The following is a 72,089-nucleotide window of genomic DNA, read 5'->3' on the forward strand; positions in this document are numbered from 1 at the left end:
GGATTTTACTGTACAGTGTGTCCGTGGGATAGGAGCCATCTGAACCTTTGAGGGGAGGGATGATGTTCCATGGGCAGCTGCTATAATAGAGAAGGTTTGTCCCCTGGGTTCTGCCAGGGGAGAAGAAAGGACTTGAAGTATGCCCTCCTGCTAGATTCTCTTGGTACAAGCTGAAACAATTGGAGACAGGTGGTCTTACAAATAATCTGGCCAGTATATGAAAAGCCTTAACAGATGAAAACTATGTTTGTTTTATGTCTGTGGAGATTTTAAGTAATCCAATACATAGTTGTCTCTAAGATGCTTTTTTTGTCAAAAAGCAACTAAATTGGTTTTTTTTTTCCTTTGAGGAAGAAGAAAACATTTCACTTCTCATCTAAGAAGCTTCATCAGTTCAGATGGTGGTGGTGGTGGTGGTGAAATAGAAGGATAGGTACGAAATTATTCCATACCTATTTTTCCATTCCCCTCACTCAATCAAAACTGATGAAGCTTCTTGGGTGAGAATTTTCCCTTCTTCAAGGGAAAAACAGTCTAGTTCCCTTTTGAAGAAAAAAACACCTTTGAGAAAACTGTTTGTTCTAATAAAAGAAACCATGACAAACCAGATGTCTTGAGAAAGGAAGTGATAGTAAATCCAGTGAAAAATACAAATAAACTTTGGTTCTCACAAAATTTCACCTATTAGCTCTACTCATTATATACAAATGCACAAAATCTGACCCATAACAGGTAGCGTTTATATAGTCAATCTTCAACCATCAAACACAGTAACTCATCAAGAACACTTTTAGGTTGTTTCTTCTAGTAAGAAAATGCATCTCCACCATAATCCAGCAACTGTGGTTATATTAGACACTGAACAACAAAGCAGCCAAATACATGTAACCAAGTATATGAAGCACAAGCGATCACTTGGTGATTTGATATGTCATGCAAATATAGGAAATTAATCATTGAGCATCCCATATTAATCCTGCTAGTATCATCATGGATAATCATGGTGTGGCAATTAACAAACATGTCATCCAGATACACTTAGCAAAAAATTGCTAGCGCAGACAAATGACAAGGAAATTTCTAAACAAAAGTAAGTTGAGCTTTAAAAGAAAAATAAACCAAGAAAGCAGCTGACTTTAAGGAAATGGAGTGTCATCACACCCCAGGTTATACATGAAAACACAATATATTCCACTGCCAGACAGCTCTACAAAATAGAAGAGGAATAAAAACAGGTGTTCAAAAATTCAGAATCAGAACTGGAAGTTGTTCTCATGCTCATGGAAAACTAAACAGGGCTATGTCTTGGTCTACGCAGAATAGCAAGCCTGGTTCACTTGGTCCCAATTTCTCTTTGAATGAGTGAAATCAACCCAAATAAAGAAAAAGTGCTCAATAGTGAATTTGTGGGATGCAAATGACTGTGAGCCAGTAACAAAGAAGAAACTCCCCTGTTGGTTTAGTCGCCCTGGCCCATAATAGAATAGAATAGGAATTGGATAGAATAGGATAGAGTTCTTTATTGCCCAAGTGTGATTGGACACACAAGGAATGTGTCTTTGGTGCATATACTCTCAGTGTATATAAAAAGACAAGATACATTCATCAAGAATCATAAAGTACAATACTTAATGATAGTCTTAGGGTACAAATAAGAAGTCAAATTATACTAGGAAACAATCAATATAAATCATAAGGATACAAGCAACAAAGATAGTCATGCAGTCATAAGTGCGAGGGGATGGGTGATAGGAACGATGAGAAGACTAATAGTAATAGTAACGCAGCCTTAGTGAATGGTTTGACAGTGCTGAGGGAATTATTTGTTTAGCAGAATGATGGCGTTTGGAAAAAAAAGTTCTTTTGTCTAATTGTTCTGGTGTGCTGTGCTCTATAGCGTCGTTTTGAGGGTAGGAGTTTAAACCATTTATGTCCAGGATGCGAGGAGTATGTAAATATTTTCACGGCCATCAAAGGTTCCGTGAAAGGACTGCGAAGGGCAAAGGCGGGCCTCTTGCGGTCCCGGGTCAGATCTGCCTTCTCCTTGCTTAGGGAAGCGTCCTTAACGGCGAGGGGAAAGAACCCCGGCCCGTCCCCTCCCCACGACCCATCCACAACGCGGGACTGAGGCCTGCCGTCACAGGAGAGCTTCTCCCGCCCTCTTCGCCCAAGGCCGCTCTGAGGAAATACGAAGGCTCCCCCACTTCCCGAAACCACCAGCCCGGGCTCCCCGCTCCCGCGCAAATAACGCCACTCTCTTCCCGGCCCTTTTACCTGAAAAGAGCCGAAGACGGACTCGGAGAAGCCATTTCAAACTCCTCCAGCACCCCCAAGGCGAAGAGCAAACGGCGCAGGCGCAGAAAGAACGCGCGAGGTTTCGAGGGAAGTCAGGTCAGCTCCGCCGTCGCGCACAAGATTGACGTTGCCAAAATCAGGCCCGCTTTCGGCCCTCGTGCACGTGCTCCGGGAGGCTGGGATGACGGTCTCCAAAACAAAGAACGGAATCGCGTGGCGCATGCGCCGAAGAGGGAAGCCGAACGCGAAGGGAAAAGCCGTCAATGAGGTTGCGTGGCGTCTGTTTTTCCACCATCTTGTCACCGAGGCAGGTGATAAGGGTGGTGCTTTGCTTCCGGGCAGAGGAAAAGGTGCTCCTTTTGCGCAACTGCTCATCTTCCAAGAACTTAGTTTTGTTTTAGCTCGTGTAAAGCACTTGTTTTCAGAAATATTTGCCGGTCACTGTCCCTTTGGAGATCAAATGGATTCTATTGGAAAGGTCTTTCAAGAAGAAAAGAGCAGCGGTCACATGAGATGATCTACCAGTGGCCTCCAACAATAGTTAGGACCAAGTCTGTTTTTCAACCACGGCAGCTCTAGAAGGTGTGGACTTCAAATCCCAGAATTCTCCAGCCAGCTGGGAGTTGGAAGTCCACACCTCCACGAACTGTTGGGGGTGAAAAACACTAATCCAAGTGAATCAGAAATTTGGATATGGTTTTAGGAGCGCTTGATATTAACCCCCGCCCCTTGCCTTTCCATTATGTCTTTTTCTCTTTCAATTGATCTCCCCACAACTATGTTAAACCATTTTGGGAGGAAAAAAACAAAAGAAAACTACAAAATCTGAAATAAAAAAATAGGTACAATTGATGATTTATGGGCAGTATACTCTCTGCTGCTGTTACTTGAAATACCTTAAGTGCTGAATAAAGTAGATACCTGGAATAGTACTGTAGGAAGTTAGCACCCACCGCTCTCTTAGAAGAATAAAATATCCTAGGAAATTTTGAAAAGGCAGAATACTGTAACATAGAGAAACATGTTTTTAAGCATTCACTCTTAATAGCCCCCACGTTTGTCACTGGGCCGTTAAAAGGCCTGAGCCAGTCTATTCTACATAACAAAGATCTCCCCTTCAGCTCCAGGATGAGATGGGATTAAGCCATTATAGTATTAGCCCTTTACCACAGGGCACCTGGGAAGAAGCAATGCTCAACCAAACTTGGACTCAAAACACAACCTAGACAGTTGCCCCTGCATGGCCCCATGGGAGTCTGGCAACCAATCAGAATACAAGATCAAAATCAAAGCCAGAGAGAGCATAAAACCAAGGTCTTTCAGCATCTCACTCTCTTTTTCTTCTTCACCCAACATCTGGAAACGTGATCCCCCTTTTTTCTTCAGGAGCTTGAGCCATGTGATCTTGTTCTCCATTAAACCATTTTTCCAAGCAGCCTTCATGTTTCCAGTGTCTTTTTCCCCACTTGAAACTGAACCCAGAAGGACATTTCTTCCAACATTAGGAAGGGCAAAAATCTCTCTCAAAAGGCACCTTATTTTGCCTCTTTGGGGGTAAAACTGAATTGCTGAAGAGTTGGCAAAGCATAACAAAATGGAAATTGTTTAGTATCTCAAGTGCATTATTTGCAAAGGTATCCCATAGATCTTCCAGTAGAAGGACAAGTTGTTGTTCAACCTGGCCAACTTGTGTGCTTCAACTCCTAGAATTGCTGGCTGGGGAATTTTGGTAAATTGAAATCCACAGATTTTTAAAGTTGCTCAGGTTGAAAACAATACTCTAAGGATAATATTTCAGTGAAAATCCATGCTTCTCTGCCTTTTTAATCCCTTACACAGGATTTTTATGCTAATATCTTATGTTGCTGTTTCTGTTTTGTGGTTCCTTTTAAAATATGGCATGGTTTCAACATATATAATTTTAAGCCTTGTTTAAGGCTGAGCTGCAACTGTGATGCAAGATAGACCAAATAAATGAAACCCAAGGAAATGAAACCTTGAATAGATACGATTATTTGGCTAGATGATATAGTGGTTATGCTCATTAAATGATTAATAAGTACTCTTCTAAACATTCACTATTAGAACCAATATTAAAATGTTGCTGTCGGTCTTGTTTGATATTGTGTCTCAGTTGAATAATCAGTTATCAGAGATTCTTAATCTGTCATGTTCATAAAAGTTCTAAAACTGTATTAATTCCAAGTAGAAATTTCATAGGAAACAACCAAGAAACATTAACATTTAATTAAAGTTAATTAAAATAATTAGGAAACATTTAAATTACAAAAAACCCAAAGAATTGGGAAATAAAGAAATCCCGAGAAATAGTGACTGCCACCACCTATTTCAGAAGTGCACGTGGGGAAAATGTTCTTTCAGATACTCTCATCCCAAGCTATTTGACTTGGATAAAGTTGTAGCAGGGGTAGTATTAAATTCTTACGAGATGTGCTATATTGTTCCACAGTGCTTTGGTACTAAAACTTTGCAATGTTTATAATTTTTTCAAGGACATCCTCATGCATATTATTCATTTCAGCTAATCTCAGGATATTAAACTTATTTTTCTAGGTAAATGGAGCAAAGATTGTAAAAGGTGGTCTAAATGAAGCATGTTTATGTATCCATCAGAGGCTAGGTTTGCATATGTCTTAGCCTAGTCTCATATGTGCAATAAGCAATAGTAATAGCACTTAGACTTATATACCACCTCAGTGCTTTACAGCCCTCTCTAAATGTATTACAGAGTTAGCATATTGCCTCAAAAAATCTGGGTCCTCGTTTTACCAACCTTGGAAGGATGGAAGGCCAAGTCAATCTTGAGTTGGTGAGAATCGAACTGTAGGCAGCTGGCAGTCAGCAGAAGTAGCCTGTAGTACTGCATTGTAACCACTGATTCACCAGTATCTCACACCAGTAACCCGAGTTAAAATAAACTGCAAAATTAATATGGACATCACGCAAAAATTGACAGTAAAAGCCCCTTTAACCATAGAAATATAAATGAATTAACTTTCACCTTTTGAAATGAATGGGATTTAAATTTGCTTATATTTACTAAATTATATGTGTAGCATGTTTACATTTGTTGCAGAATATTTGGCAAAATACATAAATCCACGTTCATCATGCTTGTGTTTCAGAAAAACTACAGGGACAGTACCTTAAAAATGCAGTATATAGAGGTGATCTTTGAGCTTCTTTTATTTGCAGCCATACAGTATAGTGGACCTACCAGTACCATATAGTGTATGGTATAGTGAATGTACTACTTTTAAGAAAAGGGCCACATTCATTAATACAGCATATCTTTTAGGTGCAAAAATTTCCAGTTGAAATTTTCCTATTAATTCTGGAATAATAAAAATGTGTTATTTTATGATTGTATCTTTACTGGCCCTTCATACAAAGTACTCTAAAATCTATTATTGTTATTAACAGAATAACACGAGTTTGAAGGGACCTTGAAGGTCTTCTAGTCCAACTCCCTGCACAAGCAGGAGAACCTATACCAGTGATGGCAAACCTTTTCAGCATCAAGTGCCGAAAAGGTTGCACGGAAACATTGCATGTGCGTTCAGGAGGGCCACACTCCGGAAAAGCTGAACTTCTGGATTTTGGTGCCCATGTGCACCAAATCAGCTGGTTGGTGTGCACGTGCACACCAGTTTTTAGCACTGCTGCACACACAAAGGACAGCTGATGGTCGCATGCGCATGTGCACTAGAAACCCAGAAGACAGAGGCAAGGCCATGCGTGCCCAGCAGCATGACTTCATGTGCCACTTTGGCCACGGGTGCCATAGGTTCACCATCACATACCTATACCATTCCAGACAAGTGGCTGTCTAGTCTTTTCTTAAAAACCTCCAGTGATGGGAGAACCCCAACTTCTGAAGGCAAGCTGGTTAATTGTTCTGTCAGGAAATTTCTTAGTTCTAGGTTGCTTTTCTCCTGGATTGCTTTCCACCCATTCATGTTGTTGTGCATTATTCATGTTGTGCATTATATGAAGGGCCATCAATGTAACTTTAACTAGATGGTGTTGCATGGGATCGAGTCTGTGCACATTAATGTTTTTACTTATGTGCAACTATTACCGTTTTGTCTTTTCAGCAGCAATTTTAGGATGCCGACTTTTCATTCTCTGTGCAGCCATTTTGTGATGTTCACTGATGGCAGAGTTCTTAATTTCAAAACACCCATGAACCTCAAAACATTAAGAGACCCTGTCACTGCAGTAGACAAGTCAATGAGTTGAAGCGAGGTTCTTTTCCTTTGGGTTAATCCAAGGTTTACACCTGATTAACAATCAGTTTCTGAGGGTTGCAACAAATGGATTTTTGTTATAAAGTTGGTTGAGGAAGAAGTGTTGACATTTTCACTCACATTCGCTGTTTACTGGTCTTCTTCAGTTTTCTGAAAATGTAGGGATGTTGCATTTTTCAGTGGTTTGCATCTTTTACAGGTTTTAACACTTACTTTGATTCTCATTTTCCATCCTTAGAGGCATAAAAATGATAGCAGACTGTTTTAATTGTCCTTTAAAATAGTATCAGTACAAAACCCCAGTATAGGTAGTTCTCGACTTATAACAGTTTAGTGATTGTTCAAGGTTAGGCCATTGAAAAAAGCAACTTGTGAGTTTTTCACACTTATGATTGTTGCAGCATCTCCATAGTCACATGATTAAACATTCAGACACTCAGCAAGTGTCATATTATAAGGGTTGCAGTGTCCTGGAGTCATGTGATCACTTTTTGCAAACTTCTGACAAGCTAATGGGGAAATCACATTCACCCAACAACCATGTTATGAACTTAACTAGTGATTAACTTAACAACTATGACAAGCAAGGTAATTAAAATGGGGGGGGGAATTCACTTAACTGTCTTACTTAGCAACAGCAACTAGCAATGTTGCTAATTTCTTAGCAATTTGGGCTCAATTGTGATTTTAAGTTGCATATCCAGGAAAATAGGTATGTTTATGCTCACACGTTTGTGTATGTGAAAGTTCCTCTGCATTTGTCCATATATAAACATCTCCTTTAAGAAAGCAGCAACTTCCTTCTTCAAAATTGTGAGTTGCTATTGTTGCCAACAAAACTACCCTTTTCGGATTATAAGACACACCTTTTTTCCTCAAAAGAGGCTGAAAATCTAGATGCGTCACTGAATACAGCATTTTTTTGCCTCCCGAAGCTCCGCCCCTTCACCAAAATGGCCGTGCATAGCCTTATGGAGGCTTTCAGAGAGCTCCTGGGGGCTCGGGAGGGCAGAAATGAGCCTTCCCCCCACCCCCCAGCAGCACTCTTATAAGCCTCCATAAAGCTATTGCATGCAGTTTGTTTGACCAAAAATAGACGTTTTCATGAAAAACGGGCCGTTTTTTGCTCTTTTTTGCCCCCCCAGCACTCTGCAAGCCCCCCCCCCCAAGGTTATTCATGTCTTTTATTTGAAAAAAAAAACAGGCCTGTTTCCCCCAAAAACGGACTGTTTTTCGGAGGCTTGCAGAGTGCAAAAACTTTTTTTTTCCTTTTGGAAAGCTCTTTAACTGATGAGAATTACATTGATCAAGTGCTGTGCCAGCAGAAACAAAGTCTTAAGGTTTGTCAGCGATTTCCTTCTCCAGCACATGGATAAATACACCTGGAAACATCTACCTACCTACTTACTTGTCTCTCTTCCTCCCTCCCTACTGTATTTCTCTATTTCTCCATCTACCTACCTACTCTCCTTACCTACCTACTATATTTCTCTATCTATCCCTCTATCTACCTATCTACACACTCCCTACCTACCTATTCTGTATTTCTCTCTATCCCTTACCTACCTACCTACCGTCTCTCTCTCTCTCTCTCTCTCTACCTACCTACTAACCATATTTCTCTTCTTTCTCTCCTCCTACTTTTTTTTAATTTGCCTCTTGGCAAATTACCTTGTACGTCTTATACTCCACTGCATCTTATACTCCGAAAAATACGGTACATGTCCATATCAATGAAGGACAGATTTCTGCTATATTCTTCTTCTGGCATATTGTATTTCAAAGTGAGGTTCTTATTTTCATGTTAATATGTAGAATTTGTGGGTAGTTTGGCTATACAAATAAGATCCTAGTATTAGTGTTCTCAGCTGATCCAAACCTAACTTCTTAAACAGAGCTGAACCAAAGAAATCATAATTAAGTAAATATAGAGATAACCACTTGCACCATTTAATTCCTCCAGATCACTGCTCTTAGAACAAAATTCAAAGAACAATAATAATGACATTGTATTGCTAAGTTTCATATTGTTCCACTGATATGAACATGTGTTTAGATACGCTGTGTATTCCTTTAGTAGAAAGAAGTGACCTCTAAACGAAGGAAAAATTAAAAACCACATGCAAAATAGAAGTATAAAATTTATTTGAAACCATCCATAATGTTCTGCATTATCAGGAATGATACAGTTTGTAATTTTGTTTTTGGAAAAAGCCATGACAAAAAATTAAAATACATTTTGCAATGACAGCAACTTTATCTTGCCTTTTAGGTAATTTTTAAAGAAACATTTAAGGTTTTAAACAGATAGGACATACACAAGAATAAAAAACAGAACAAACCATCTCCACAATAACAATTCTTACATGTATGTTTCAATACAATTTCAATGCATCTTGCTACAAAAACAAATCATATACAACTGCTGTGCACCAGAGTAGCTTAGTATGATCTTCAAGTAACATGCAGTCAAAACTCACACTTTTCAAGTACTGCTGGTAAATGTTCCCTTGTCTGAAAATGTATTTCTCTCCCAGAGTAATGAAAGTTTCTTTTTCCTGTAAGTTTTGTGAAATAGTGAAGTGCTTTTCTTCCATTTTATTAACTAAGTACAATGGTAAATGTTAAAAATGTGTCTGCCTTTTCATTTTTCCACCATTAGATCTTCTTAATATAGTAGATTGTTTAAAGGAAAAAAAAATCAAAGTCTAAGTTAAATGATAAAAAATAAATATGCACCTCCGTTTTATTAAACACACATACCACACACACACAAATACAAGAATATTACTCAACGGCAGAGCTCAAGTTTTTTTCTTACTTAGCATTTATTTAAACCTTCCAATTTAATTTTTAAAACGTTATTAGAACGGAAGTTACTGCTCGTGCCATTGATACCAGGTTTACATTTAGAGACAGTCTAGCAAGATTAGTCACAGCTAACTTCAGTTGAAATCAAAGGGACACACACACCTTGATCCTATGCACTTTTATTCAGAGAGCATTTCTCCAATACAGTTAGAAAGCGAGTCAAACTAAATCTTCATCAAATACTTCTAAGATTTCCCCTCACAGTTCTTAGTGTGGAATACCTCTTAACGAAATATATGTACGCCCAACTTTATTTACAGAGACAAAGTGGAATCCTATGGAAAATTTACTCCAGTGTGAGTCCCACTGAACCTGTGGGGATTTACCTATGTGTAAACATGTAGCACAACCTTTTTGACATGAGGGATCGATTTCGTGGAAGATCATTTGTCCATGGACTGGGTGGTGGTGGTTTCAGTTTTGCTTGCTCCCTTGCCATTCACTTCCAGTTGTGTGGCCCAGTTCCTAACAGGCTAGGGACTTTATACCAGTCTGTGGTTTGGGGAATCTTGATGTAGCAGCTCCAATCGCATAGCTGCATTCTTAAACATACTCCCTTGAGAATTACTAAGCTCCACTGAATTCAGAAGCACATTTGCTTAAATATGCTTTTATTTGGCTGTTTGTCACTACTCATGTTTCCAGACTGCACAATTAGTTCAGATTATTTGAAATACAATCCAGCGAACCTCCTCTTTTTATGCTCAACAGTTTCTGAAACTTGTACAGCTTTGCTCCCCTTTTGCCTATCTAGTTCAATGTTTCTCAAACCTTAGCAGTTTTACATCTGAAAAGTTGAGAAAACCTGCTCTAGATTATAGCCCTGCTTCTGAAATACACCACCACTTGATTTTTTTAAAAAAAAGCTTTCAATATTTTGAAATATATGATTGAAAACAAATCTAATAACATTTTTTTCTTGTAATGATAACGCATATATACAAAGCATGACCAACATATCCTGTTTTGAGTCTTAGGCAACAAATACATTCAGCATTAAAGGACATAAAATACAAAAGCTTCAATCTGCCATCTTTTGCTAAAACAATTAAATGACATTTCCACTTTATTCTAGTTTTGCATTTTCGCCATGTAAAGCTTTTATGACATATGGGAATTATAGCAGGAACCTAATTATAGGCATTACCTCATTATAAAAAATGTACTTTTTATAACTACATGCCACTCTAATCTTGTACTCCTTTTTCAAATGAACTTTGACCAGTGAAAGATTTCAGTTGTCCCAGAAACCATTCAACTAAATGAGCTTATACTTGCAAATCTAGGCCACTACTGTACAAATTTTAATTCTACTTTCAGCAAGAATATATGTACTAAGATTAAACTCCTGTTAACAAGAGTATGATTCTGCTTTATTTTGTATACTTGGAACATTACATATGATGGTTACATGCAGAAGCAGTTATGTGAAAGGCAAAGTGAGAGTTGGGTCCATTATTAATCGTATAACATAGAAATTCCTCAGAATTGAGCCATGGAGTAATACATAAACAAGCTTCATGCGAGAGGCTTATACCTGAACATACAAAAATTTTGGAGCAATCCTTCATCAGCAATATTTTGCTTTTTAGGACAGATCAGTCATATCATGATTTGCTGTCAAGAGGGACAGAAGAAACATATATACCTATACATGTATGTATAGATATATAGTTATTAATCTCATATGAAATCAGTGCATGAATAGCATAGAAGATAGTTACTTTAATTTTTAAACTTTACCATAATAGGGCATGAATTAAATAATATAAATCAGGGGTGTCAAACTAGCAGCCCAGAGCCAAGATGCGCCATGCACAGGCCAGGCCCACCCCAGGTCCACAAAGGGGGAAAATGTCATGATACATCACATGACAGCAACATGATGCAGTGAGTTTGACACTTCTGATATAAATCCTATTTTTTAAAAAAATAATTGGGAAATATAATCAAGTCATTATTGGCAGAATATCCATTTCATCAAAATTCCACATTCTACTGGTATGGTTTAATTAACAATCTTGTACACAATTCAATTATCACATTCGTTCTGTCGGCAAAGCAGACTATGATATATCTGCAGCAATAAAACCTATGTTTTGAGTTGTTGATTTTAATATCTTTAATTTTCACAAGGAGTGAGAAATCTATCTAATATATGATAAGAGATGGGAACAAAAACCACAAAGGAAAGTAATCCCTTATGGATTGCACATTTGACTTCTTATATTATTTCAGCATTACAATCATGTTAAGACGGAAATGTTATAGGTATCTGTTATAGTGACCTGGAAATTTGGTAAAGATAACTGATGCTTATAAATGAAAATTATATATTCTTAGGCTTATATGAATTGCAGTAAATTACTGTATATGTAAAATGTTTTTCATGTTACAGTAACATGGGATAATGATTAAATGGCCCTAAATTGATTTGCAGCTATGCTGTTCTTGATTGTTGAAGATTTACTAGTATGTCAGTAGCACAATGGAGGTCTATCTATAGGTAATAGCTTAAAATTACAATTATCTTGAGCTGTACAGGTAATTTGGAAGGAACATCTCCTATGAAGTTATGTCCAACAAAAAGATAAAATCTTATTTGTTTGGCATGTAGAACACTTGTTAGTCAATAATCTACTTTCATTCCATTTATGGGATTGGGGGGGGAGTCTCCTTTGTTGTTTAAATGTTCCTCAACTACCAACTTCATGAAGAACATAAATTTAGCTTCTTTGTCATTCTAGATTTTGCTGATAAATATTTCTGGATAAAGGAATATAGCTGCCCCAGTGCTACTGAGAAAAAGCAGATATATTAACTTTTTAACATCCCATCTTTCTTCATGTAATATAGGATGGTCTTTCTGTTAGCTTTTCAATTTCAAAGTTCCACCCTGGTTGGTTCACTCTCATCTTTTCAGTGCATACCCAAATACAATTAGAAGCAATGGAGCTTTGCTATTCTATTATGCTCTTATTTGTGGACCACCATAACAAATGTATAAAATTTTATCTTCCCTTGTACACATTCACCAGTTTTAATCATGAAGATTCTTTTTCAACCTTGGATGTAAAACGTTAGTGAGACAAGTATTTTACTGCTCATACAGTTAAGGCATATAAGAAAAATAAGAGAATCCAGGTGCATAGCCTTTAATTTGAAGAGGGTGAAGCACTCCAAATGCTCTCCTTTCAAAACAAGCAAGGATTCTGTAGTTAGTATTTCATTTGTCCTAACCACTTAATCTCTTCAAACATCAGCAAAGCTTCGGTCCACCGAGTGAAGAAAACAATTTGTTCCTCTTCACTCTGACCTTTCCTAAGCCTCAAATCTGCTCAGGGGGGTTAGAGGACAACCTAAAATAAATTCAGGGGAAACAGTGATAGTGCAAAGTCCCATTCTGTGAGTAAATGTACACATGACAATGGATTTGTCACTACAGTGGTGAATATGAATTCAATTAATCAATGTCACTGTGCTATTTAATCGGGGCCATAAGAAGCACATTGCATAACTGAATGACAAGGCTCAGAGGAAATGATCAGATCTGAATGTAATTAATAATATAATGGTGTGCTCTTAAATAATGTATTGATCTGGTAGAAGCAGCTTTTCTATCCTTCTTGACTACATTTTAGTTTCGCTTAATGATGAAAACTGAAATCTAACATTTGAAGGGCCAAAAAACCGGTACTATTTCCCTAAAGAGAGAAAAGCTGGGGCCTTCAAAACAATGGAAGCTGCTCAAACAAGTAACATAAACCCGATCCAGAGCTGGATGCAAATTATGTTTTCCTCTCAATGCAGTCAATGCCAGGGTTAACTGAAACTCCATTGATCCTTACTTTTTAGCTATGGTATTCACTTTTATTAGACTGAGAATATGAAGGTCAAAATAAATTTGAAAAGTAGATAATACACAGTCATTGTAGAGACTGCTGAAACTCCTAATGCATTGCTGAATTTAGATAATAAATCTGTGAGTTTATAATGCTTTAAGTTTGTTTCTTTAGAAATAATGTACCAAAATGAAGTTAAAGAACAGGTGTTTAATACATACGAGATACAACTATATGCCTATATGATGATTTCTGAAAAACACTATCCCAGAAATCATTCTGCTTGTGGCAAGGATACTTCTAAGCAGAATGGAAAAGATGCAGTAGGATAGGTGGAAATAGCTCAAAAAGCAGTAAGAACACCACATTATTTAAATGGAGAGACTTAACAATATCAGCTGTCACATTCGTCTCAGTGTACCAAACCAAAGTTAAAATACCTTAGTGCCAGTCTGTAAGGATACAATAGACTGTGAGGCTCATTCCAATATTTGAAACAACCAAGTCATCTACACAAAGTTCTAGCTGGCCGCAAAGAATGTTTAGGAATGTTCCTAAGGAAAATTCTACCTTCTATGGTTTCATATTTATGGTAGATCTTGATACATGTAACTGATATTTCTAGGTATAATATTGCATTAAGTCAACATGTTCTACACAGAAGTGTGACTAGTGAGTTTAGGATTACAGCTGGTGGCTCTTAACTTGTGAAGCCTTTCAAATTGCTTCAACCAATAGGAAATTTAAAAAGGGCAAATGCTTTCTTTAAAGCATTCATCATGCATGCTCAAGGATTTCAAGGCTATTTCTCCTTACCCTCTTCATTAAAGCAAGTTGGAGCAAATATCACGACAACTTATTATCAAAAAAATTATTCTCTTCAATGGAGTTTTTTTATGTGGGAGATATTTTTCTGTCATTTTTTAAGGGTTTCAATTTGTATTATTTAACGCAGATTCTGAATACATGGCACTGCAAAGTTTGAAAATGCCTGCTTTAGAGATATTGCTGTAACTCCTGGGTTTTTAAAATCTTTATTTTTTATATATGCATTTTTAATGAGATGTTAGTATGTTTTGACAATTAATTGCTTTGATATTCTCATTTTGAAGGGGTCACACACTGAATGTCTGAAATGGTTGTTGTCCAATTTAAGTAACACTCCTGCGTTTCATCACAGGACCAAAATCATTAGATGCCTCAAGTGTATTTTTACAAGACAATTTCATCAAGAGTCTTATTCCAATAAAATCTTGAAAACTATGCATTTTATTTCCTTTCTTGGTCTGGCAACTCCAGACAGCCACATTGAAACCTTAGATCAACTGCCCAAGAAATTGCTCTTACAAAGTAGATAAAGTTATCATAAATCTTTGCTGCTACAAAGCTAATTCACAAAGTACACCAGTGTCTATGATAAATTTTGAAATGCTACAATAACTTACAGCTGTATATACAGTGTATTCTCACTCTGCATGCATGCTTGATGGATGTTGGCTTGTAAAACAGCAATTTCAGTGCGATAATACCATGAGAAACATTACTTTTCAGATGCAACCACCATTTTGTAAGCTGTATTGTTTTTACAAATTATGATAATTAAAATAGATGGCTGAACCCAGACAACACAATATTTCGTAATTTCAGCAGTACGTTTTCAATGTTTGGGTAACCTGATTTATCTAATGAAACATTTATTAGCTGCTAAAAACAATCATGTGTTTCCACCTTTAATTCACTCTATGCAAATATGCCCTATGGTTGTGATGGCGAACCTATGGCATGTATGCCGGAAGTGGCATGCAGAGCCATCTCTCCTGGCATGCCAGCCATGCCAGCTGCTTTTCTGGGTTCTGGCATGCACATGTACACCAGCCAGCTGGTTTTGCGTGCGCAGGAGCGCCAAAAACTGCAACATGTGCATGCACACGCCAGGAACTGAAGCCCAACTGCTCTTCCAATTTCTGGTGCTGCCAGGGAGCTGCTCTTCCGGTTTCTGGTGTTCACCTGTGCGCACGCTCCTGTTTCAGCACTCAGTGTTGAAAAGGTCGCCAACACTGCCCTATGGAACCTTATCAGTGGACTTCCAAGTAATAGATTTTATTCCTTGCTGTCTGATTAGGTGGACATGTGGTTTCCCTATTGAGCATTGTTGTTTAAGAGCTGATATCTGCTAGCAAATATAGCAGTATATATATTTCTATAGGTTTATAGGGGTAACAACACTAAACTACTCAAGCACAGTAATTTGAGATCTATTTAGAATGCCAATCTTCATAATTTGAGTCAGTTATTTTTCCACTATTGCCACAATCTGAATTTTCTGCTGTAATATTTATATAAAAGGAATCAAAAGGAATTTAATCCTAAACAGTTTATTAGTAGTGTATCCCCATAAATGTCAATGGTAACAATACCGTCCTACATACATTCATTTAGAAATCAACACATTATGTTCAATGGGACGTATTATAAGCATAAACAGATTGGCAAACTAAAAGCATACTAGAATTATAACTGCAGACGGGTTGAGCAAAACTAGGATGAAGTGTAGATGTTTTCCACATACACTGTGAAATATTATCCCCAGGATCCCCCCCTCAGAATTACTAGAAAGCATGAATTAAATTAGAAAAAAAACCATACAGATGAGTTGCTGGATGATTTCACCCTACATATGGTAATGACAGCTATTATGTTTATAAATTTCAGGTTCACAAAAAATATGCAATTCCTTAAAATGTAAAGCTAAGGCACACAAAATACCATACCAATTAATGTATATATCCAAGAAGCAGTAAACTGCTGGAGAAAATGATATAATATTGACTTTTATTATTTACAATTGTTACATAGTCCTCTATTTGAACTAATCATAATCTTTGAACTAAGAAAATGCAGCATATGGTTTTTGTTTTTTTTTACAAAGTTTGTTTTTAAAAATATAAAGATGGGGTTGTTTTTCTCTTATATACTTTTCTAAAATGTATGACTCCGGTTGTTCAATAAGCTGTTGCATAATAAAGATTGCGAGTGATATTGTGACTAAGTATGAAGATCTGATCTAAAATTAAGTTTGAAATCCATGTTTGATGATATCGGAGGGTACCTCTTGTACAATTATAAATCATAACAGGTTGAACTTTCTCAGCCCTCACCAAAGTCAGTGAAATTGGCTGGATTGCACACTCCTGATTTTAGTAGAACATCTCTACATCTTAATACTCAGTAACTTAGGAAAATTTCTCTAATATCTACAGTGTCTGCAAGATGAAATTTGTCTGTGTATGTATCAGCTGTCAAAAGTGGAAATGCACCAGGAAACATGAAGATATCTAGCACCAGTCTTGCCTGACATACATACATATCATTTTACACATGATCAGCATCACCAATAATTGCATTAATCACCTATTAAATGAGAAATGGAGAAAAAGGGGACAGACATCAAGCAGCATTCAAACATGCTGTTTTGTCCTCACTTTGCCTAAATGTATTGGTTCTGCTAGATAAAAATGTTATATGTATATGCTTGTTTGCATGGATGAAGTTGAGAAGATCTACTACCATGTGAGTGTGGTGTGATGATGGATGTCCTTGAAGCCTTTGACCAGTGTGGATATCTAGTATTACACAATGGACTATGTGAGTAACTGGAATAATTCCACATCTGAACTTCAGAATCAGAGTTGACAAAGAATAAACCAATTTTCTTCCCCAAACCTAATGCCTTTAATATATTTTTTACTTCCACTCCATAGATCGCCATTCAGCAAATTCTTTGGCGCAAGCTGGACAAACTATATAAATCAACTATTTTTCATTTTCCTGAATTATATTTTCAGATTAAACACAGAAGGGTAGACATCTATATAAAAGCAGCATGTCTAGATTTTATTAAAAAGCAGATCTAGAAATTTGTTACAGCACCACTAAAGAGTATTATCAAGTATGTTATCACAAATATTTTATTTCTGGTTATTCTGGTGGCACTTATGTACATCATGGAGCAGGAATAGGAGAGAGGGATGTAAAATCAAGAATTAACCTCATATGACTGCCCTGATTAAATTGGATTATTAGTAAATAGCTTCCTTCTTGTGTATAAACTAAAGGGTGTGTTTACTCACAGTGATAGCAACTGGCCAATTCAAATCACCACAAAAAAAGAAAAGCTGAGATAGTCTCATAATGTTTAAAATTAAGATGCTGTCATTAGGACAAATGGATGCTAGGTGATTTAATTAATTTATTATTTGGAATCAAGGTCTGGTTCACATCCACTCAAGCCTACTCAAATTGGGATTGGTCAAACTCACTGTTTAGCTTCAATAATGTTATGTAATTCAGACCATGGCATGGAATTAATTAAGACTGATAAAAGCCCTGGCATCCAGTTGTCTAAAATTATGATCTTGTTACTTATGGTAATTTCTTCTTCCCTTTTTTTCATTCCAAATGTACCAAATTCTCCTGATTCTAGTTGCCAGAAGTCCTGAGCTGTATTTTAATAGTTCTGCTTCTCATCGAAACTGAGAAAAAGTAATTTACACCACACATATGCTATTGTATCACATTTGAGATTTTTGGGATTTAATATTAAAAGCTACTATGATATGGATCATTTAAATGCTGCTTCCATTAACAAAGGATGTGGCCATTCCAAATGAAAGGTGCTAAGAAATGAGAAGCGGTAGCAAGATGTTGGGGAAAACCCAGCCATGGTTATATCTGTTCAGCTAGTTGGCAGTTTTCAGGTCTGCTGGAAGACATCATTCTGTCTCTAGTATTGAACTGGGAATTTCAATCTAGTTACGTTCTGTCTACAAAATGGAACTCTGCCTTGCACAACTCAATCCCTTTAGTCAAATCCCCATTTAGACTTACTATACCTTGGCAGTTGCCTTCCCTGGTTCTTGACTGAAACACAAAGTTGATTTGATCAATCCAGCCTTTGCACTTAGTAGTTCAACTAACAAACTCTGGTACATGAAGTGCAAGCTGGAACATTGAATAGTGTTCCCAGGTTGGAAAAAAATGGCAAACTCTCTGAGCCTGTAATGCTGCATGGGTTACCATTCAGAAAAGAGTATAATGCAAAGAGGAAATGACGTGTTGTTACATGGTTATTTTGCCACCAAGAAGTCGGACACTATATTCTGGATGGGTCTCCAACACAGACCGCTACCCATTACAGACCTTATTTCCTGGCTGGAGATATCAAGTGGGATGGGGAACTATGCATGTTTTGTGGAATTGATCACTTGGATATCTCAGTATGTCTTATTCAGCGGTGAAGGAGAGGAGAAAACTGATTATAATAATCAGATGTTTATTTACCTGGCAGAAAGCCCACTGAACACAATGGGATTGAGCTTCAAGTAAACCTGCCTAAACCAGGTTGATGGGCAGCTCCCCACTCAAGAACATTTTGGATGCATAATAAATTCAGATGTATCCTACACTGCTGATAGGGCAGAGCTCTTAAAATCCAACATGTTAACAAGGCATTGCAATTTATGCATTGAGGCCCTAGAAAAAATCTTTCCAAGTTGGGTGACTTCAAGATCTATGGAACGATATCCCTAGATGAGGCCCAATTGTATTGTCCCATAAAACTTGGAATGCCCCCTATGAGATAACATTTGCCCTTATTGCTCAAATTATAACTCTTTTTTAAAAAAAGACCCTAGAAATACAAGTATAGATAAACAACTTAATTTATTTGCAAATAATGAATTTTCTGGACTTTATTACCCTTTTTATTTAGAAACAAAAGCAATGGAAAAAAGAGAAGGGAAGATTCTAAAACCCAAGTATTTTCAATATCTATGAATTGATGTAGCAATATGGAACTTTATATAGTAAGAAAAATAAATTCCTTGGTAGAGAATGCACAAACCTTAGACAAATGTGATCCTTATACTATTTCAAGTTAACTTTAAAAAGAAAGTGCTTTTAAATATATATTTATATGTATTTACATTTATAACCTCCAATCATTACTAGTGATATTTGTTTGCATGTGAATGCATGTGGATCATACACACATGCACAAACTATACATACATGAAAAAATCTATATACAAATAAATCATCATTGGTTCTTTCTCCTTAAGCTGGGATTCACAGCAAGTGATTGGAAGCTGTAAGAGCAATGGCACCATGAAGAAATAAAATCAGCTTATTTTTAACTGTTCAATATGATTAAGCACCAAGAGCTGTGTATAGCTAATACTGTCTAACTTGATTTTACATAATAAAAGATGAAATCAGTTAAAATCTTTATGAAAAGTCTATTTATTAAACAGACGATTCAAAGCACCAAAGTATAAATTCCAAAAGGTAATAAACCAAGTAATTCAATCAGTTAATAATCTAGCCAAATTTTCTTAAAAGATGTGTGCATGCGTGCACGTGCATGCATGTGAATACACATGCACACACACACATACATATATATACACACACACTTGAGAATCACCAGATGTTAAAATTATAAAGTCACAGTTTAAAAACAAAATAATTTTTACCTCAGCCTTCAAAATGGTTGAGATGAACAAAGAGTAAACCATATGAGACTTTGTTCTTTAACAGCACCTTTAGGATTGTGTAACACTGCTCCAAGGCAAAAGTTGTGTTGTTGCTATAAGAGCTTATGCCCAATGGTTGTAGGGCCCTGCAACTTGTGTGAGGGCATAAGTAGACACCGTTAGAATATTCATGAGTTACTGTTAATGCTCTGCGAGATGGAATTTGGTTGAATTCATTTTCTTTGTAGAAAATCTCTTGGGTTGCATTGGTCTGATTTGCATTCTTGTCAGTGGCTGGCAGACCGGTGGCTTCAGTTCCTGATTTTCTAGCTTCCTTCTCTTTTGCTCTCTCTGCCATTTTGGCCTCCCACAGGGCTATCCCATGTTTTGGCTCATTTAAGTTTTTGTTGGTAGAAGACTAGAGAGATCCGTGTGGGATGGTTCCTGTTGGGCTTTTTAAGAGGCGTGGTGGCATGAAGTTCGCGCCGTGCACATTCAATTAAGATGGAACCATGGGATGGTGCTACAGCTACCCCACCAATGTCATTGTCCAAAAAGTTATGCTCGCTGTCAGACCACATTTCTTCTGCTTTTTCTTCAGAATCTGTGTGCTTTAAGAGCTGGCCGCTGGATCCGTTTTCTACACAACTTGGGCTTTGCCGTAATCCACTCTTTTGCATGGGGTGCTCTTGGGAAGAACCATTGCTAGAGACATCTTCTGGGGTGCCCAGTTGCAACATTGACTCACAAGAGCTAGCTACCTGGGACACAGAAGAGGACTTTAAGTTAACTTCACAATTTTGCTTGTTAACTAGTTTGTGTTCAGCGGTCAGGGGCAGATTCTCTCTGTTGTCTGATGACCTGGACATAGTCAGGTCTTGAAGAAGCAGAGGCACACCATTTCTCTTCTCATCCATCACAATTCCAGTATAATCACGAGTGGACATGTCAAAGTTATTATTACCTTTGGATGTCACGTGAGGTTTATTACTACTGCATTGTAAATACCCGTAGGGAGTAGAAACATCTTCTTGGCTATTAGTTACTGGCATTAGACTACCACTTAATGGAGAGCAAGAGATAAACTATCCAGTTTTAAAGGAGAAGATGGAGAACTTTGCTTCAATGGGGAGCAATCGGTAGCAATCCCTAAATTAGGTTTTATGCTTGGAAAGTATTCAGCTGTCTCCATTTTTGTCTCAGGTTGTACTATATTTATTTTGGTCCCTAAGGAGAAAAAAATAAATAAACTGGTTTCAAATATAAAATTCTGTTCCCCCCCCAGATGTTTGATAAATACATTCATGTTAATCCATTTTAATTAAACCCATTTTAAACTCATTTTAATTCCTCCTCAATGCAGACATGTTGCAGTTTGGCAACACATTTTCCCTCACATTTTCAAGTTATATTTTTTTCCAAGTTAGAAATTATTTTCATGAAAATGAAGATGCTTAAAACTTAAATAACAACAGCTTGCACACTGTAGAGGTATCAGCTGTAGGTAGAGGTGAGATCCTACTGGTTTAACAACTGGTTTGGTGATTGCGGGCTTCATGCACCTGCTCGCTTACTTCGCTCATGCATTTTTCCTTCTGCATTACTGCTGTGGAGGAAAACAACTGAGGCGTGGCAATCCTCTCTGCTGTGCGACTCAGCTGAGAAGATATAGGTAAGTAAAGCACAGGGGCAGGTGGGCGGGCCCACTTGCTCGTCGGAGCAAACCGGTAGAATCTCACCCCTGGCTGTAGGGCTTTGCCATCACGTATTTAAATCAAACATACTTTCATACTAGGTATAATACCGATAGTCCTCAACTAAGTACAGGTAATCATCAACTTAATAACAGTTCAGTTGGTGACTGTTCAAAGTTATAACAGCACTCTTGCACTCTTTAATGACACGATTCACTTAGCAAATGTAGTGATTTGCTTCACATCTGTGGCAAAAAAGATCATAAAATGGGGCAAAACTGACTTACTATTGCCTTTTTGGGGTCAATTGTGGTCATATTTCCAGGACTACCTGTGTATATATAGTACTGAAATGCTTTTGCTTTCAGTATTTTCCTTTGTTCAATTTTTATACTTTGCATTTTAGACACACAAATGTGAATGTCTATAACGGTGCCAAACTCAAGGCCCGGGGACCAGATCCACACCCCCCCCGGGGTGCTTAGATCTGACCCACAGGGCTGCCCTGCAAACAGCGAAGGACTGGCCCATGATGCCTCTGCCAGTGAAAGCGGAGCTCGTGGCCCTCCGAGCTCCGTTTTCACTGGCAGAGGATTGCAGGAAACAGTCGTAGCCGAAAACGGAGCCTAGGAGCCCATTTTCACTGGCAGAACACTCAGGCAACCACATGCACCCCAACATGAGTGACGTTCGCTGGCCATGTCCACCCTGCCCCCCCAAGGTCAAACACAACCCTGATGCAGTCCTCAACGAAATTAAGTTTGACACCCCTGTTCTATAACATACTCCTATCTATCACTATCAGCTATTATTTGAAGCTCTGTTGTACCTACCTGAACTTTGTGATGCTCTCTTAGTATTTTCTGGCAATCCATTTTTTCCCCTTACAGCAGCAGAATGCTTTTTTTCAGCTAAACTTTGCTTTTTTGCATCTGGTTTTTTCTTGGTTGCCCTACGTGGCTCAGCTAACATCCTCACTTCGCGGGGGAAAGCAGTTAGCACCTGGATTGCCCCAGTTTTAATCTTGGCTTCCAGCCCTTCTTCTGTGCCAAATTCATCTGTTTGTGATATTTTGTAAAGAGGCAATACATGAAGTTGCTCATCATTTGGTATCACACCTACTATACGGTTGTCTTCTTTTGTTAAAGTACAAACCTTGCCAGAAAGGGAAATAAGCAACTATTAATACATACATATACACAGAAATACACAACACACTTAATCAACTTCAGTGAAAACTATAAGTGTTTAAGCTAAAAGGTTGCAAAGACAATCTATTTCATCTTCCTTGTAATGATTTTATGTATGTTACATATAAAACATAACTACCTACCCAGAGAAGGTCCTCGTCTTACAGTCATTTGTTTAGTGACCAGCACTGAAAAAAGTGACTTGTGACCATTTTTAAACTTATGATTGCTGCAGCATCCCATTGGTCAAGTGATCAAAATTTGGATGCTTGGCAACTGTCATGAATTTATAATGATTGCAGCAGAGGTGGGCTGCACTTATGTTCACAACGGGCTCGCTGGTTGTGAGCATGCACGCGCCCTCACTTCACTCGCATGCAGCCCTTTGGGACTGAAATGGAGCTTCAAACATGCTGCTAATTAACTCAGGCAACTCTGGTGTGTACAAGCAGGGGCAGCACAGAACTCAGCTGCACAGCGAGGGCAGAGGGAATATGAAAAGGATAGCGCAGCCAACCAGCGATCACAGCTAAGGGCTCGCCCGAAGCCGTGTGACCCTGCAGCAGCCCACCACTGGATTGGAGTCTCTTGGGGTCATGTAATCATCTTTTGCAATATTCTGAGAAGCAAAAGCAATGGGGAAGCCAGATTCACTTAACAACCATGTTACTAACTTAACAATTGCAGTGATTCACCTAACAAGCGTGGCAAGGAAAGTTGTAAAACGTGGCAAAACAAAAACTGTCTTGATTAGCAACAGAAATTTTGGGGCTCAATTGTACTTGCAAGTTGAGAACTATTTATATAGTTTGTTTCTTGTACATGAACAGTAGGTTATTATTTATGCAGCCTGACATTAAGAGTACAATCCAATAAAGATCTCATGAAAAATATATTTGATAATTCTTGCAGAACATTTCTTCAACCTAAATTGAAGAAATGAGAAACAGAGTTCTGTTCTATTAGAAAACAATACAAAGAGGGATTGGTTTGATCATAAAGAAGGAATGTGCCTCAACAGGACCACCAAAAGCCAGTCATCCTTTACCTGGCACTCTTCAGATGCTGGACTAAAATCCCCCAAATCCTGTGCTGGGTGGCAGTCTGGGTACACTATCTAACACAACTGAAGAGCTGGGGAAGGTTGCATTGTCTTGAACCAGCCTGTACTGTGAAAGAAAAATTCCTCACCTACAGAAGCCCAGATAACGAAGGCCATTTAATGTAAGATTTCCTGCTGAATGGTGTGACTAAAAACACACATTTGTCAGGGGAAATGGTCAGAGTTAACCTGTCCAATAAGCCTTGTCTTGCCTGGGCTCCCTTATGCCGCTGAATTCAAAAGCAAATAACTGTGATGGCAAATCTGAAAAGCCAAAGGATTAGAGTTCCCCTTCTTAAAAATGAAAGAATAATGCATCAAACTGGTTTGGTGGCCCAATGGAAACCAAATGGACCAAATCTGGAGTCCCTGTATCGAATACAAGAATTTGGTGCATCCCAAGCTCCTCCTGGGCTGCAAGTCCTGAGTTCTGCCCCATGAACGGCAATTAAGAAGGCATTGGTGCTGCCTGGAGTAGCGTAATTCTTAAAGAGGAAGTGAGTCTAAGAGGAAAATGCAAAGGGGGCTTAGGGGAAGTAGGCAAGACATCTGGGACTTCCCAGGCCAAATCTGTCATTGACTAGAATGGTAGACAAAAGGCTGTGTCATTTCTTCCTCAACATTCCTCCATTCTTCAAATCACAAGCCTGCAAGGACAACCGCATCAGCACTGCTAAGTAGCTTATTTCACGAAGAGCAGCTCAGTCGAGGCTGCACAAAAGCTCAGGGAAGGACAAGAGATTCAAACATTCAAAGAGATTTCTTTTAATGCCCTCATTTATAACAGAGGGCTGGAGGTTCCTACCACAGTCCTCAAGACTCTGTATCCTGCCCCTAATTCCTGCATTAACATTTTCCACTGGAGTTTGTTTCACTCTTGTTCTATGACTGCGGCCTGCATTTTAGGTCTTGGCCACAATGATGGGAGAGACCCCCTAAGGAACAGATTGATCAGCAAATGCTAACCATCCAGTCGGAGAAGCCGGCAACATTCCTGCAGCTCAAGGCTGGGAGCTGAACGTCAAGGCTCACTGCTAAGACCTTGAGGAATTTCCTGGATACTTGACTTGGCACAGCTTGACTAAGCTGTATCCAACCTAAGGACCTAAAGAACCCATACAATAAGTTAGGTAAGAAGGTTTACTGCCTGCTAGGAAGAAGCCGTAAAATAGTTGATTGTCTTCTGTCAACATGAAAGTGAAATTCCTTTTTTATTCCCACCGAATTCTGATCCAGATGCTGCTTCTTTCTCCCACCCACCCATTCCTTTTGTTTCAGCGATATTTGTGCCCTGCACTTTTTGGCCTTGAAGCTCAGGGGACTGACATCTCTGCCCTGATAAATTATTTCCAACAACTTATGGCATTGTAACTAAAGATTTAGAAGTGAATTTTGTACGAGACTGCAAAAACTAACTCTCAAGCAATATTTAACCTCAGTAACCAAGAAAGTTTATTTAAAATAATTTATTGTACAATCATTGCACAATCATGTCATTTTCCAAATTTCACTTACCACAGTACTTCCATTGTGCATGTTGTGAGTATCCTTGTGTGCGTGGGCACAGAAATCAATGCAAGCTGTCACACCAGAGAAAGGCCGGCCTTTCTTGCTCCCAAGACGACAGTCAGGACCCAGATGCTCATTCTCCACCTTAGAAAACAAGGCAACAGGGTCTTATTTCAGAAACAGAGTAAAGCATGTTGTCAACATCATTACAATCAATGCATTTATACATAACTACTGATAACCTGGCACTGCCCGGTATTTATTATCACAACCCTCCTTCTATGAATGTCACCGCAATTTCTAATGTTGGATTTTTCCCCTTACCAGGGGGAATCCCCTTGTGGAGCACTGTAAAACTGTTACCTATGGCAACTCCACAGTGCTGTACAGTAGAAGCCATTTAAGTCAGTACGGTAGAAGCCATTTTAAGGCACAACAGGCTGTATCTTAATAGAACACACCCCTGCTTTGTTCGCAAACCAAGGTAACACCAGACGCCAAGTTGCAGTTGGACCGTTTATTAGCAAACTAACATAGAACTACAACAGACAAAAAGAGAGGCCGTCTGATGGCTATTTTTAAGACCGCTATCGGCGGCCAGCCAATCTGCGGCTACGTTTAGCGTGCCTGTTCCCCGGCGCGCTGGAACCAATCACCGAAACTCGGCTCAGCCCAGGTCGAAGTCAGAGGACGTAACACACCCCGAGGGATGTGAGGGGTTTCTTACCCCCACAGTTTTTGTTTCCGGAGTGTAAGTAATCTGTGTACCAAGTTTGATTGAAATTGCTCGAGGTGTTCCAGAGTTATGCTGGAAACACACACACAGACACACACACAGACACACAAACAAACACAGCCATTTTTATATATATATATGAAATATTCATCAAACTACCTGGTTGTGGAAAGCATCAGGGGCAAGTTTTTGATATAATGGAGCCACATCAGTAGCTAAAGTCTGCAAATTGTTTTCCAGATTTTCTTCCTGGAAATAAAAAGCAATTACCCCATAATTGCATTGTTTATGAATAAAGCAATTAGTAAAAGCAACCTTAATTGTAGCTTATATTTGATACTTAAGTTTCCTACTGTAATAGTAATACTATCCATATATTTAAAAGTAGGTCAGACAAAGAGAAAATATTTCTTTCTTCTTTGCAAGGAAACCATTTCTTAGCCCAACAGCTATTAACAATGTTAGAAAGCCTATCAGGTTGGCCATGAAATAGTGACTTTTCTTCCTTCAATATACTGAATACAGGTAGTTCTTGGCTTATGACAACAATTGGAACTGGATTTTCCATTGCTAAGTGATGTGGTCATAGAGCATGACCACATCGCTTAGCAACAATTATCCCTGAAGTTCCAATTACCATTGTAAACTGAATCCCATATCCCTTTCTACTGGGGTCCTACAACCACAATTGATGAAGAAGCTGGCAGGAAGTTGCAAATCCCAGGCCAGCAGGCATTTGAGTGACTTCTGCTGTGTGAGTTTGGGGGGGAGGGATTAAACAGTGGGCGTGGGATGCAGGGCAGGCTTGGTGACATTTGGGAAGAGAGTGTGATGATATGAGAGAGTGTGTGAATGGCATGCAGATCAGGAAAGGTGCATGGAGGTATAGCATGGATCTGGGAATGTGCTTGAGGCTGTGGCATGGATCAGGAGAATGTGTAAGGGTGCAAGTGTATGTGTGTGGCATGTGAAGGTGCAGAATGGGTTGGGGAGAATGTATGAGGTTGTAAGGGGGTGTGCTAGATATGCAATGTGGCTTGGGGAGGTCGTGCAAGTGTGAAGGACAGGTGGGGGAGAACTGAGAGCCACAGTATTGTTCTGACCTAGGCTTCCCAAGAGCATGAAGCAAACTCCTTGTCCCAACAAAAAACCCTTTTATTAATTTACCGTGAATTCTGCTAATTCACATGAGCAAAGTCTTTTAAGGGAGGACTTATAGTCACACTTTATCTGGCTTGGAGAGCTGCCAGGCCAATATCTGCAAAATGTGGCAAGGAGCCTCGGAGAGTCAGGAGCCAATTAAGTGAACTAATTGTCTCCTGCAAACTCCATTCCCCTTTCACTCTTCTTTTATTTCCTCTGGGAGGGGCTATTCATCGTCCACCTGTGGCCTTACTCCCAAGTCGATTCCTGTTCTTTAACTGTTCCCTTCGTCTGGCAACTCTGCGCATGAGCACACTGGGAACAGGCTCCAGCTGTTCGTCTGCCTCACTGATGTCTGACTCTGAAGGTAGCAGATGACTGGCATAGAGCTCTGGCACCTCTCTCTGCCTCCAACACAGAGCCCACGTCAGAGCTTTCCCCAGACTCCAGGACTCTCCCATGTTCTTCCCCAACCTCCTCACAGTCCAAATCTGCTGCCAGCTCTGCTGGCCGCTGGTGGGCCACAACAAGCATGGCTCAGGGCAAGTACATGAAGGCCAGGGACAGTGCACAAGGGTTAGGAATGTGTTAGGGAATGTGTTAGCAATCAACCAATGGAATGCCTTGCCTTCAGAAGTGGTGGAAGCTTCATCACTGGAAGCTTTCAAGAAGAGACTGGACTGCCATCTGTCAGAAATGGTGTAGAGTCTCCTGCTTGGGTAGTGGGGTTGGGACTAGATGACCTACAAGGTCCTTTTTAATCTGTTAAATTCATGGAGGATGTGAGGGTGTGTGTGAGAGGCACAGTAACTCTTGGAAAGTGTGTGGAGGTATAATGTGAATTGTGTGTATAGGCAGGGAGAGTATATGTGGGGCTAGTGCACAGGGTATGAGGCATGGTGAAGGTTGAGGTGAGTGTGTGATGACTTGAGTGTTGTGTGAGAGGAACAGGTGAGGGAAGGTGCTTCGGAATATAGGATGGGTCAGGGAAGGTATTCAGGGTGATGGAGTGACTCAAGGGCCACTGTGAGGCTGTGCAAGGGGTGTCTGTAAAGCTTGGATAGTGTGCAGAACGATTGACAGCACAACAAAGGCTGCAGGAGGCTGTGCAGATGAGGGAGGTTTACCTCTGTAATGGGTGTGTGATCATGGGGTGCTGCAGCAGGTCAGAAATGCTCTGAGGATCAATCACAACCTCATTTGTTCAGCACCATCATACTTTGAATGGTCCACTGAATGAATGGACACAGATGAAGGACTACCTGTATAGAATTTTAAAATTTGCTACATAACTGACAATACAGCTATTCAACTTGCTCTTTTTTGTTCGTTTTCATATTGTGTTAAAAATAATTAGAACTGCTCTAAGAGGATTATTTATTATCCTCAGAGGAGAAGAGACATAAGATGGAAGATAAAGCAAGAGGTTCTTCAAGGGACCCTTGGAGTCTAAAAATGGGGACTGAGTAGATCCAACTCAACCTCTTTCAAGAAAGAGGCAAAAAGGAAAAAAGCACAAAACAAATAATAATTCAGGGGGTCTACAACCACGGCAACTTTAAGACTTGTGAAGTTCAACTCCCAGCATAGCCAGCTGGGAAATTCTGGGAGTTGACATTCACAGGTCTTAAAGTTGCCAGGGATGGACACCTCTGCAATAAATGCTTTAAATATATATTACTAAGTTAGGCTTCTGGCTAACAATAGAACAACAAATAGGTGGCCCATTTTGTACTTGCTAAAGCCAATATATCAGTTTAGTAGACCAATATAGAAGCCTTAGAAAGTATGAGATTCAGTGCCCAGGTAACTAACAAGGCTAATCTCACTAAGTAGACATGGACCTGTCTGGTATTTGGGAGGGGAGAATTTCAGGAAGTATTTTCAGGCTGTAAGATTGATTGGAAAATTGAAAACACATATTACAAGAGGGATAAATTGACCCTCTATTATTCCCAAAAGAATTCTTGAAATGCACCCATCAATTCAACCACGGAAGTGAATGACTCAACAAGACTTTTACATTATAAATATTTAGGTTTGGAAAATATCCCATTATTTAAAACAGAGTAATATCCATTAATAATGTAATGAGGTAATAAAAAAGCAGAAGAATATCACAGGTAAATTTACACCTTAACCTATGCACAATGTTCAAAGGAGTCCTATTTCTCAAGCTGAACTTACTATCAATTTTGGCTGTAACCCTTGAACAATATGTTTCATTAGATGGTTACACTTTTACTATAAAAACAAATGAACAAAAAACCCCAAGAGCTTAAGTTTCTCCCATCCAGATCCTGTGCTGTGAATAATTGTAAATGTGGTTTGCTGAATCTTACCACCCATAATCTGCAGTTTATAGACTGATTGGATTCATTCATTCCATAAAATTATCTCACCATAATTCTACATGATGCTTTGAACCTGGCAAGCTATAAGCAAGTCATGGTTCAAAGTTAACTCACTTGTTATGCTAGAAAGCAGAACAAGTCATAATTAAGCAGAACAGAAATGAAAGAGCAGCTTTAAATTCTTCTTTGTACAGCAGGAAGAGGGCAAAGGCAGGGGGCAACTGCTTCTTGTATCTCATTCTTTTTTTCTTTTAAAATATATTTTATTGTTTACATATAAATACATTGAATGCAGTGTAATTGTCCTGGCATTTCCTTGCCATAAAAAGTGAAGACAAACAACCTATATACTACTTTGTTTCCCCGAAAATAAGATAAGGGACTTATTTTCTTTTGACTCCCAAAATAAGCGCTTGGCCTTATTTTCGGGGAGGTCTTATTATTTTTGAGGTGCAGGAGGCAGTGAGCGTGGTCACCTCATGGCTGCTTTGTGTTGCAAGATTTTTGGGGAGGGCTTTTTTCAGGGGAGGGCTTATTTTAGCGCATGCGCTCAAAAGCCCGATTGGGCTTATTATCTGAGGAGGTCTTATTTTTAGGGAAACAGGGTATTTTAAACAGTGCTAGTGTTGTACAGTTATTTTTGACCGTCATATTCTAGAATATCAACTTATCTATCATTTTAATACCTCCTTGAGCACTATTGAGCAGAATAAGTAAATCACAATAGCACAAATCCACATAAGTGTGTTACCTGTCCAAAAATTATTCTGGACTACTTTCTAGACAACAGATGTTTCTAGTTTTATCTCTATACTACAAGCTATTCTTACCTAAAGAGCATAATTTTATACTTCTTTACATTTAACCTCATCTCACTCCGTCCAGGGGTTCAAATGATCCATATCTGTCTTTACTTTCAATCTATCTTCTTCTGCATTTGCATTCTATACCTCCTAGCTTTATGCCATCTGTAAAATGATCAATATTAATATTAGCTAAAATAGAAGGTTCTAATAAAAACAATGACAAGGAGAACTTTCATTTGTTTGCTCTATGACTTTTTGATCACCCGAAATAATTGTACAACCAAGTGCCTGCTCCAGGAGTATGTACTATGCTGGAAGTTAGCAAACGTGTACATAACAAGAATTGGCATTTGTGAAATGTTCCATATTTAAAAATAAGGAACTTTTTTATAAAATGGATTGCTCATATACATTAGTCACTGTGAATGTGCGCATTCAATCTTAAAAGGAAAATAAAAACATACTCTTAATTAATTTTAAGAGGCGAGATGGCGCAGTGGTTAAGAGTGCCGTACTGCAGGATACTTCAGCTGACTGCTAGCTGCAGTTCGGCAGTTCAAATCTCACCAGGCTCAAGGTTGACTCAGCCTTCCATCCTTCCTGCGTAAAATGAGGACCCAGATTGTTGGGGGCAAGAGGCTGACTCTGTACACTGCTTAGAGAGGGCTGTAAAAGCACTATGAAGTGGTATATAGGTCTAAGTGCTATTGCTATTGTCCAGCTTAGTGTACCTGCTCATACTTGTCAGTTTTTTGACAGATAGGAAGCAACAGGTGAGGCTAGGGAAAATTACATGTGGTACCTAGGCAATGAGCCCCAAGGGCTGAGAGCTGTTTTCTCTCTATACCAATGAATGCACCTCAAGGAAACCCTCTGTTAAATTCTGAAGTTTGCAGATGACATAAGGGTCATTGGCCTCATTCGAGTTAGTCATGAGTCTGCAGCCTGTATATATAGACGAGAGGTTGAAAACCTGGCCCTGCGGTGCAGCTATAACAATCTGGAGCTAAATATGCTTAAGGCTGTAGAGATGTGGATTTTAGGAGCAGCCCTTCTATTCTACCACCTCTTACCATATTCAATAGCACATTATCAGGGCTTGAAATGGCCCCTTAACATTAGAACCATCATTATAAGGCACAACAAATATTCTTCCTGTGTCAATGCAGGACATTCTGGAGCTGTTGATATGGTTTTACAGAGGAATTTTTGAGTCGGTCATATCTACTTCTATAACTGTCTGGTTTGGTGCAGCAAGTAAACAGACAGGTACAGATTCCAATGAATAGTTAAGACCGCAGAAAGAACAATTGCAACCAGCCTGCCTTCCATAACAGCCCTTTATATTGCGTGGGTCAGGAGGGCTGAGAAGATATCTGCAGACCTTTCACATCCTGGGCATAAACTATTTCAACTTCTTTTCTCGGGCACAGAGGGCCAAAACAAGTAGACGCAGGGAGAGTTTTTCCACTTGGGCCTTCACTCTGCTGAACAACTAATGCTCACACTGCTGCCTAAAGCCAGTATGTATTTACCCAAGTAGTATGGCTGCAACATTATTATTATTTATACTTCTTATTATGAAGGATAATACTTCATACTTCCCCCTCCTATTGGCATTCTTACTGGTGTATTATTACCAATAAGAGCCGTGGTGGCACAGTGGTTAGACTGCAGCACTGCAGGGCTAACTGACTGCTCACTCCAGGAGTTCAATTCTGAGCAGCTCAACGTTGACTCAGCCTTCCATCCTTCTGAGGTGGGTAAAATGAGGACCCAGATTATTGGGGGTAATATGCTGACTCTGTAAACTGCTTAGAAAGGGCTGTAAAGCACTATGAAGTGGTATATAAGCGCTATTGCTATTGTTATGATTATCATTAAATCTGTTGCTTTGCATGTAGACTGAGAGCTTCTGCACTGGAGACACATTCATTGTGTGTCTAATCACACTTGACCAAATAAAGTGTTCAATTCAATGTGTACAAATTGGTAAATTATGGTGGATGGATCAGAGTAATGAAAGCATAGCATTTTGGAGGTGACAGGAACTGAGATTTTATGTGCTTACTTACATGTAAGACAAGTCAGTACAAGTGATTTACTGTGTATGAATAGAACTTGCTCGTTGTAATGCTTAGCTTGCTCATCTAAGCCACATAGAGAGGATGTAATCTAACGTGATTCCACTCATTCTGAAAAGCTTAAAACATTTATAATGCCTGTGCACTTAAACCGTAGCATTAAAATTTGCATTATGGAAGAAGGAAAGAAGAATACTTACTTGGGAGTGATCATCTGTGAGAAGTCTAAATTTTCTGGGGATTTTGCTTCTGGCAAACTTACAGCCATTGTAATACATGCTCCAAGAACAGCCAAATGAAAAGGATGCCCCACATGTCTCTGGGTCGAGACCTTGACAGGCACAAGTACGACTAGAAAAATTAACCAAAAGTAGGTAATCAGCTAGTTGGGCAAGATCCTCATCTTCAACAAATTGATGCCCCAAATCTCTGTCAATCTAACATATACATTGAAAGCTAACATCTGGGGAATTCTTAATTTTAGATTAATCTGTGTTATTTTGAATGGAATAGACTAGACTAGAGCAAGACAAGCATGTAGACCACTGGCTGCTTCTGATTATGACCAGTGTAAGAATCAATCAGATCTGATGAATCTCATGCTGCAGGCTCAAAAGTGGCTTTTTTCTCCTTTCCATCACAGGGTAGACAATCACTAAACATTTAAGGCTCTAGGGCAGTGTTTCTCAACCTTGGCAACTTGAAGATGTCTGGACTTCAACTCCCAGAATTGAAGTCCAGTCATCTTCAAGTTGCCAAGGTTGAGAAACACTGCTCTAGGGCTTTGCCAAATACCTTGTTGCTATCACATCAGATTCCTCAGCCATTGCTCCCCAATCAATTATGGGTGGAAGCAATAACACTTCTCTATAATCAACTTTAATACATTTTTCTGTAGCTTGAATTTAATATTACACAATATTACTCCAATAGAGGTGGTCCTTAATTTACAACTACAATTGAGCAGTGAGACAGTTGTTAAGGAAGTTTTGCCTATTTTACAACATTTCTTCCCACAGCTGTTAAGTGAATCACTGCAATTGTTAAGTTTGTAACACAGTTGTTAAATGACTGGCTTCCCCACTGATTTTAATTGTCAGGTCACACAAAGGATCACGACCCTGGCAATTGTCATCAATGAGTCAGCTGCCAAGTGTTTGAATTTTGATCACGTGACCACAGGGATGATGCAACAGTTGTAATTGTGAAAAATGGTCATAAGTCACTTTTTTCAGTGCCTATGTGACTTTGAAAGGTCATTAAACAAATTGTTGTAAGTGAAGGACTATCTTCAGGCAAAGAGGCCTGAAGGTAGAGCTACCAAAGTGAATAGATACTGTTAATTGGGTTTATGAGAAATAAATAGTGTACTTCTTTGTGGCTGTGTATTTTTTTCATTTTTAGATCATATAAAAAAATAATAATGACTGTGCCATCACTGAGGCAGCTTCAAATTGCGTTCCATACTTAGTTGCTAGTATTATGGAAGACTCAAACATGTGTAGTACAAAGCAAGTTTGTTTCGGTTGTAGAAGGTTCACTTCCAGAAAATGACTGACCATTCCTGGAATTATCAAATTGGGGCCTTCTAAGAGAATGTCAAAAAATGTCCTGATTGGAATGCAAAAATTTGCACCAACCTTTCCAGGATTAAAGTCGGCACACGACTACATACTTTAATTTGGCTGCTCCGGTCAGTAGGAGATTAAGTAAATAACATACATTTATGTGAATTATTTAGAATAATGGCCACATCAGATAATTAGGTTTCTTCAAGCTTGGTTTCCAACTCAAATCAGATTTCAGTGCCGAGAACAAAGTACTGAAGTTTTGTTAGGATAGGAATAAGATACAAGCCTGATTTCAGGCACTGTATTAAACAAGCCTGAAAGGGAATTTGTAAGATTTAATTGCAGCAGCTGTCATTAAAAGCAATTTGGAATGATGAAGCAGTGGTACACTAGCACACTGTTTCTTCACATTAAGAAAGAGTTTCAACTATATTGAGTTTATATTTTGCCATCTACAAAAAATGTAGAAAAAATGTGCTTCATTCTATTTACCTCTAGAAGACATCAAAAGCAAGATAGAAAGCTGTGAGTAACAACAGAGGACATTCTTTAAAAAATGAAAGAAAAATTATATTTTCATATAATCTGTTTTTGCCTGGATAAAAATAATGAAAAATGAGAAAGTTCATTTTGGTCCTCTTAACACATCATACCCAGAATGCTATCTGCACTCTACTAAAAAATTAGAAATTATTGTGTGCTTCTTTTTCAATTGTAATGACCATAGTGAAGACTGTCAATCAAGTAAAATTATTAGTCTCTCATACATCCCTTATATTTTAAAATATGCTCATACTATGAAATATTTTAAAGCGTACTTACTCTTCATTTAATGCACATCTACGGCTAGTTGGACAGCCATATTTTCTGAGACTCTGGGTCAGTTCCTTATACAATGTGTCAGCAAGAAGGTGAGGAATTCCTTCCCAAGCCAAAATAAGTATCACAATCACAGCCGTTTGGCAGTGATGTCCTGCACGCTGACGAACTAAGCACAGCAATTTTTCTTCATCACCACTTCTCCGTATCACCTGGAAGACAAAGGAAGGGTTTGCAGATTAATCATGGAACATCCTAGAATGGAAATCTAGCTATTATCTCTCTAGAGCTATTGGCTCTCTAGAAAGAGCTATAAGGATCAGCAAATTTAAAATAGATGAGAACACGAAATGAGCACCAAGCCCTATAGTACACATTGAAAGGCAAGGACTTTAATCACCTTGTCACAGTTGCTACTCTCATGTTTTTGACACCCACCTCCTCTACCTCAAGGACAGTCCAGATTAACAGAGTTGGAAGGGACCTTGCAGGTCATCTAGTCCACCACCCCTGCCCAAGCAGGAGACTTTACCTAGGATCAAACTCACAACCTCTTGATTGTGAGGCCAGAGCTGTAATTGTCTGTCACAAGTTTTTTCCCCTCTTATGGATTTCATCAATCTTTCACTGGTTAATTAATCAGAAGATATCATAGTTTGAAATCCCTTTCAGACAGTTCTTATTTCTGAAATTCCAATTATATAGTTTTTCCTAAAATAAGATCAAAACACACCAAAAAACAGAAAACTGCAATGTAACCTACACACTTAGCAAACCTCTTTTCTTTGTAGACAAAATTTTGGTCTACAAAATAGTGTATCCACTAATTTTTTTATCCTCAAGTATTCATTCAGCCCTATTTGCATATTGCTGTTGTCAGGCCTGCAGCCATCTTTTCTTTTGGATCTTTGGCCTGCCAGGCTTTCTATTATTCTACTATGGGTTTTTTATTGTGGGAAAATGGGAGGGGGGATTGTAGGGAGTTGGATGCTATGTTAGATGCTATGTAGCCATAACAAAATTCTTTCTAGAAAGCCAAGGTCATCCTTTGCCTTTGCACCTCTAAACCTGACAGGAACTGGATGGGTGGAACTGCCAGCATGGCAGTGAAAGATTGGACCATGTGAAGGACTTGTGAGTGTAGGGGCAAGATCTTGAACTTTCAACTGGATGGGGAAAACTGGGAAGCTTTCAGATTCGGGTTTTCCCAAATGTGCCAATATGGCTCTCTTAATAAAGTGGAACTTTGAGGAATGCTTTGCCTTGGACTCTGATTTAATTTTGGATGCTATCTGGAACCCTGACAGCTGTATCTACTTGCTTATTAGAAAATAAACGTTAAACTTAGAAACAGACATATTTTCAAAAAGATGTGAACCTGGAGAAAGGCTGCTTCAACTACATCACATTTCATTTAACTTTCAGAAAATCTTATCATTCAACCGTTTGCAAAATGCTATCCATTAAACCAAGTCAGTAACAAAAGATTTGCAATTGAACCAGACAGGCCTGGAAGGATAAATCACATTTAAGACAAAGGTCACAGAGTATTCAGTGCTGCTGGATCACAATGAAAAAGGTTGGCATCATCAGGAGTGCAACGAATCAAAGTAAGACTTGCCTAAAGTGACGGCAATTTCTTCAGACAATTTTTTCCCCACATTGACAGTGTTTAGCAAGCATGTGCAGGATTGGGCAGCTTTTCTCAGTTAGTATCTCTTTGGCAGGCTGGGACTTCTCAATAACAGGGGAGAGAGGTATCCTGGGATTCAATAGCTCTCCTGATGCAATTTCCCCCCTCTTAAAATATCATACATTTCCCTTAACCTTTAAAAGGAAGCACAGTTTCCCACTTTTTTTGCCATCCCTTTTGGAGAAAGACAGGTTATAATTCTTACTATTTCATCTATGCTTCATTTAAAAAACAACAACCCCAAATCTATCATTGAAAAGAAACAAAATTTAAAATTACATGATGTATACAGATAGTCCTGGACTTACAACAGTTCATTCAAAGTTAGAACAGCAGGAAAAAAGTCACTGTTTTTTCCACACTTACGACCATTGTAGCATCTCCATGGTCATGTGATCAAAATTCACACGCTTGGCAACTGGCTCCTATTTATGAAGGTTACAGTATCCTGGGGTCATGTGATCACCTTTTGCCACTTTCTGACAAACAAAGTTAATGGGAAGCCAGATTCACTTAACAACTATGTGACTAACTTAACAACTGCAGTGATTTACTTAACAATTGTGGTAGGAAAGGACATAAATGGGGCAAAACTCACTTAACTGTCTTAGCAACAGAAATTTTAGACTCAACTGCGGTCTTTTAAGTAGAGGATTTCCTGTATTATTATTTCAGAAGTGTCTAACTACATTTTCCATGCCTGCGCATTACTATTATTTTAAAATAGATATGTAAAATGAATATTATTACAGGTATCCTCAACTTATGACTACAACTGAGCCCAAAATTTCTGTTGTTGTGAGACATTTGTTAAGTTTACCCCATTTTATGACCTTTCTCAACATAGTTGTTAAGAACTACTATACCTTAGTCACTAAGTTAGTAACTAGGCTGTTAAGTGAATCTGGCTACCCCATTGAGTTTGCTGGTCAGAGGTTGCAAAAGGTGATCACATGATCCTTGTACACTGCAAGATCATAAATATGAGCCAAATGGCTAGCATCTAAATTTTGATCACATAATCATGGAGATTCTGCAAAGGTTGTAACTGTTAAAAATGGTCATATGTCACTTTTTCAGTGTCGTCATAACTTTGAACAGTCACTAAATGAATTGTTGTAAGTCGAGGACTACTTGTATTAATAAATTATAGAAAATTTTAAACGATCATTTTTCTCAACATTACAAATGAACTTTTATGAACCATCCGTTTTCCTAATACCCTAATAAAGAAAGAAACTATGCAAATTGGGGAATCCATTCTGGCCTGCTCTCCTTATCTCTACACTTCTAACAATACTGTACAGTTTTCCCAGTAATGTAGTATTTTCCAATATGTGCGATTCAAAAGACTTATATCTACTTCAGATAACAATTATGCAGAGCAAATAACTTTACAAGGAAGACATATGAAATAAATATATATCTCAGTGTATCTATATAGCACCACTAATCACGCCTTTGAACTAAGAGTGCAGTGCTCAACAGCACAATTCTATCCCAAAGTTGAATACAAAATATTCCTTTTGCAACAAAAAGCAATTGCTGCCTTATCATCATTATATTATGCAAACTTCTTGTATAAAGAAATTGTGTACGCAGGGCAGCAGTAGGATGTTTATTCCTAATTCACTCTTTGGGGAGGAAGGCTAATTACTTAATATTATCTTTGGAAAGTAGAAATACAGATTAGGTTACGGTAGACTGTTGTACTGTGGGATTTTTTTCTAAACCTTAATTCTCACAAACTCTTGCCACTGTAGCTGATGGAAATTAAAGTCCAAAATGACTAGAGGGTATCAGATAGTCAAACTCTGGGTCAGGTTACTTAAGGAAAAAACCATTCTCAGTTCAGCTTTTCTTTCATAGTAGTCAAAAGGCCCCATGAAATTCACAGAAAGTCTCCCTTGTAATCAACAACCAATTTTAATTGCTTTTCTTCACTTTCCGACCTAGACATTTCACTCCCATATCGCACAAGGAGCTAAAAGGCATGAATGGAATACATTTCATGCCCAACCATTAGCTTAGATAACCATGATGTTGTCAAGCCTGCAGCCATCTTTTCTTTTGGGTCTTTGGCAATGTTCCCTCTAATTTTTTTTCAGTGTGTGAGGAAAAGTATAGTGTTTGAATGGCACATTTTCATGCCTGAGCACCTGAAATTTTTTTTAGCCATAATTGCCATCAGAGCAGAGGTTGGGGAGGGGGCCAAGGAGGAAAGGGGTCCCCTCCCTCTCCCTCAGACCCCCAGGAAGGAAGGAAGGAAGGAAGGAAGGAAGGAAAGAAGGAAGGAAGGAAGGAAGGGGGAGGGAAAGGAAAGGAAATGGGAAAGAAGAAAAAGGAAAGGAAAGGAAAAAAGGAAATGGAAAAGAAGGAAAGAAAAAAGGAAAGAAAAAAGGAAAGGAAATGGAAAAGAAGGAAAGGAAAAAGGAAAGGAAATGGAAAGAAGAAAGGAAAGGAAAAGAGAAAGGAAAGAAAAAGAGAAAGGAAAGGAAAAAGGAAGGGAAATAGAAAAGAGAAAGGAAAAAGGAAAGGAGAAAGGAGAAAGGAAAAGAGAAAGGAAAGGAAAAACAAAAGGAAGATAGAAGAAGGACAGAAAGGGAAAGGAAAGAGTGGAATGGATTGGTACTGCTCAAAAATCAAGTCTCAAGATCCCGTGGGCCCCTTTGCTCAGGCAATCCAACTTCGCAGAAAGACTGCCGAGTCCAGAACGGGGATTCAGACGACGCAATGCCTGGGAAACCCCAGATGTGCAGAGAAACGCAGGCTACAACCAGCGAACTGCGTTTTCCCAGGAACCGACAAAGCCCTAGAGGACCAATGGGAATTCTCCCTTCTGCAATGTCATCAGTCTCCGGGCAGAGTCTTCCTTGATTTCACCAATCACCAGATGGAGGAGAGCGTTTGGTGCAGGGAGAGAAGGGAGGGAGGGGGGATATTTTCAGTCATATTTTAAGATATTAAGAAACACTGCAAGGCAGTTGGAAGATTGGACCATGTGATGGACTTGTAGTGTGGGGACAGGATCTTGAACTTTCAACTAAGTGGGGAAAACCGGGAATCTTTCAGATTCAGGCTTTCCCAGATATGCCAACACGGCTCTCTTAATAAATTGGAACTTTGAGCAATACTTTGCCTTGGACTCTGATTTACTTTTGGATCTATTTGGAACCCTGACAGATGTTTGAATACATCCTATCCTTGTTATAAAAATGTTTTTAATATACAAACGGAAATAAAAGACTAGGCTAACCTCTACCACATATTTATATCTTCCAGTATTACGGTGTATTTGTACCTCTCTTTTCTGTTCAGCTAGATTAATATTGCATAATCCTACTCATTCAACATATTGTATAGTTAACACACAACCCCTTTTACCACTGTGAATAGCATCAGAGATAAGTCACGGGCTGATTCAGATAGGTGTGCAGCATAGACTTTAATATACCCTGCCTGAGGGTGAGTAGAGACAAGGAGGAAAAAGAAATTGCATATTTGTTTGTATGCATCAGAAATTCATGAGAAAAGGCCTATTGAAGTATTTATTGGCCTATAAAATGTTTCACGGACAATAGACCTACTTTGTTTCTAAGGGATTATGGCAGGGATAGGATTCTACCGGTTTGGACCGGTTCAGACAAACTGGTAGCTACGACTATCAGCTGGGAGCGAACTTGTTCGCTCCGACTTTGAAGTGGGGCTGCCCCTGCGCTATACTCATGTATATTTCCTTTTCCAAAGCCCAGCTGATTGGTGTGGCAGAGTGGATTGCTGTGTCTCAGCTGTTTTCCTCGCCAGCAGTAATGCGGAAGGTGAGTTTTCGGTAAACTGTGCATGTCATGCATGTTAGGCGCGCACTGAGCAGACCGGTTGTTAAACCGGTAGGATCCCACCCCTGGATCATGGGATCCCACAGGAACATCTGAAGCGTGAACTGACAGAGTCCATGAATGAAGGGACAATGTGCTATTTATGTGTGCCTCACTGGACCTTCTTTGGGTTACCACATTCCTGCTCCTGTGCTCTAATACAGTATAGGACAGTGATGGCGAACCTTTTAGACACTGAGTGCCCAAAATTTGTCAGCATGCATGCTCAAACTGCCTGCGCAGCAGAGACTCCTGTCAGCTGCCCGACAGGAGGTGGGACATCCCAACACTGGCAGCGCAACAGGTAAGATATTTTTCTTTTATGAGCTTCTGTTTCGTTGTTTGGGAAACAAAAGCTCACGAAAGAAACGCCATGGAGATCTGACGGCGCGCATGCCAGCAGAAAAGGTTCTGCATGCCACCTCTGGCACGCATGCCATTGGTTCGCCATCACAGGTATAGGATCAACCTTTGGCCCTTCAGGATAATGGCATTTGCATCATTCCTCTACCTTAAATTTCTTCCATTTGAAATGAGCAGGGAGAAGATTGTATTTTTTTAAAAAACTTCCCAAGTTCAAATACCTTTGTGCGATTCAATGATGGCATTTGAATAAGAGAGATTATTCCAGAATATTTTTATAATGTTGTATAATGATGTAAGATGTATATATCCAATTCCTTTGTTAATATGTAGATAAAATTATATGGAAGTAATCTTTTCCAATTATGCAAAAAGAATGTAATCTAATCTCTAAAATGTTTTTTGAAAGTTACTGTCATGGGCAACCATATTTCCTAGAGCAACTTAATTGCTTGGATTCTACTTACTTGAAATATTTCTCTTAGATTGATGAAGCAATTGTCACAACCCTTGGCAGGATCTCTGGAATAAGGAACAAGTTCTCCGTGAATAAAGATTACTTGAGGTAGATTGTCCCTTCAAAATTAGCCAAACTAACTAGGATGCATGTTTTTGGGATTAATATACTTAAAAATGCAGAAATGACCTTGTGCTATAGTAGTAATTACACTCAGGAATTAAATGAAAAATGAATTTCTCTTTAAATTTGTTTAAATTAGAGCAAAACAGCAAAATGAAGACTTTAGAGGACCACAATTGTCAGCCCATATACAAAGCCAACTTGACCTAATATTGCAGAAATTTACAACACAATGCAATGTGGAAGGAACCAGAAATGAAACTGGAAAAGAAAGCCTGCTCTGCTTAGCATCAAAAATAAATCAATGATGCAAACCAAACACCATATGCTATAAGCTTGTTCCAATTGAAGTATATAATTGGAATGATATATTTAGATGCTGAAACGCTGCTGGAAATTACATCTAACCTGCTTTTTTTCAATTAACAAAGAAAAATACAATAACAAATATAATTTTACTGTATTTTTGGCTCAGCCACCACTGCATTCCACAACAGATGCTGATACAAATAATGTGAAGAGAATTCTCGTCTGCACTGTGCAAATCTGTATTGTTCTGTGCGTAAGTGTCATGGTCTATTAGCCTAACCTTCCTCCAGAAAACAATGGTAGACACCATTGGATTATCCCATTCAAATCAAATGACCAGAAATTGATAGCTCAGGGTTGAAATGAGGAGTCCTTGAGGTTGGTGGTCTGGGCTTGGTAGTTTTCTTGACAACCTTTCATTATCACACTACCCTGTTTCTCCGAAAATAAGACCCAATTGGAAAATAAGCCCTAGCATGATTTTTCAGGATGCTTGTAAAGTAAGCCCCCCCCAAATAAGCCCCAGTTAAGATCATCAGCCAGACAGAGACAATTAGTACCGTAATTCCTCAAAATAAGACCTAACCAGAAAATAAGCCCTAATGCATCTTTTTGGAGCAAAAAATAATATGACATCTTATTTTCAGGGAAACATGGTAGGTAATTACAACAGCTCAGATAATGATCAGAAATTGCCAAGCAATAAGCCTTAAATATGTAAGATCCATTTCTTTCTCATTTTCTTTGCTTGTTATATTGAGATGTATGTGTATGTAGAGGTGCCTCCTGCTGGTCACTGTAACTCATAGCACCACAGAGGATATATACGCTGTGTAAAAATAAATCCCCCCTCTTTTAAGGAGGGGATCATGTCAAACCCCAAACGTGAGAGCATGGCACAATCTAAATCTATATTGTGATCTCCCTGCTCTGGGAGCTTAAAGGAGGATCTAATTGTTTTTATAGAAGTGCACCCGAAAACCCATGATTTCCCCTGGTGAATGCACTTAATCATAAGGTTGAAAGAAAAGGGATTTGCAGAGAAGCCAAGAGAGATAGTGGTTAGCATCATCCAGTCAAAGTCTTACAGTCAGACATTGAAGGATACAACTCTGATAGGATAACTTTATTCTAGAAAAACTCCTGATAATGAAAAATCAAGCTATGATAAAGTCAAAACAGTTTCTAAACACTTTATACAGCAATACCAATATCCAAATCCTCTCACTTTTCCTTCAGCCCTTATATTATCACAGACTGAGAAGCACTTGTTTCTCAGAAAGAAAATTGGTTAGCACTTAGGCATTAAAAGGAATCTGGTCTCAAATTACTTGCTTCCACAGTTGCCTTCAAAGTGTTGGGTAACTAACTTCAAATGAGTGACTTCCTTGCTTTACAAGCTAAAACATGTGGCCTCAGGCTGGTTTCCTGGAGATCTCAAATATCTACCTTTTGGAGGAATAATCTGGTATCTATAATCATTCGTAATATATTAAGCCTCATCCTTCAATTTCAGATGAAGGTTTTTTGGAATGATGTCTTTTTTCCCCCTTCAGGTTTCAAATGAATCATATAATCCAAATGAAGCAGCCCCAAATAATGCCTCTCAGTAGAGTTAAAAATTGCAGCTTTGTCATTGCTCAACAACCCTATGGATTTCAACACCTAGCACTTTATTTCCATGCCCAAGAACACATGCATAGTGGACATCCTTGTCTTGAAATCCCCAAAACATGGAACTCTCAATCTTCTATTCTAAATTTTCATGAAATTGCTGACTAGGGAATTCTAAGATGAAATCTTGAATTTGCAAAGATTAAGAAACACTGCCTTAACTGTAAAGGTAAAGGTTCCCCTCCCATATATGTGCTCCAGACTCTAGGGGGCGGTGCTCATCTCCATTTCAAAGCTGAAGAGCCGTGCTCCAGACTCTAGGGGGCGGTGCTCATCTCCATTTCAAAGCTGAAGAGCCAGTACTGTCTGAAGATGTCTCAATGGTCATGTGGCGGGCATGACTAAATGCCAAAGGTGTATGGAACGCTGTTACTTTCCCCACCAAAGGTGGTTCCTATTTTTTTCTAATTCCATTTTTACATGCTTTCAAACTGCTAGGTTAGCAGAAGCTGGGACAAGTAACAGGAGCTCACTCCATTACGCGGCGCTAGGGATTCGAATCGCTGACCTTTCTGATCGACAAGCTCAGCATCTTAGCCACTGAGCCACTGCATCCTGAAATGTATCTTGTTGCAATTCAGCTCATTTTAATTCTTACAACCAAATTACATCTTTAAGGTCAGCTCTAGATTGCAGAAAAGAAAATACTTAAGGTTGAAATTACATAAGCAAGAGACCCTTGCATTTTTAATGTAATTTATTAACCTTTATTAAAGGTTAATAAATTACATTAAATTATACTATGTAACTCTACTGTGATATATAGCAGCATTGTGCGATATATCTCAAGTTCACTTTCGCAAGACAAGGAAAATGGGATTTTACAATGTCAAATACAGAATTCTGCAGTTTAACTTTCTACTTTACCGGCATAATTAATATCTTTATTTTCAGAGTAACAGCGTTAACTACTGACACTCCAAGTATCTGCTTTCAATCAATATTTTTCCAGACTCCAACACAAACTATATGTTACAAATTACTCATCACCATTTATTCTTGGAATTATCTCTTGGGCCCTGTTTTAACAGGGTTCCTCAGGATCTAGCATTTTCTCCACTCTTCATGTAACATTTACTTGAAGCTGCCAATGAGATAATCCATTGCATGGATGAGGTAATAGCAGTCTTCTAGCTTTCCATCTAGTGAACTAAGCCATGCTGTCAATATCCTGTCTCAGTCTGGAGACTGTGGAGCTTTGAAGATGGAATCACAAGTTTCAGCTCAACCCTCGCAAGACTGAATGGCTTCTTGGCATCTGGTTCCAAGGAGTTACCATTATTCTGGATGGGGTGGCATAAAATGAGGTCTTCCTGGACTCACAACTGTTGCTCAAAGAACAGCTGCTGGTTGTGGGCAGGAAAGCCATTACACAGCTTCTTCTTGTGCATCAATTGCATCCTTTCCTGGATTGGGACACTATGTTCTCAATTACTCATGCCCAGGTTATCTGTTAAATGAATTACTATAATGGCTGACCTTGAAGAGCATCCAGAAGCTGCAGTTGATGCAAAAGATAATGGTGTAACATGTAATATGATTACAATGCAGTATTGCAAGGTAACCATGCCCACAATCAAGAGCTCGATCCTGACTGGCTCAAGGTTGACTCAGCCTTTCATCTTTCCAAGGTGGGTAAAATGAGGACCCAGATTGTTGGGGGGAATATGCTGACTCTGTAAACTGCTCAGACAGGGCTGCAAAACAGTATGGAGTGTTATACAAGTCTAAGTGCTATTGCTATACAGTGGGAGTGCAGGTGTAGTTATTTGCACTTGTTGAATAGCACACAATACACCTCTAATCTTTGAGCTGTATTGGCTTCCAGGTGCAATTCAAGGTGGTGGTGATAACCTATGAAGTACTGAGATGTGACTGGATATTGAAGGAACACTTTCTCCAAGGTTATTCTACCCATCCTATCAGATATGGCTAAGGGTTCCATCTACTAAGTAATGTCATCTTAACAGGACCCTAGAAAGACTGACTTTTCTGCTGTGGCCATTTGGAACATTAGTACACCACCTCCACAACTTAGACTGGCCCCTAACCTTTTGGCCTTCAAGAAGTGCCTGAAGATATGGTTGTGTCATCATGATGGGAGGGGGGGGTGGAGTCCAGTGATGGTGGAGAGTTTTTTCAGTGATTATACTGACTAGGATGTATGGCTGCTGTTCAAGTTGGGTTTTTTATATTTTAATGGTGGTTTTAATACCATTGTAATTGGTTTCATTCATATTTTTATTGTTTTATTGCTATTGTTTTAATTAATTAAAATTGTTGTGAGGTGCTCAGTCACAAACGCAAGTTGGACCACTATACAAATTGAATGAATGAATGAATGAATGAATGAATGTTTAATTAATTAATCACTTTGGGGCATAAAAGTCATAGCCAGGCTCATGCAGGAAACTCAGGATGACCTAATGTCCCCTCCCTTCATTTCCTTAATAGCTATACTAATCAGAATTTCTCCATCAACCATTACCCCAGCCTGGGATAGAAACCAATGTTGTATAAAATTCCCCATACATGTTGATGAACTTATTGGGAACACTAAACAGAACGAAGTTTCTCAGGATATGTTCTGTTCCACAAATAGACATAATAAAATCCTTATGCTACTCTATCACAGATGACTATGATTTCAGAAGCAATGAAACCCACATGTTGGTATTCGTTCAAGACTAAGCATGGAGCACTTTGTCTAAGAGAGGAGGAGGAGGAAGAGTACCTGATAGGCCACCCTCTCAGTATAATAAAAACTGGCTGCCTTCCTGTCTGAGAATTAAGTTCTTTCCTACCACATCTCTGTTTCATTCAAGATTCAGTTGGATAAGGGCTAAAGCTAAGTCCAATGATCCCAAACCCAACCAAGAAAAGTCTCTACATATCTGTGGCAGACCTCTTAATTTTAAGAGTAAACAGTTCTATGCTGGCATAGCAAGCACCAGTTATCTAGGCAGACCCAATGGAAATTGTACAACTCATGGAACAAACCAACATTAACACACACTAAATCACACTCTGCAGAGCTGGCAATAAGAAAGTCATAAAAAAGGTAAAGTTTCCCTCGGACATACGTGCTAGTCGTTCCCAACTCTAGGGGGCGGTGCTCATCTCCGTTTCTAAGCCAAAGAGCCAGAGCTGTCCGAAGACGTCTCCGTGGTCATGTGGGCGGCATGAGTAAACACAGAAGGTGCACGGAACACTGTTACCTTCCCACCAAAGGTGGTTCCTATTTTTCTACTTGGATTTTTACATACTTTCAAACCGCTAGGTTGGCAGAAGCTGGGACAAGTAACGAGAGCTCACTTCATTACACACACTAGGGATTTGAACTGCTGAACTGTCGACCTTTCTAATTGACAAGCTCAGCGTCTTAGTCACTGAACCACCACGTCCCTTCTAAGAAACTCATAGATAACTCTAAAAACAATACAGAAGCTGTACCTGTGTTTTATTGAATATATACTTTTTAAAAACAAGTCAAAGATATTTAAAACTAAACTTTTCTTAAAGAATTGCTTTTACTGAGAACAATGACCATTGTTTATTTCAAGGATAAATAGGACACCGCTACTTTTTCCAGTATTAAATTAAATCTCTAGCACAATGACAGGACAGCCATCCTTTTCACTCCAGCTTTGCTTCACTAGATGCCAGTCTGTCATGAACTACGGGGGGGGGGGGGGGGGGAGGCAGCTGGGGGAAAGTGAAATTAAACACCATGCTGTCCCAAGACACTGGCTCATCACTTCAAGACCACAGGCTGGGAAATGGAATATAACAGCTCACAATCCAGCCTGCCTTTGCAGAGATAGTTACCAAAACACCTTCTTCAAATTTAAATGGACAATTGGGAGATAACAGGGGGAGGAATGAAGAGGGAAAAATTAACTGGAAGACTTTCACATGCAAAACCTTAATTTTGGCTTTGCTTTCTTGGCTTTTTACTAAAAGAATTATTTTTGCTACACATGGAGTTAAGAGTATTTCTTTCCTAGAGGACCAAACTGGAGCAAGCCTGGCACACAATTTTAAATTCCAGCATAAATCAGGAAATTGTAACATTGGCATTAACTGCAGGAAATACTTCCTAAGAAATGAAACAGTATTGAGAATCCACTGGCCTATAGACATCGAGTTCTAATCCATAATTTTGTTGTCCTCCCCAAAAGAGGGAACAGCTAGCAAGAGATTATACTTCTATTATTAGTTACCGGACAGTTCATATCAATATATTTATGAAACAAGCTTAATTGCATCATAATTTTCCCCAAAAAAAGAAACAGGGAAGGAACAACTAAGAAATGTATGAATATTTAGTGTCACCCAATTTGATATTAATCCATAATCAATTCAATACAGGTAGTCTTCATTTAGCAAGTGTCTTACAGTGACCATTCTCAGTTACAACAGTGGCAAAAAGTAACTTTTTGCCCTTCACAGAGCTATGGAGCAAAGGAAAGAGTGCAGGACACTCTAACGTAAGAGTATAAGCACAGCATGGTTCCACTTAGTGATCACTTCATTTAATGGCCACGTTGCCAGTCCCAACTTGGTTGTTAAATGAGGACTAACTATATATGAATAAAATAAATATTCTACTGCACTCAATAGTCAGTTAAATGCTTTTAAAGATCAAAATGAAAAGCATGAAAACCACAACGTAATAGCAGATTCATAATACACGTGTTTGCCATCATTGCCCAATTACATTATTGTTACAAATAAACTGTCTGAACCAGATTTTAAACTACATAAAGACACAAAGCATATTTTGCAGGTTCAGCAGTCAAGATTTGAAGATACAATCTACAAGTCAAGCAGGTCAGCTCCAAAATATTTCAGAAATAATTGTATAGTAAGACTTATCATACCATCCAAAGTACTTTTAATTTGTCAGTGTTGATTTCACCAAATCCTCTGTGTAGATGTTTAGAGCTAAGCATTGGGGAGAAGCAGTTGCCATGGAAATTTAAGAAATGTGGTTTACTGCCAAAATTCAGCCACAATCTGCATCAATATTTTGCAATCAATAATACTGGCAGTTCCAATATAGGTAATTGGGCTATAATGAAAATTGGGACTGGAAATTTCTATTGTCAAGGGAGGCAGTCATGAAGTCAAAACATTGCATGACTGTGTAGGTTCATGACACCAGTTCTGGCAGTCTTGGTTGCCACTGTTATGTGAGGCCCATGCAGGTCATTAAACGAAGACCTCACCTGACATGACTTCCTGCCAGTTTCTGCAATGTCTTTGTGAGGATGCTGCGATAGCTGAAACTCCAAGGACCCCTTTGTAAGTTCCCCCTCATTCATCACCATTACAAGTTTGAACAGTTACTGAATGAGTGATTGTAATGTAAGGACTAGCTGCATCAAACCCACAGAAAGAGCTTCATGTGGTCTGTACCAGAGGTAGTATTCAGCAGGTTCTGACCAGTTCTGGAGAACCAGTAGCGGAAATTTTGAGTAGTTCGGAGAACCAGTAAATACCACCTCTGACTGGCCCCGCTCCTATCTATTCTCTGCCTCCCAAGTCCCAGCTGATTGGGAGGAAATGGGGATTTTGCAATGACCTTCCCCTGGAGTGGGGAAGGAATGGAGATTTTACAGTTTCCTTCCCCTGCCACACCCACCAAGCCACGCCCACAGATCCGGTAGTAAAAAAAATTGAATCCCACCACTGGCCTGCCCCCACTTCTTTCTCTAAGAGTCTATATTTAAAAGAGCATCCTTGGAGTCCATGCTGTTAAGCTCCCTTGACATGAAAACCTCCTTGTATAGGAAGGTTTTCAAAATAATGTGCCAGACTCCTTGCAGTCTAGATGAAGATTGTTAAAGATTTATCTAACTGCTTAGATCAATGGCATTGATTGGAAAGAAAGTTAAGGTTACGATCAAGAATTCAAGCAATAAGCTTCTTTCAAATGAGATCCCTATGCAGCCAATTTAGAACAGCAAAAGCTGTGTCCATTTCCTTGCACTTTTTCATCCGGGGCTGGAAGCAGGCAGTCCTCATCTGCTCTTATCATTGACAGCCCTACTACTGGTTTGACAAATAACTCTTGCTCATTGAGAGAAAGGTTGCGGAGTTCATTCTGATCCCTCTCCTCACACCGATGCCATGTTGTTCTCTTTCTGAGAGCTTTGGGGATTTTGTTACGTTGCAATGGATTTCTGTCTCTTGGTGTTTCATCAACACATCCTTGAATTCTCTTCCTGGTTTCCATTTTGTTGCCTATTCAATTCCTTTCATTACTGACTATGTAAATTAGTCTTCATTTACAGTAGCAATCACAACTGGAATTGGCAATTCCATCACTAAATGAAGGGATCACAAAGTGGAAAATCATGTGATCCAGGCTGTGATTTCTACTTCAAAATTGACAAACTAATCAGTTTCACACCTTCAGTTTGGGGGTTTTTTTTGCCTCCTAACCTATTCCCACACCCTTCGGAATGCTCACTTGGGACAACTAAGAAAAAAAAGTTTGTATTTAGATTTGTTGGAGAGGAAGGGATTATAAGAAAGTTTAAGTAGGAACACAGTGAGGAATACACATCAAAATAATGTAGTGGCATTGGTGGCCACAAATGTACTATGCAAACAGCCCCACTGTGTGCCTGCTTACTATTTTGTAATCCCTTCATCTCCAAACTCTCCAGTCTCAAAAGTGTGGGTGGGAGGAGCAAAAAATAAGCAATGTCTATGGCAATCTCTTCTGTGCTTAACTTATTCTCTCTCTCACACAGAGTAAGATTGGAGAGAAAGGGATTAAAAGAAAGTAAGAAGGCACACAATGAGAAATACATTGGGCTGTGTGCATGATGCACTTGCAGCTACTGGCACATTGCTTTTAATGTATAGTGTATACCCTATTGTATGTCTGTTTACTCTCTTGTAACCCTTCCTCTAATTTCTCTGGTCTGCAAGGGGGGAAACAAGGACAAAGAGCAGGTCAACATAAGACAACCCATACTGACCGTATGGCAATCACAAGACTGAAAGACACTGCTAAGGTCATAAATGCAGGTATTGCTTACAAAGTTATTTTTTTCAGCACGGTTGTAAGTTTGAAAGGCCACTGAATGATGCAGTTGACAAGTGAGGACTATCTGAACAGTAATTGTATTCTTTTTAATACGTATCTTCCTGTTTATATACAACAGTGCTTTGTAGTTTAGAGTGGGATATATTAGTAAGATAAATGTCTTTGAATAACATGAAAAATATTTTTATGGACATGAAGCATCATCAATATTATAGGAAAATATAGTTGAAGTAAACACAAATGTGTCTTACATTACTAAAAAATAAAAACTCACCCACTTGGCAATTGGACACCCCTGGGAACTTTTTCCTTCTCTGCCTGTATACACCACTACCTCTATTCTTACAGCACTTCCTTTTGCTCCATACCTGCACAAAGGGAAACAGAAAAAATAATTAACAGATGATCAAAAGACAGCAACAGTTACTGTGAGATCCATTTTGAATTGACTCTAAGATATTTCTGAAAGCAATACTCTCTGAAAGGAGGCTCATCTAATCCCTACCAAAGGAGCATAACATAACAAAATAAATACTGATTAGATTTTTTAAATAACAAAGCATTAAACCTGAGGCACCACACTTTAGCACAAAGAGAAAGGCCTGATGTTGCTTCTAAAAATGACAGATTCTCTGTTTTTGAAGATCCTCAAAAACGTTAAGAATTAAAGACAGTCACCAAGGACACACAGTGCACTGAGAGCATACTAGTGCACTTACAAATGAAAGGCTAAAATGAAAGGATAGAAATCTCAAGGAACTAAATTTCATCTATACATTTGAAGAAATCTCTCTAACAGGAGACTAGAATACCTCTTACCTAATGATATCAGCTCCACTAGGTAAACTACTGTATATCATGAAAGCAACTCCACAGGAAGTCTTTTTATAGAGATTGGCTAGAATAACAAAATCTTGCAAGTCTGTTTAGATTCCTCCTTTTTGTATTGCAATGAATTAGGGAAGCGTCTGCCTGAGCCACTTCCAAATTCTATCTCATTGTGACTTAGTAATGCTTCAACTCAGTGGTGGAATTCAAAATTTTAACTAGCGGTTCTGTCGGCATGGCTTGGTGGGCGTGGCAGGGGAAGGTTCCGCAAAATTCCCATTTCCTCCCAATCAGTTGGGACGGGAAAGAGAATCGATGGGGTGGGGCCAGTCAGAGGTGATATTTACCAGTCTCTGAACTACTCAAAATTTCCAGTACCGGTTCTCCAGAACTGGTCAGAACCTGCTGAATACCACCTCTGCTTCAACCCCTTTTTCTTAGGCAACAGATCGTGCATATCTCTGTCAAGAACACCTTTCTTACTCCTTAGGTGTAGCTCTCCAGCCTTGAAAATACTACCTAAGATGTTGTAATTACTCTTTTTTATAGTATGAGCAGGGTTATGGTTCAGCTTTTCTCCAATTTGGCTGGGAAATTATGAAGAAGTCCACGTCATCTGGAAGGATGCCTAAATTGGATGAGCTCAAACTACAGGACTTCCAAGATCCATTCCAACATAAAGAAATGTCCTACATTTTCCCTGTTGCGTTAGAAATCCTTCTTTTACTACAAGTAAGAGACAGTTTTGTCTAGTGGTTAAGGCACCAGGCTAGAAAGCAGGAGACCAAGAGTTCAAGTTCCACTGCCTTAGAGATGGGATGTCAAACTGTATTTCTTCAAGGGCCGAATCAGCATTGTACTTTTCAGTGAGCCCGGGGGGAGGGGGAGACACACCCTGTTTTGGCCAGCAGAGTGCTACAGGAGACTATTCAGGCAAAAAAAAAGAGATGTAGGGGGCCTCACATGGGTACCCTGAACTCCATTTTGGCTGCCAGAGGCACCGCAGGTCAGATTTAAGCACCCCCAAGGGCTGGATCCGGCCTGTGGGCCTAGAGTTATTTGTAAAAATAATAAGAATGGGATACAAATAAATCAAATAAATAAGTATCCTTCAGTACTCAGATTGCTGCTGTGGCATCTGAGGTTTGTTGTTGGTTTAAGAGGTGTGGGGGGGGAACTAAACTGTTTCCACTGTGGACATCACTCTCTTTCATCCTTAAGCAGCAGACAATGGCAAACCACTTTTGCAATCTTGACAAGAAAACTGCAGGGACTTCTCCAGGCAGACACCAGGAGTCAGCACTGACTCAAAAGCATTTCGCTCTCAAAAGTACACTGCTCTGTGCCATGCAAATGCAATAATTTTCAAGTAAAAGTTGTCACCACGAGGAGGCATTCCTGTTTTAAGAAAAGGACAACTTTTTTAAGAGTTTGTCATTTTCAATTTGTGCAAATACCTGTACAATGTGTGTAAGAACTGCTGTCCAACAACAATGTCCATTTTTAAGTCAATTAATAAAACTATTAATTGGTTAAAGCAATTAATTTATCAAAACAGTGGAGTTCCAATCAAAATGTTTCACGAACCAAGGCAGTCTTCAGTTTTCAGATTTATTCGCTGTAATTAGGACTAGGAGCACAGTCCAACATGGAGGGAAACTAAACTTTAGCTGAAAATTAAGAGAAACTGCCTTCCTTAATCACCTCCTTTAAAAAATATATATTTATACAATATCTAATGGGCAGTATAGACAGATTTCATTAATTCAGATCCTTAATTACTTTCTAGGGGGCTGAGAATAAAAAGAAATGGAAAAACAAATCCAAGAAAAGTACAAAACACAAAGAAATCACAAGCAGACCTAAAGATAGACATGGAAACAAACCGGAAAAGTGCCGGAGTGCACAGAAGGTAGACAAGATTACATCCAGGAACATTTTAAGTCTTTGATTATAATCAATTTAGTAAAGAAAAAACTTCTTAACTGAATGGTTCCAGAAACAGCCTTGGTGTTAGCTACTGCTATTTGATAATCTTGTCCATAAATAAATGCTTACAGTTAGGACTTGTGGGATACCCCGATCTCAATTTCAAATATAGGTAGACCTCAACTTTCAACCATTTGTTTAGCAAGCATTCAACGTTATGATGGCACTGGGAAAAGTGACTTGTGAGCAGTCCTTAACAACAATTGTAACATTCCTGGGGTCATGTGATCTCCACTTGTGACCTTCCGAGCTGACTTCCAATAAGCGATGGGAAAACCTGGGTCCACTAACCACCCTGTGAGTCACTTAATAATGGGGTGATTCGCCAACAATCATGGCAAAAAGAAGAGGGTAAATCAAACACAACTCACTTAACAATGGAAGTTCTGGTCCCAGTTGTGGTCATACATGTAGGACTACCCGCAGTGTTTGTAGTTACCTACTATGTTTCCTTGAAAATAAGACAGGGTCTTATTTTCTTTTGTCCCCCCCCCAAAATAAGTGCTTGGTCTTATTTTTGGGGAGGTCTTATTATTTTTGAGGTGCGGGAGGCGGTGAGCGTGGTCACCTCATGGCTGCTGCTGTGTTGCAATATTTTTGGGGAGAGCTTATTTTCAGGGGAGGGCTTATTTTAGTGCATGCGCTCAAAAGTCCAATTGGGCTTATTATCCGGAGAGGTCTTATTTTTGGGAAAACAGGGTATGTTCTATGGCTTCTTTACATATTCATTCTTTATTGGTCTGTTTTGGGGCAGAAGCTGTTCTTTCAGATCTGCATACCATAAATTATGCTGAATCCTCTTTCTTCTTTCTCTGTATCTTTAGTTTGATGCTACTATTAGAATTCCTGATGGTATCACTTGAAAATACAGGCAGCTGCTTTCAAACCAGGTTTCTGACCTAATGTTGCTGTTAGACCGGGGAGTCAAACTCACATTGTCACAGCAGAGTCACGTGACGTATTGGAACTTTTTTCCCTTTTGCTAATAGCAATAGCAATAGCAGTTAGACTTATATACTGCTTCATAGGGCTTTCAGCCCTCTCTAAGCGATTTACAGAGTCAGCATATCGCCCCCACAGCCTGGGTCCTCATTTCACCCACCTCGGAAGGATGGAAGGCTGAGTCAACCTTGAGCCGGTGAGATTAGAACCGCTGAACTGCAGATAACAGTCAGCTGAAGTGGCCTGCAGTACTGCACCCTAACCACTGTGCCACCTCGCCTAAACCAGGCGTGGCCAATGCATGAAGCATCCGGCCCATGGGCCGGGAATTTGACAGCCCTATGTTAGACAAATCTTGTTTACAAGAAACAACACAAAGATGGAATATCTACCTCCATTTTAACCTTGGTACCCAAAGAAAAAGTCTCTACCATCTTTGCAAGTAGTTATAAAAGCTGAAGAAATGAGAAAAAACAGTAAAAATCCTGCTAGATAGGAACAGGGCAATGCCAAGTAAGAGCAAATATGCAATATTTGCAGGCATATATTTGAAAATGCAGGCATATATTTGCAAGGGTTGCAATTCTTTTTTTTCTTTCAAGTTTACACAGGTTATCATCTAGTCACTTGGCGCATTTAAATGTCCTGCTTCCCTTTTCTTGCTCTCCTTTTGCACCCTGCTGTGCCCAATTTCTTCATCATTTCCCAGTTCCAGGTAAGCAACATGGTAGTAAAGCAATCCTAAATGATGAGGAACATGCCATAACATGTGGGCTGGACCCAGGCAGGGTGGCAGGAAAGAATGGCATTGGTTCTATTATGCTGAAATAAATAAACACTGGAATCTTTTAACTCAAATTGAAGCAAACAGAAGGGCTTTTTTGTGAATAATGTTTCATCACAATCAAACTCTCCAAAATTACAGATGCTAAGCAATTTGAGGGAAGATAAGCAAACTGCAGGAAAAACAAATCAGCAAGAAAATGAATGGGGAAATTGCAATGCAGATTGCCTTATATGAAACAGGTCTTTATGCAAGTCAAATGTATCTGATGTTAAGTATTGCTAAAAATAGTTTATGATGTTGACAGCTTAAGTTACAGTTTTCATATCACTTGCTCTGTTCATATTAAGTGTATTAATTTGAGCACGTCTCACAAGAAAGTGTCTTGTAGTAGTGCAATGTCAGTCAAATTATCTAAAATTTCCTCCTGATTTGAGATTTCACCAGTTTCCAGAGGCCTCAAATTGAATAATACGGTAACAAAATACTGAACAAATCCAGGATGACTTTATCTATAGCCTACTTATAAACTTTGAGTTACAAACTTTGACCAATACAAACAACTTATCCACAACTCCCAATGTAGAAGGTCCCAGAATCCAGGAAAAGGTTACTTTATGTTCACAAAACACGAACTTTGGACAAAATAGACTTACAAACCAGATGTTCAGCACAGAAGCTATTTGTAAGGAGAGCACTGTCTGTACACTACTAAATCTCTTGTGTCTGATTGTTTGTAACCTTCAATTGTACGAAATGGTGCATCCTAGGGCAACAATATTTGAATGAACCTATCTCAAAAGCCTCATTTAGAGAAGGGGTCCCAATCCCTGGGCCGTGGCCCACCACCAGGCCTTAAGCCTTTTGGAACCAGGCTGTGAAAGAAATGGGCAAGTGCACATGATCCCCATTCACACGAACAGCAGGCAAGTCTGCATGTTTGCCAACCGCTCATGTGGAACCATCCCCTCCATCTCCACCTGTCTGCAAAGTTGAAAAGGTTGGGGAACTCTGACTTATAGAATGTGTCCAAAATTTAGAATCATGATCCTGAGGCACTGAAATCTAGCAAAGTTGTGGCCACTTCAGTGTTGCCATAGTCAGCCATAGTCAGGGGTACCGGTTCTCTACCCAGTTGCTGGGTAGGTATGGTCTACTCAGCCTTCTGCACCAGGGGTGCATTTTCGCCCTCCCCAGACTCTGGAAGCTTTTCTTGAGCCTCCAGGAGGACAAAAATGGCCTCCCACAGGCTCTGGAGGCTGGAAACAGGCCCATTTTTAGAAGACCCATTTTTTGCCCTCCCAGAGCCTCCATGTGGGCCCTGCACTTTCCTGGCACGATGAACAGGCCACGTGGAGACTCCTGAGAGGGGAGGAGTGAGCAGGGCCATTTAGTCCTTGCAACTACCAGTTTGGCAAACCAGATGCAAAATTAACATCTAGTTTGTCCAAACCAGTCCAAACCGGCTGAATCCCACCCCTGGCCATAGTCAAATAATTATTTCCAATGCTTCCTGCCAGCTTTCTACAAGGAAAGTTAAGTCTCTGGGAAAGTTGGTAGGAAGTTAGCGATTGTTCCCACTCTCCATGCTTTTTTGCCTGTTCCTGATCATTTGTTTTTCTGCTTAGATATTAGGTATTCAAATATCTCTGAAATGGTGACCCAATTATTTTCCAGGTTGTCTAATCAATTTTAAATCAATCTTTAAAGCAACTTTAAAGGTTAAATCAATCTCCCTCAATTGCTATTCTCGGATATATTGGAATTATAGCAATTAACTCCTCTGGAAGGAACAAAATTGTAGAAGACAAGTTGAAGATTTTGGAATTTAGATAAAGGTCTATCTTTACAAAATATATCTAATGCACAAAGGAAATATGGGATTGGTGAATGTCTCCCAGCCAGCACACATCCCCAAAATTCAAGAATTCATGCTTGTTCATCGTGCTTGTTGATTTAAGTGATGTTAACTTAACAATTCCGGGTGGTATACACCTGCATGGATACAATTTCAACAATTTGTCATACAGAGCATTGATGTTACTGAATAATAATGGGTACATGCATTAAAAACTGGTTTTGATTATGTGATATTTATTCTAGTAAAACCAAGAAGGAATAAGTATAAGAACAAACAACCTCCAAATCCACCCTATGACACTTGAAGCAATCTAGTTGAATGAGAGATAGCAATAGTTATAACATTTAGACTTATATACTGCTTCACAGCCCTCTCTGTAAGTGTTTACAGAGTCAGCGTATTGCCCCCAACAATCAGGGTCCTCATTTTACTGACCTCAGAAGAATGGAAGGCTGAGTCAACCTTGAGCAGGTCAGGATTGAATTCCTGGTTAAGGGCAGAGTCAGCCTGCAATACTGCATTCTAACCATTGCGTCACCACAGCTTAACATATTTCAATATTAAAGGATGGCAATGTGAATTTGGGGAAGGGGGCCAAGTAAGAGCTCTAGGAATTCCATAACTTCTCTCATTAGTGCAAAAGCAGAGTACTGAGTAGACAAAATAATAAATACAAGGCTTGTGATAGGAAAACGGGGGAGGGGGGAAAGATTTTGGTAGCCAACATCTTGTAGGAATGTAAGACCTATAGGCACTCTGTTTCCCTGAAAATAAGACCTCCCCATATAATAAGCCCAATTGGGCTTCTGATCACATGGTCTTAAATAAGCCTCTCCTGAAAATAAGCCCTTCCCAAAAATATTGCAACACAGCAGTAGCCATGAGGTGACCACGCTCGCTGCCTCCTGCACCTCAAAAATAATAAGACCTCCCCGAAAATAAGGCCAAGCGCTTATTTCAGGGGTCAAAAGAAAATAATTATTTTTGGGGAAACACGGTACATACCAGGCCTAGGTGCTGTGCTACAATTATAGCACTATGTGCAAAACAAAGGCTGAGTACCTAGATTATAATTTGAACAGCTTGTTGCATGAATCATATCTGAATTTCCCCCATGAAATTCTCCCATAGTTCAGTCTTCAATTACCCTTAGCAACTTGATTACACCGCTTAGAATTAACATGAAAGAGATGAATTTCTCCACATCTCCATAAAGTGTATCGTGACTTTCTACCCAATACCCAATGCTAACAAGCACTTAAAGGCAAATGAGAATATTCAAGCTCATTTTCTAAAACAGACTCGTACTTGCTATGAGTAAGTGTTCTAATATATAGTATAGTTCATATGCAAGGGTTATTGTTCAGAACCAGCATAACAAAGCCCACCAAAGCATAACAAGAACACACCAGATATACTACAACTACTATCACCACCCATGTGTAAAATTGATTTTGATTTATTAGTATTAACATTTATTTCCTCACCTGTCCTCCATATTTCTCTGACTGCAGCAATATTTGGGCCCGTTCCAAGGTGTGTATAATATGGACCCTCATCCTTCTCTATAATTTGTTCTGCAAAAAAAAAAGTTTTAAATAGCTGTTAAAAATATTGCATGGACATTCAGAAACACTACTTAAATTCCTTAAATTAAACTGAGCCTCATTTGACTCAGGTTAACTATTCTGTTAGCAATAAACAAGCAGTCTTCGACTTATAACCATTCGTTTGGAATTATAATGATGCTGGAAAAAAGTTACTTATGACTGGTCCTCAGATTTATCACTGCTGCCACATCCCTGCGGTCATGTAGTCAAAATTCAGGCACTTGCCAATATGCATGTGTTTATGGCAGTTGCAGCGTCCTGTCTTGTGACCTTCTGAGGGGGCTCCTGACAAGCCCAGTCAATGGGAAGAACCAAATTCACTTGATGACTGTGCAATTCACTCAACAACTGTGGCAATTTGCTTAATAAAGGCAGCGAAAAAGTCATAAAATTGGATGTGACTCACTTAATGGACGCATCACTTAGCAACGATTGTGGTCATGAGTCAAGGACTACCTGTAAAACACTTCTATTAGATAAACTCATTAATTATATAATTTTGGCACTGAAATGCCGGAATGGGATTAGCAACTGAGTCACACTTCAATATGAACAAAGAGAGATGGTACTAACACTATCAACAAAGGTTATTAATCTAAAATTGGTAATACTGCATATAAGTAAATTCTGCAGGTGGTTGAATTTGTTAAATAGTTTGGATTCTTCCTTTCACATTAAAAAAAAATAGACATTACAGAGTATTATGTTGCCACTGGAATTCAATATGTTGGCCAATAACATGGATTAAGCTTAATTTCATCATTCATAAATGCTATTAGTCACAATTCCTGCATAATTCTGAACAAAATAAAACAATTCCTTCCTTGTAAGCTGTGGAAAAGAAAGATAGATAGTTGGGAATTTATTAGCTCTGATTTCACAAATTGATAAAAGCTCAGCATTAATAGGTTTTACATTTGAAGAAAATTCAAGAAATCCAGCTAGTCAAGGAGGTATCTGCAAAGAATCTGGATAAATGTAGAGGATCTTCTTGTTATGGAATAAAATGACCGTTGGCTTACCTGAATGGTCGTTCTCTAGGCGCTGCGGGAGTGTCCAAGCATGGGTTAACTTCAGCTTGCTGCCCAAGGACTGAGTTCAAATCTTTGTGTAGCCATGCCTCCTGTTTCCCACAGAGGCTGAATTTTAAAAACAAAGGTATCCGATCCAATGGTTGCTGTATGGAAAAGTCCATATCTTATGGTGCAAGGTCCTGCATCCATCCAAGAAAAAACCCCAGGGCGGGGGTTGGACACTCTCGCAACGCCTAGAGAACGACCATTCAGGTAAGCCAACGGTCATTCTCCTAGGCGCTGCTTGGAGTGTCCAAGCATGGGACATACCCAAGCTATGTAGTCCCAGGGTGGGAAGAAGGAACATCCCAGTTAACAGGGGCCACAAGGCCCCCTTGTAAGACCCGCCTTCCAAACGAAGCCTCAGCCGAGGGAAAGGTGTCCTGTCTGTAGTTTCGAATGAACGGAGACAGCAAGGACCAAGTGGCCGCCCGACAGATCTCCTCAATGGGTGCTCGAGTGGCCCAGGAGGCCTCGTGGAGTGTGCTGTTATACGAGGAGGAACAGGCCTGGCTTGTTGTTCGTAGGTCAACTTTATGCATGCACGCAGCCAGATCCGCTAGACCCGCTCCCTGGGATGGCTAGGGTGCGGGCAAAAGTTGGGGAGGATCACCTCCTGTGTTTCTGTGGAATAAGCTGTTAATCCAATCTCAGAAAGACCCAGTCCGAATGTATGATACAAAATCCTCCCTAACGGAGAGCACAGCCAGCTCTGAGATTCTGCGTGCCAAGGTAATGGCTATGAGGAAGGCAGTTTTGAGTGAGAAATGTCGTAGACTAGCTGAGCGAATAGGTTCGAATGGCGGTGATGTTAGGGTCTGCAAGACAATTGACAAGTCCCAAGTCGAGTAACGGTGCACTGTCAGGGGGGTATAAGTTGGTAGCCCCCTTCAGGAAGCAGCGAACCCTTGGGTGTCTGCTGAGCGGTTGAGAATCGTCTCTAGACAAGATGGTGGCTAAGGCTGCAGTCTGCCTCCGAAGTGTGTTGGGGGCAAGACCCTTGTCCAAACTGTCCCGTAAAAAATCCAGAATTTGCGGAATTGTCACAGCTGTGGCGATGATTGATGGAAGTGACATCAGGAAGAGAAACTGGTCCATGTCGCGTCATATATCTGCACATTGGAAGGTCTCCTGGATGCCTGGATAGTGCAGATGACTCTGTCAGAGAAGCTGCCTGCCTTAGGAACTCCCCCTCAAGTGCCACACGGCCAATTGAAGCCATCAAGGATCCGGGTGAGGAATGGCCCCTTGGTAGAGGGAGATTTGCTCCTGAGGAATGCGCCAATGCTCAGTCACCAACAGACTGACAAGGTCGGCGAACCAGGACCTCCGTGGCCAGTGCGGAGCCACGAGCAATACCTTGGCCCCCTCCAGTAGGATCTTCCTGATCACCTGAGGTATCAGTGGGAGGGGCGGAAACGCATACAGCAGTCCCGGGGGCAGCGGCATCGAAGAGCATATGTCCCTTCCGCGTCAGGGCATTGGAACCTTGAAATAAACTGGGGGAGCTGAGCATTCTCGGGACTGGCAAATAGGTCTAGAACCGGGGATCCGAACCTGTGCGTCAGCTGGTGGAACAGAGATGGATGAAGCTGCCCACTCCGAGTGCTGATGGTCGTTCTGCTCAGCCAGTCCGCCGTCACATGTTCTCCCCGCAGATGTGATCCACCCTCAATGACTCGAGTTGGGTTCTGCCCAAGCCCCAACGCTTCTGCCTCGACATCAGGGCCGTCAATTGAGTGCCGCCTTGATGATTAACATAAGCCTGGTGGCGATGGTGTCCATCAGAATGAGGACATGACGGCCCTCGATGAATCGAGAAGTGGCGCAGGGCAAATCTGGCGGCTCTGAGCTCCAGCCAGTTTATGTTGTGGGCGAGCTCCGTCTGCGACTACCTGCCCTGTGTCACGTGAGTCTGTAGGTGAGTGTTCCAGCCATATAAACTGGCGTCTGTTGTTATGACCAAGCACTCTGAGTTTCTGAGATCCAGAATGGGCTCTCACCCCTCCCAAAGCTTTGGAAACCAGAAAGAGAATCGAGTAGAATCCCCCACCTTCCTGACCCCGGGGGGCACCTGCTCTATGGCCGCTATGTCCAGTAGATGCTGGATTTCCACCTGCATCATTTGTCACTTGTGGGCCGACTTTGGGATGGGGCAACAAATGAAGGACCAAGGAGGAGGGATAGGAAGTCTAAGGTGAGACCATGACGAATGGTGTTCAGTACTCAAGTGTCCGTTGTTGTCTCCTCCCACTGGTCAGCGGTAAAGCTGTAGCCGACCCCCCGATGGAAGGGACCAATGACGGTCACTTGGATCTGCGAAAGGAGCGGTTGGAGAACCCCCCTTGAAAGGACCTGCTGCCTGGGTCTGTCCCTGAAGGACGCCCTATCCTGGGTGCAGTCCTGTGATGGGAATAGGACCTGGCCAAGCTCCCCGAGGTGGAAGCGGAGGCATTGTTCCGCAAGACTGCCTACAAAATAGGGCTGACCTTTGCAGTCCGGTTCTTGGTGACCGCCAGTAAAATCTTCAGTTTGTCCTTGGACTCAATCAGGACAGAAGTCCAAGACCTCCCCAAATAGCTTGCCATCTTGAAGGGTGCCGAGGCCAACTTCACTTAGCCTTCATGTCTGCCTGCCAGTGGCATAGCCACGCAAGTGGCCGGGTGGTCACATTTGAAGCATAGCCCTTGATGAAAATTTGGTGCCATGAAGTGAAGCGTCGGCCGAGTACTCGACCGTGCAATGATCTTATTCATCTCTTGGCGTGACCTAGTATCCCCAGCAGGGAGGTAGGCTAACAGTTTGCAAAGCCAAAATAGTGCTGTCCTGTTGAAGTAGGAAGAGGAGGAGGAGGCTTTAATGGGCCCACTCAGGTGGCCATGTGAGTTTTATGATGGGCCTCTCCATCTTTTTGTCTTCCGCTTTCAGACCCTCTAGCAGGTCGCTGGGAGGGCCGAGTTGAGGTCAGCGCCACTATGGGATCATCCACTGTGAAAGCTTTAAGAGCTCCTCCATGCGGTCTCTACAGAGTAGAGCTTCTCATCCACCCCACTAGGATTTGGCTAATGACCTGGGTTGAACCCATTGTCACTGGATGATATCCAGGAACAGCTGTGGTGCTGGAACCAACTCCTGAGGAGTGATTTCCTTAAAGAGGCCTGCGCCTGGATCCCCCGGTCCTATAGTCTCCTTGTTACCCTGATCAGTGGTATTCTTATCAGATTGTTGTGGGAAGTCCCATTTGAATGGACGAAGCCTAGCCTTGGTCAGAATGGCCTTGAACATTGTAGGCTTAAATAAGCCGAGAATGCGGGGGCGTTGGGGGGTGGATTCGCATCCTCCAACAGATCAGGGGCATCCTGTCAACCCTCCTCCTCATCAGACACCTCGCTGACCGCTGAGGAAGCAGGAGGGGAGGCCCCAGAGGGTTGCGGGAGAATTCCAGTGTTCGCCTTCTGGCTTTGGCTTTGGCTCAGGAGGGGCAGGATAAACCCGTTGTTGGATGCCATTAGCAATCCCCTGTGATATTGCCCATTGCACCACCTCCTGCATTGCTTGGGATAGCTCAGGAGCCTCCCCAGAATTAGGGCTAGTGGAGGAGCCTCCTTCCCCCATTAGAGAACAAGCCTCTTCCATGTCTACCTCCTCCAGAGAGGAAATAGGAGACCTGGGGAAGCCCTGGAAGGGTTGGGAGAAAATCCAAAATCCCCTTCGTCTGCCAGAGATGGAGAGCCCTCCTGTGGAGTCTCCACTAAGGGAATGTCTGTAGAAACTGGTGGTGGAGGTGGTTTCCTGGCTTGTAGTGTGTAGTGCCTGGGTACTAACTGCCTTTGGAAACTCTCTCTCCAGGGCCTTCTGTCCTCTTTCAGCCAACCTTTCTGTAGCTTTTGAGATTTTCTTGGCTTGGGGCTGTTTCCCTTTTGAAGGGCAGCCTGCACTGTCCCCCTTAGTAGCAGGGTTGGGCCTGCTGTGTTTTGTTAGCAATCCCTGGCTTCAGACACGTTCCTGTTGGCTATGGCACACTTCTTTCTCAGTCAGAGCTTTAGATGTGATAATCCCAATAATGTAATAGTTCTGGAAGTATGCCTCTTTAATTCAGTCCAAGTTCTGAGAAAAACGGGGCCTTGCCGGGATCAGTAACAGTCAGCAATATTTTGGCGCCAAAATGGAAGTCCCAAGGTGCTTCAGATCTGCGCAGTGATAAAGCAAGGAATGGCCCGAGAAAGCCAAACTCCTTGCAGCCGTTCTCCATAGTCTTCCTGGGGAGGGGGAGACCTGCCTGGAGATCCAGAGCGAGATCCCAAATTAAGAAGCCCTCCCAGCGGCGATCTGCAGTGGAAACCAGGTGGCAGCAAAGCAAACTGCTTGAGAATAAAGTGCCGCTTTTTTTTTTCTGGCCAAAATGGCCACCGCAAGCTACGGAGTGCACCAGGGAGCTGCCAGCAGTTCTGAGAGCTCAGTAAATTTAGAGCACCGGCAGCAAACTCAGAGAGGTCTCTACCTGCCTACCTGCCCTCAGAGCTCGCCAGCAGCCACTGACGAGCCTCCCAGTGGTGCCTCAACTGAGGTGGTCGCAGAAGGCAGCCGCGCTCCGAGTACCTGTTCCGCGCTTCAATTAGGTGTGAATCTTTATCCAGTGAATTTTTAAAGAATCCTAACACTATGTGCTAAACACAAAATAAGAAAAAAAGGCTACACTAACTATTTGGAGAGTCCAATTGCTGTTCAAGGACTGGAACTCCCCAACTGCATCCTTTTAGGGTGACTGAGTTTTTAAAACTGAGCCTCTGTGGGGAACAGGAGGCGTGGCTACACAAAGATTTGAATTCAGTCCTTGGGCAGCAAGCTGAAGTTAACCCATGTTTGGACACTCCAAGCAGCGCCTAGGAGAACTCATGAATTACAGCATGTGTAAATATTTGGAAGTTTCTGGGGAATTCTGAGGAAAAGAAAGATTTTAATAAAAGAGAATATCTGTAGCTCAGGGTTGAACTCTGGAGTTCTTGGTGCTCTGAGCTTTTTGCTTGCAGACGTTTCATTACCTGACAAGGCAACATGATCCATACAGAAAGACAGAAAAGATTTCAAAATTCAACCATGCAAAAATAAACCACAGGACACTTACCCACACAGTCACAGGTTGGAAAATTACTCTGTCCTTTCTTTGAAGGTGTATCAATTAAATTCTTGTAGGGGTATCTAAGAATGTCAAGGGAGATTCAAGAAAACTACTGAGTGTATTCTTTGTTGGAGAACATCTTAAGTTCCCAGTACCCTGTTGCTTTTCAGTCTCTAAAGTTCTTAATGTTGGAAATGTAGCTTCACTTACATGCTCCACATTTCTAAGAGTGTGCATGGTATCCCCTGGCAAGCCATCATCACCGTTACGGAGGATCAGTTGCAGATTTTGATCCTTTTGTTCCACAGCACCTTGTGATTTAGCTTGGCTTTCCTCGCAGATGTCACCATCAGCTCTTTGACTGAAGATCTGAGGAAAAGGATGCAGCTGAGGGATATTCATGGTTTGTTGTACCTGAGAATTCTTGTCTTTTTCTGTAAACATCTGCCCGTTTTCACTTCCTTGTTTTATGCAAAAGTCTGTTTTTAACTGAGGAACAGTCAGCAGATTACTAGAAAGCGGGGCTCCACATTGAAGAGCCCCCGTGACCCCACTCAGGCTGCTGGCACCTTGTGCATCGCTAAAGCCTATTGTCTTGAGGGGCTCTGGCACCATTTCACAGCCTAATGGCTTATTTCTTATTTTGCCTTGTATTGAAGCCGGTAAAGGCCGATGGAATATTATCTGAGTTTTCGGAAGAAATAATACAGCTGGTTTTTGCTGGGATGACAAAGCACTCCGATTCCGCGCCTTCGGTCCTTTGGTTTTGGAAGATTTTTTCCCCAAGGCTGACAGCTTGGCATCTTGTGATGCAATGCGCCCAAGTCTGCGCAGTTTAGGTTTTTTCTGTATGTCCTGCAATTCACTATACTGGCATTCTTGCTGTAGCTGACTTGGTTGGTCTGGTACTACTTGAGGTTTCTTCTTCAATCTTTTGGCCCTCGGTACTGATTTCTCATTCTTCCGAGGTGGCTGCCTTTGCTTGACTAACGAGGAGGTGTAATTGTTCCTCCCAAATACCGATTGTTTCTTCTGCAATAGGCACTGATCCTGCTTATTTTTTGATTGCATATCAGGTGGTAATCGACCAAGAAGGGTTGTCGTCATCTTCGGATTGGGGCTTGTTCTGCTCGATTCAATTATTGCTGCGAGTTGAGTTAACTGGGTGGCTACCTCTTCTTCATCTTGGCTGTGAATACCACCCTTAAATACAGAACCGCTTTTTAAATTCAGGTTGTGAACAGCCTTTCCCTCCCATTTGCCAAGCATCTCTCCTTTGTTCCACCACTGTCTGGCGGTACTTGAGGTTTTGGAACATGGCCCAAGAGCAGTTTTATGATGAAGAGGACATTTCTTGGTAGCAATACCTGAATTTCCACCAGACGCTAAAGCAGAGAAAGGTCTGGTGTCTTTTGAGGTGCAATGCAACCTACGCAGTAAGTTAGATGGACATTTACTGGGGAACTCAGAAATAGCACCTTGAGCCTTGTAGAACAGACTCTTATGGTTGATTCTCCTCTGGGAGGAAGGATGAGAAAGAAGACTGTGGGTCTTTTTGTGGGCAAGTCCCTTTTATTACTTTCAGTGCAGATGATTTTAAGGGACACGGGCTATCCTTTTTGTAACTGTTCAGCAAATGCGACGCTTGCTGCTCTAAACCTTCTGGTTTAGCTGGTGAAGAATGGCCTAAAGGGACCTCGGACAAACGTGTTAATGCCTCAATAGCTACCACCTGTTCCACAGTTAAATTTCTGTTTTTAATCAGAGATAAAAAAGTTGACTGAAGTTGCAAATCTTCAGGTTGGGAATCCTTACTAGGAATATCTGAAGCACCATCATCAAGACAAGCACCCCTTTCAAGCACAGGAGTACAGGGTGGCTTGTCCTGCAAATGTAAAAGTGAAATGGTTTGCAATAGTGAATTTTCGGCTTCCTGATTTGCGTTTGGGTTTTCTGTCTGGTGGCCTACATCATAGTCCTTCTTTTCTGGAATAGCACCATATGTTCCAGTTGCCAAAGGGTAGATGCTGTTCAGCTGAGCCGCTTCACCCCAGGAGGCACTGGAGTTACTGTGATTGCAGCTGTTGGCCAGCTTTGCAGTAGTGTTCACATCTGCTTTTTTCAGTGTGCTCACATCTGATTTCAATGATGTGTCACATTCTGCTGGTGAATGCGGTAAGATTTTAATGCCATTTCTAGCTGTATGTGCAAATAACTTGGGGGCCTCATCTATTATGCTGGAAGAATAAACAAGTTTTGCATTTTCAAAATGTGTTAAGTTCTCATTCCTGGTTTCAGCGTTACAGAGATCTCCATTCACATGGATATTAAGTGATGGATTTTCATTCGGCACCCACTTCTCTGTTTCTAAGCCGGCCATACTTCCTTTTTCATTTGTCTGCACATCTTCCCAGGGCAGTGAGTAGTTTGCTTTCAACTTGTATTTTTCACCATGGCCATATGCAACATATTCCACAAGCTCTGCTCTGCAGCCATTTACTAGTTTGCTTTTTAGATCTCCCTGCAAAACAGTACAAATACATTTTAGCAAATGCTGTTCACCATGGGATTTCATAAGCATTGGCAAAAATAGCAATATCATATTAAAGTTTGCAATGACTATCTGACTAGATGCTTTTCAAAGTAAGTGCTACCCAAGATCAGATTCTAGAACAAGGTACCAACTGTTTCCTCCTAAGTAATTTACGCTAAAATCAATAGGCCATACAAAAAGCAACCACAATATTGATTACCAAGGATGTGTTGTTTTGTATTTAAAAAGAGACACTACAATAATAACAGTTTCAAATAAAGGAGAGATGTTTGGTCTAGTTAGTATTTAAGGCACCGGCTAGAAACTGGGAGACCCTGAATTCTAATCACTTTAAGTTATTTATTTAAAAAATGCAAAAGTAGGATATGACTTAATTAATTATTTAATTAATATACGCTTATCTTATTTTCTTTTCTCATGGAAAATGCTTAGCTAGATGTGCATCTTAGATTAGCCTGGTAGTCCACAATCTGAGTAAAACAATTCTGAGACATCAAGTCAGTATCAGAAAATGCAAAAAATGTGATGGAATACTTGTACTTCGTACAAATAGAAAACATGGCAGAAATATTTTCAGAAGCAAGAATAAATTTTGAATTGAACCAATGAGTTAGTAATTGGAAGTTTGAAGCTTTGGGTTTTTATTTCTGTTTGCTACTTTTGCCATTTATGGAAAGAAAAACTCTGAATGATGCTTCAAAGAAAGACAAAAGTCATCTTTGACACACTGTCTATTATCATGCTTCTAGTAAGGTGGCCACAGAACAAAACTATTTGTAATATTAGACCAGACTACAAAATGAGAAGACATCCATGAACAGGAATGGAAATTATGTGTTTCTCTAGCTTTAAAATTCAAAGCCAGACAACTGGCATTTACTCTGAGTACACAACAAAATTATAGAATTACAGCTGCCCCAAATGAGTTGTTTGTCAGAATGAACTGGATGTATTATTCTCACCATGTTAAGCTGCAACTATAAGTAACGCAAGCATGACTGTCAACCTTGGAAAGAATGCCATTTCATAAACTGATAATGACCTCGCAACTTTAAAATATTGGTTTACAGAAAGTTTCTTTTGGTTTTCCATTTTGTGCCCTCAAAACCACAACAGGGGAAGGAAAGCCTAGCTTGCCCTGTGTGTGTTTGTGTGTAAAACAGAATAAAGTTTCTATATATTAAAATGTAATTCATAGAACTGCCTCACAGCAATTCAAGGTTTGTTTCTTATCACGGTCTGCTAGGAAAAAGAGGGTGTTGTGAGTGTATAATTTCTGCAGATTATTAAAGTAGGTTATTTTGCAAGCACTCTGGGTTTGAGCACCATCAACATAAAAGTAACTGAAACGTCTGAGGCTAATTTGGGTCGCAGCATGCCAACTCTATGAATGAAAGCCAACAAGAAGACCAACAATACAGACATGTGTATATAGTAGGACAGTCAAGGGTCAAAACTATTGTGCAGATGGCCCTAGATTCAGCTCTAATTCCTAATGCAACTCAGGTTAAAAATCATTGAAACCATACCAGTTCTCTTAAATAAGACTATGTGTTTAGCCCCATCAAAGTACTATAGTGTCAAGCATGCCTCCCTCAGTAACCAAGAAAGAAACCTCTCAATCCAATAGTTGTGGAATTAAAAGTACTTTTACTGGTTACAAAGAGATAGCAGCGAAGTAAAGCAAGGTTGAGGCAGGAAAGCACGAAATCATACATATCAAACTTTTGCCCAGCCCCCTCCCTCCAACAACCCCCACCCCATTGCCCAATCTGCATCTCCCTTAGTTGTCATGTGGGTTGCATCTCCAAGTAGCATCATCAGGTTAATATGCAGGACGGTTGGCCTTGACCAGGTCCAAACATCAGCCATCAGCATGCACAGACGATGGTGAGAACAAAACTCCCTGTTTGACAAATCCTCCTGTCCTTATTCCCACCCCAAATACCATGCCCTCCCCCTCGTTTCCATGGCAGCCAAAAACAAGCAAGCGAAGCAGAGGTTGACATCCGGCCCTCCTTCAAGAGAGATATCATCCCTGCAGAAAAAGAGAAAAGGAAAACAAACAATACAAAACAAGAATATTAAATAAAGGTTTATCAGGATAACTAGAGTAGAATTACCATAAAAGTCTGGGAGCTCTAACATGAGATTTGTCAACCCATTCCACCTGAGAAGGAGGGAAATGTTTCCAGAATACTAAATACTGAATGCGACCCCTTTTTCTGGAGTCCAAGATTTCTTTAACCTCAAAATGTTGTTCTCCCTCATAAGAAGAGGGACCAGAGGTGAATGTTGAGGAGGACGAAAAGAAGAAGTGTGTTCCGGTTTTAACAGGTTCACATGAAACACAGGATAAATTCTTCTAAGGGTCTTTGGCAACTCCAATTTTACCGATACAGGATTTATGATTTTCACAATGGGGAACGGTCCTACATACTTCGGGCCCAGCTTTATGCCAAATTGTCTAAATGTGAATTTCATCAGGAGAAGATCGATTACCTGGGATACCGTATCTCCCACAAAGGCATCGAGATGGACCTGGCAAAAGTCCAGGTCATTACTGATTGGGCGCCTCCTCGCACCTGCAAGCAATTGCAAAGTTTTCTAGGATTTGCACATTTTTATCGTCAATTTATTCTCTCGTTTGCTAGCATCGCTCTGCCCATTACAAATCTTCTAAAATCAAAAGGAGAAGCAAAACCTCAGCCGGGAAGCCTTTGAACTGGACTATGGAGTTTCAAGCCACTTTCGAGAAATTAAACCCGTTCTTTGCAGCAGAACCAGTTGTGAAACACCCTGATATGGATGCGCCATTCGTGGTACAGGCTGATGCCAGTGACGTGGCAGTGGGAGTTCATAAAGTTCAGAGGCTCGGAGTGAGGACTGAGCGGACCAAAGTCATGTGTTCTTCACATATTTCCGTGTAGATAAGGATGTCGTCGAGATAGACTAACCCACCCTTGTACAGGTGCTCATGCAAAACTTCATTTATTAATTATATGAAAACTGCTGGCGCCTCCTGCAGACCAAACGGGAGTACCCTGAATTGGAAGCATCCCAAAGGGCAATTGAAAGCAGTTTTCCACTCACCCCCTTCTTTGATTCTGACTCTGTAGTAGGCCTCCCTACTCTCTCTTCAATTTTCTCTGTTACTTCTAATAATTTTTGAATTTCAAACATAATCTTTTGCAACTTTAAGGTTTCTTTTTCATGTTGCACCATTCTTCCAACTTGTAAACACTGCCACGCTGGCATTCAAAACTTTTTATTAAATTTAAAGCAAGTTCATTTATAATCTTTCAAGACAAGGCTTTGTTTTCACTCCACTCCAGCTGCCAATAAAGCTCCTGAAGAGCACCTGTACAAACAACCCATGCTCTTACTATCACTCTCTGTAAACAAGCTGAGGAACCTTGAAATGCAAAGTCAAATGATCAAAGAGAAAAAAGAAAAGACAATATTTCCAAGCCTCCAGGTGGCAGTGTTCCTTTCCCTCTGTTATTACAGCCCTCTTTGTATTCCTTTATATCTTCTCTATATTCCAGGCTTTAAATTCTTAAATGGAGCAAAAAAAACCCCACAAAACCATCCAATCCAGCATTATAAAAATAAGGAAAAAGATTTTAATCCATAGGTATAAAAAAAGAATATAAAAAGTAGAAGAAGAAAAACTAATCCATTCAATTTAAAGAATAGGAAACATTTGCAAAAGTTCCATCCGGAAAAGATTTTTTTTAAAAAGGATAACACACTGTCTAATGTAGCTTAATTTCGCTTTTTCTCTTGTTTTCAAATTTAATTTAGCTTTAATTTTTTTTTGGGGGGGGAGTCTCTTTTATAATAAGATTTCCTCACCAGATGGACACACTTTCTCTTTCCGTTTTCCTCCCGTTCCGGAGCTGTCCCAACTTCAGCAGCTTCAATGGCTGCACTTGTCGCCGGCAAAAAGAGATTCTCCTGGATCAATCAGGGACTTTGCGGTGTCCTTGAAATCAGCAGGACGTACTCTTCCCTGTCACCATCTCTTTGGGACGGTTTATGTCCAAAAGGACCGTCCAGTGGCAAAAGTATCGATTGCGATCTTGGAGCTCCAAGATCGCACGTCATGTCGTTGCGACGTCAGCTCCTCCTTCCTCACAAAACTCTTGAATGTAATCAGCTACCAGACTTCTGCCCTGAGTAAGTTTTCATTTTGGTTCTTGCCTTATGCTCGGCTAGCGGGTCATCGAAGCGTTTCCTCAGGATGGCCTTAAACGCATTGTAATTTTTCAGCAGGGGGGGAGTCATCATTATGCAAAGCAACCATCCAGGCTGCCGCCTTATTTTCCAATGCCATAGTCATCACTCTCACCTTGGCTTCTTCATTGGGGAGATCTTCTCCAAACTGTTGCATGAAATTCCAGACCTGGATCAGGAAAAATTCCTAGTTCCCTGGGGTCACCTCCAAATTTCACACCAAGAGGAGGAACTTTTGCCATTCGGAGTCTGCGGGGTGCCCCTCCCCCCTTGGAGGGGGTCGTGCGGCGGCTGCTGCTGCTGCCGTTGGAGCTCTCCCATCCTGATCAGCTCCACTGTCTGCCCCCAGGGCCCCCCCAGAGTGAGACAGGTCCTCCTCACGTTTCTCTTCTTGATCAGGAAAAACAGCTTCCTTCTCAGCCCGGCCCTCACGAAAACGACGCTTCTCCCAGGCCTCTTGGAAGACTTTCATACCGTGGGACATCATGAGATCCTCCTCTTTGGCTTCCTGCCAGGCAACTGCAGGTCACCGCCGTCGGCTGGTGTAACTCCGGCAGGAATTTCCTCAGGCTCATATTTCTGCCCCACTTCCAACAACCACCTAGGGCAAACAGATCTTTCCTCCAAATTCAGTTCCGCAATACGCTCCGTCTCCAAAGGGCATGAGTCTCCTACAGCCAGCCATTTGTCCTCCTGGTCACTGCCTGGGTTGG

At 40.3% G+C, this 72,089-nt stretch overlaps 4 protein-coding genes across 6 annotated transcripts in view; all 4 read right to left on the reverse strand.

The window, feature by feature from the left end:
* LOC116518328 (vacuolar protein sorting-associated protein 26A) overlaps positions 1 to 2,387 on the reverse strand; it is a 176,083-nt gene extending 173,696 nt beyond the window's left edge. For 2 of the 3 annotated variants that reach the window (XM_032231660.1, XM_032231659.1), the window contains exon 1: positions 2,275 to 2,387. The gene's annotated coding sequence lies outside the window, so the exon portion shown is untranslated. The remainder of the gene's footprint in view (positions 1 to 2,274) is intronic. The other variant, XM_032231658.1, reaches the window with a different exon arrangement.
* A 14,613-nt stretch (positions 2,388 to 17,000) lies between these two features.
* Positions 17,001 to 51,237, reverse strand: LOC116518714 (methylcytosine dioxygenase TET3-like). The gene is given in 11 exon segments (XM_032232229.1): positions 17,001 to 19,999; positions 20,001 to 20,219; positions 20,221 to 20,873; positions 20,876 to 21,039; positions 22,340 to 22,661; positions 25,314 to 25,451; positions 26,203 to 26,292; positions 32,631 to 32,781; positions 34,824 to 35,032; positions 50,652 to 50,745; positions 51,197 to 51,237. Coding segments are annotated over 11 exon segments (2,145 nt in total). The 3' UTR covers positions 17,001 to 19,935.
* Positions 51,238 to 58,279: 7,042 nt separating this feature from the next.
* On the reverse strand, positions 58,280 to 66,115 carry LOC116518340 (methylcytosine dioxygenase TET1-like). The gene is made up of 2 exons (XM_032231674.1): positions 64,794 to 66,115; positions 58,280 to 58,358 (listed from the first exon to the last, which is right to left on the reverse strand). The coding sequence occupies exons 1-2, from the start codon at positions 65,850 to 65,852 to the stop codon at positions 58,347 to 58,349; spliced, it is 1,071 nt and encodes a 356-aa protein (XP_032087565.1). The 5' UTR covers positions 65,853 to 66,115; the 3' UTR covers positions 58,280 to 58,346.
* The window catches only part of LOC116518715 (methylcytosine dioxygenase TET1-like), a 90,049-nt gene continuing 84,044 nt past the window's right edge, over positions 66,085 to 72,089 (reverse strand). Inside the window, exon 7 of the mRNA XM_032232231.1 lies at positions 66,085 to 67,104. Within this exon, the coding sequence (XP_032088122.1) occupies positions 66,085 to 67,104 (1,020 nt within the window). The remainder of the gene's footprint in view (positions 67,105 to 72,089) is intronic.

This window comes from Thamnophis elegans, chromosome 15 (genome assembly GCF_009769535.1).
Source record: "Thamnophis elegans isolate rThaEle1 chromosome 15, rThaEle1.pri, whole genome shotgun sequence".
Lineage (NCBI taxonomy): Eukaryota > Metazoa > Chordata > Lepidosauria > Squamata > Colubridae > Thamnophis > Thamnophis elegans.

Bases quoted from the DNA above. Each gene is read 5' to 3' on its own strand.
- LOC116518340 (XM_032231674.1), bottom strand. From the start codon at position 65,852: ATGCTTGGCAAATGGGAGGGAAAGGCTGTTCACAACCTGAATTTAAAA.